General features: G+C 49.5%; 3 protein-coding genes and 2 pseudogenes across 3 annotated transcripts; all 5 read right to left on the reverse strand.

The window, feature by feature from the left end:
- Nucleotides 1-2,675: 2,675 nt before the first annotated feature.
- LOC128827381 (chemerin-like receptor 1) lies at nucleotides 2,676-3,494 on the reverse strand. Its single transcript, XM_054011229.1, has one exon. The coding sequence runs from the start codon at nucleotides 3,492-3,494 to the stop codon at nucleotides 2,676-2,678; it is 819 nt and encodes a 272-aa protein (XP_053867204.1).
- Nucleotides 3,495-16,337: 12,843 nt separating this feature from the next.
- On the reverse strand, nucleotides 16,338-17,366 carry LOC128826810 (C3a anaphylatoxin chemotactic receptor-like). The gene has a single exon (XM_054010297.1). The coding sequence runs from the start codon at nucleotides 17,364-17,366 to the stop codon at nucleotides 16,521-16,523; it is 846 nt and encodes a 281-aa protein (XP_053866272.1). The 3' UTR covers nucleotides 16,338-16,520.
- A 3,392-nt stretch (nucleotides 17,367-20,758) lies between these two features.
- On the reverse strand, nucleotides 20,759-32,897 carry LOC128827382 (N-formyl peptide receptor 3-like; annotated as a pseudogene).
- Nucleotides 32,898-48,309: 15,412 nt separating this feature from the next.
- Nucleotides 48,310-49,167, reverse strand: LOC128826891 (chemerin-like receptor 1; annotated as a pseudogene).
- Nucleotides 49,168-58,817: 9,650 nt separating this feature from the next.
- LOC128827384 (chemerin-like receptor 1) lies at nucleotides 58,818-59,684 on the reverse strand. The gene has a single exon (XM_054011232.1). It carries the CDS (start codon nucleotides 59,682-59,684, stop codon nucleotides 58,818-58,820), a length of 867 nt encoding a protein of 288 aa, XP_053867207.1.
- Between the last annotated feature and the right edge of the window lie 11,504 nt (nucleotides 59,685-71,188).

The following is a 71,188-nucleotide window of genomic DNA, read 5'->3' on the forward strand; positions in this document are numbered from 1 at the left end:
TACAGGCCAGTCAGCCTCACCTCAGTCCCTGGAAAAATCATGGAGCAGGTCCTCAAGGAATCAATTATGAAACATTTAGAGGAGAGGAAAGTGATCAGGAACAGTCAGCATGGATTCACGAAGGGGAAGTCGTGCCTGACTAACCTAATTGCCTTCTATGATGAGATAACTGGCTCTGTGGATGAGGGGAAAGCAGTGGATGTGTTATTTCTTGACTTTAGCAAAGCTTTTGATACTGTCTCCCACAGTATTCTTGCCACCAAGTTAAAGAAGTATGGGCTGGATGAATGGACTGTAAGGTGGATAGAAAGCTGGCTAGATCGTCGGGCTCAACGGGTAGTGATCAATGGCTCCATGTCTAGTTGGCAGCCGGTTTCAAGTGGAGTGCCCCAAGGGTCGGTCCTGGGGCCGGTTTTGTTTAATATCTTTATTAATGATCTGGAGGATGGTGTGGACTGCACTCTCAGCAAGTTTGCAGATGACACTAAACTAGGAGGCGTGGTAGATACACTAGAGGGTAGGGATCGGATACAGAGGGACCTAGACAAATTAGAGGATTGGGCAGAAAAAAACCTGATGAGGTTCAACAAGGACAAGTGCAGAGTCCTGCACTTAGGACGGAAGAATCCCATGCACTGCTACAGACTAGGGACCGAATGGCTAGGTAGCAGTTCTGCTGAAAAGGACCTAGGGGTCACAGTGGACGAGAAGCTGGATATGAGTCAACAGTGTGCTCTTGTTGCCAAGAAGGCTAACGGCATTTTGGGCTGTATAAGTAGGGGCATTGCCAGCAGATCGAGGAACGTGATCGTTCCCCTTTATTCGACATTGGTGAGGCCTCATCTGGAATACTGTGTCCAGTTTTGGTCCCCACACTACAAGAAGGATGTGGAAAAATTGGAAAGAGTCCAGCGGAGGGCAACAAAAATGATTAGGGGTCTGGAGCACATGACTTATGAGGAGAGGCTGAGAGAACTGGGATTGTTTAGTCTCCAGAAGAGAAGAATGAGGGGGGATTTGATAGCAGCCTTCAACTACCTGAAGGGGGGTTCCAAAGAGGATGGAGCTCGGCTGTTCTCAGTGGTGGCAGATGACAGAACAAGGAGCAATGGTCTCAAGTTGCAGTGGGGGAGGTCCAGGTTGGATATCAGGAAAAACTATTTCACTAGGAGGGTGGTGAAACACTGGAATGCATTACCTAGGGAGGTGGTGGAGTCTCCTTCCTTGGAGGTTTTTAAGGCCCGGCTTGACAAAGCCCTGGCTGGGATGATTTAGCTGGGAATTGGTCCTGCTTTGAGCAGGGGGTTGGACTAGATGACCTCTTGAGGTCCCTTCCAACTCTGATATTCTATGATTCTATGATTCTATGTCACTTCAGGACAAGATGCAGAGATAAAGATTCTTGACACCTTAAATGACTGCTTCAGGGAGCAGTCCTGGAACCCACAAGGGGTGAGCCAATTCTTGATTTAGTCCTAAGTAGAGCACAGGTTCTGGTGAATATAACTGAAGCGCTTAGTAATAGCGAGCGTAATATAGTGAAATTTAACATCCCTGTGGTGGGGGAAACATCACACCAGCCCACCATGGTAGCATTTAATTTCAGAAAAGAGAACTACACAAAGATGAGGAAGTTAGTAAAAAAGAAATGAAAAGGCACAGTGGCAAAAAGTGAAATCCCTGCAAGCTGTATGGAAACCTTTTAAAGACACCATAATAGAGGCTCAATTTAAATGTATACCCCAAATTAAAAAAAAACATAATAAGGGAAACAAAAAGTGCCACTGTGGGTAAAGAACAAAGTAAAGAACTTTGAGAGGCAAAAAGGAATCTTTTCAAAAGTGGAAGTTATGCTATGTTCTCATTGACTCACTGCGAGGTTCCTAAGAGCCTAAACACTTTTAAAAATAGGCTTTAGGCCCTTTTGCAAATGTTACCCTTTTTTTCAACAAACACAGGAAAGAAAGCTCCCCGGGAGCAAAGATGACATGATAAGAAGAATAATGACACAAAAGACGTAGAAAAGGACAGACCATAAAAAACCAAATTCTCCAAAATAATCTAAAAATGAGAAAAATCAAGAATCCATATATTTTGTAAAAATGACAGATTCTTGCCTTCCAAGGCTGGAAGGGATGAGTGTGATCATCTCATCTGACCTCCCGGGTCACACAGACCAGAGAATTGCCCCCCAAAAATAATTCCTAGAGCAGGGCTTTTAGACAAACATCCCAGCTTGATTTAACATTGCCAGTGATGGAGGATCCACCACGACCTTTGGGAAATTGCTCCAATGGTCAGTTGCTCTGACCATTAAAAATTTACACCTCATTTCCAGTCTGAATTTGTCTAGGTTCAACTTCTGTTCACTGGATCATGTTAAACCTTCCTCTGCTAGACTGAAGATCCCGTTATGAAATATTTGTTCCCCAGGTAGGTACTTTGAGACTGTGATCAAGTCACCCCTTCACCTTCTCTTTGTTAAGCTAAATAGATTGACCTCCTTGCGTTTCTCACTGTAAGGCAGGTTTTCTAATCCAGTAATCATTCTCGTGGCTCATCTATGAATCAGGCCAAAAAATTCACTTGCTAAAAAATTGGATCAAGAGGAAGTTACAGCTCCCAGTGAACAGAATTCTTTCTCCATGCAAATATCAACAATTCCATCCATTCCCCTATCCAACCAGCTCTGACCCCAAGTTGTCGGTGGTTTGGCAGTTGCATGCATGTTGATAGTACCTCAGAAACTCTTCCTCTATGGTGAGATACAAGATGGGGTTGAGGCAGCTGCTGAAATATGTCAGGACATAAGCAAAAGCCCTTCCTCTGTTCAAAAGAGACAGAGGGTAGTTAGCTGACATCAACAAGAAGACAACGACGTGATACGGCAGCCAGCAGAGGAAAAAGGTCGGGATCAGATCAAGAAGGATCTTGAGTGGCTTGGTGGACTGGATCAGCCTGTTCCTTCTCATCTTGGCAGCTAGAACGATGTAGAATGTTGGGATCAAGATCAAGGCTAATGGGATCAGAAACCCGACCAGGAATTGGATTGCAATCGTGGCCTTCACCCTCCGTTCATCCCCTCGGAAATTCAGGCTGGTGCTGGCAGGTGAGAGGTCGGATTCCCAGAGATCACCGTACCGCAAGCTGAACCCAAGAGACAGGACCCACATACCCAATCCCATAATGAAAGCTAACGGTGCCGTGCGGTGGTTCCAGGCCCACTCAGGGCATTTCATGAGGATGCAGTGATCAACACTGATGGTGATGAGGAAGAAGGTGCTGGAGAACATGTGGAAGGAAGTGATGGTGCTACTCAGCGTATTGGCCCAATTTAAGTCCAGAATGAAGAAGGAGGTGAATCTGAGTGGCAGGAAGATGATGAAGATGAAGTCGGTCAGGGCCTGGTTCCAGAACCACACGGGGTTACAGTGGATGAGAAGCTGGATATGAGTCGACAATTGTGCCCTTGTTCCCGGGAAGGCTAACGGCATTTTGGGCTGTATAAGTAGGAGTGTTGCCAGCTGATCGAGGGACATTATCATTCCCCTCTATTCGGTGTTGGTGAGGCCTCATCTGGAGTACTGTGTCCAGTTTTGGGCCCCACACTACAAGAAGGATGTGGAAAAATTGAAAAGAGTCTAGCAGAGGGCAACAAAAATGATTAGAGGGCTGGAGCACATGACTTATGAGGAGAGACTGAGGGAACTGGGATTATTTAGTCTGCAGAATAGAGGAAGAATGTGGGGGGATTTGATAGCTGCTTTCAACTACCTGAAAGGGGGTTCCAAAGAGGATGGATCTAGGCTGTTATCGGTGGTACCAGATGACAGAAGAAGGAGTAATGGTCTCAAGTTGAAAGTGGGGGAGGTTTAGGTTGGATATTAGGAAAAACCTTTTCACTGGGAGGGTGGTGAAGCACTGGAATGGGTTCCCTAGGGAGGTGGTGAAATCTTCCTTAGAGTTTTTTAAGGTCAGGCTTGACAAAGGCCTGGCTGGGATGATTTCGTTGGGTATTGGTCCTGCTTTGAGCCGGAGGTTGGATTAGATAAACTCCTGAGGTCCCTTCGGACAGCTCCACAATCAAGCATGCTAGCTGGTGGAAACGAGTGGAGGAGCTTAGTCACAGTTTTGCAAGAATCAATGTGGTAAAGGTAAAGGCACACAAGTAGGGTGACCAGATGTCCCGATTTTATAGGGACAGTCCCCATTTTGGGGTCTTATATAGGCTCCTATTACCCCCCCAACCCCTGTCCTGATTTTTCACATTTGCTGTCTGGTCACCCTAGACACAAGAAAACAGGACCCTTAAGCAAAGGGAATAACTTAACCGATACAGAGGATAAGCGGGCTGCAACAGAGGTGCCCACATGGCCATGGGAACCACAGCCGAGTGTGCCTGGAGCAGTGGTAACAAGAAGTGGGGTGGACATGGATCCGTGGAGGGTGAATTCAGGAGTTGCAAGAATCTGACCCAGGACTGGAAGGCATCACAAAACTTGGGGATAGACATGGGCCAAAAGTGGTACTAAGGGAAGATATTTGGTGTGTCCTAACAGCTGAAGTACCAGTAATACTGTGTCATCAAGGAAGCCAGACAGCTTTCTTAAGTTGGGTGCATGGGAGCTTGGCAGGAGGATACCCTGGGTTTGAGGAGGCACTCTGAACTGTAAAAAATTGTGCTGGTGGTCAGGAATGGCAGCCGATTTAAAGTCTTTGCCAGGCACAATCCACCTTACAAGATGCTAAGGGGAGACTTAATGAGACATGCCCCAAGGGGACCATGGGAAAGAATACAAATTGACTACACAGGACCCCTACCAGGAGATCACAGACAAAACTGATTCATGTTGGTGGTGGTGGATACTTTCAGCAGGTGGGTGGATGCGTTCCCTACAAAGTCTCAAACAGCCCAGGTAACTGCAAAAAAATGAGTAAATGAGGTATTCACTTGTTGGGGGGTCCCAAAGGTGATTGACTCAGACCAACGAGCTGCTTTCCAGTTAAATCTGTTAGGTGATGTCAAGGCTCCTTCCCCACTCTGAACTTTAGGGTATAGATGTGGGGGCCTCCATGAAAACTACCAGCTTAGATCTGCCTTTGCTGCCACAACTCCCAATGTGCTAACTCCCTTCCCTGGGTAGCCTTGAGAGACTCTTCACCAATTTGCTGGGGGACACTGATCCAAAACCCCTTGGATCTTAAAACAAGGAAAAATCAATCAGGTTCTTAAAAAGAAGGCTTTTAATTAAAGAAAGAAAGGTAAAAATCATCTCTGTAAAATCAGGATGGAAAATAACTTTACAGGGTAATCAGATTCAAAGAGCCCAGAGGAACCCCCTCTAGCCTTAAGTTCCAAGCTACAGCAAACAGAGATAAACACTCTAGCAAAAGGAACATTTACAAGTTGAGAAAACAAAGATAAACCTAACACGCCTTGCCTGGCTCTTACTAGTTTGAAATATGAGAGACTTGTTCAGAAGATTTGGAGAGCATGGATTGATGTCTGGTCCCTCTTAGTCCCAAGAGCAAACAACCACCAAAACAAAGAGCACAAACAAAAGCCTCCCCCCCAGCAAGATTTGAAAGTATCTTGTCCCCTTATTGGTCCTTTGGGTCACATGTCAGCCAGGTTACCTGAGCTTCTTAACCCTTTACAGGGAAAAGGATTTTGGAGTCTCTGGCCAGGAGGGATTTTATAGTATTGTACACAGGAGGGCTGTTACCCTTCCCTTTCTAGTCATGACAGGGGAGCTCTCAGCCCTCACTGGAATCACACAGTTGTTCCCTATGGCTTATCACCCACAGGCTGCAGGGCAGGTGGAAGGCATGAACCACACCATCAAAAGTGAGCTGAGAAAGGGAGTGTAAATGGGAGGAAAAAACTGGTTACTGTTACTTCCCTTTGTCTTAATGAGAATAAGGGCACGAGAATCAAAGGGCACCGGATTTTCTCCATACAAAGCTCTCATGAGAAGGTCCACTTACCCCAGTATCTGGGGAAGTCACTACACACGCCTAACACCAGAATGGATTTTAACCCTAATCGACCGTGTGAAACAGGTAGAGAAGGCAGTGTCCTGGCAAGACAAGCAAGGAGCAGAAAGAGTCAAAGCATGGTATGACCTGCCTGGGGAGCGTGATCCACCCAGGGTGGGAGATCTAGCAATGTACAAAATTCCAGGTCAACACCACTCATTCCCAGCTCCTAAATGGAAGGGCCCCTGGTTCTTGACCGATTGGGGCCCAGCCTGTTGCTATTGGGTAAAGAAAATGGAGGGCAACAGTGGATTCACTGCACACAGATATAAAAGTAAAAACAGGGGATTGGAAAAGGGGAGGCATACATTCTGTCATTCGTGTATTCTACTCAAATCCCACGATGTGCAGTGTGAAAAGGAGGAAATACATGGACTGCTACACCTCAGCTTCTGGAAATGAAGCTAATAAGGACTATAAGAATTTCCACATAGAAAGATGTACCACCAACCCTCCAACAGGAATTTGGCAGTGTGCATATATGGTTTATAGATTAGATGGGGGAATCCCAACCCGGTGGAGAATAAAATGGATTTATCTGGGTTTAGACCCCATTGGGAGTTGGGCATGTGAGTGCTAAAGACAAGCAGACTTCTCTGAGCTGTTTTCAGGTAAACCTGCAGCTTTGGGGCAAGTAATTCAGACCCTGCGTCTGTGTTGGAGCAGACGGGAGTGTCTGGCTCAGCAAGACAGGGTGCTGGAGTCCTGAGCTGGAAGGGAAAACAGTGATAGAAGTAGTCTTGGTACATTGGGGGCAGCTCCCAAGGTGGTTTTTGTGATGCAACCCGTCACAGTGGCGTAGTCAAGCAGGATCTGTGCACAGCTGATTGCTTTGAGATACTGGTAGTGATTTTAAGTGAGTTTTAAGTGTGGTGGCCGGAGAAGACAAAGTACTTACTGGTTTGTTATTTTCTGTTTGCTTATTTCGGGTAAGGGAAGTAGGGACAGAAAAGGAAGCGAAATAAGTAAGAACAAACAAAGTGGTTACTCGTTTTTTATTTTCTGTTTGCTTATTTCGGGTAAGAGAAGTAGGGAGAGAAAAGGAAGCAAAATAAGTAAGAAGGAAAATCAGAAGAAGCTAAAACTGCATAGGGTGCAAATTGCCCAGAAAGGCTGAACACTGGGCACTGTGAAAGTCTCTGTTAACTAAGAATCCCCTGAGCTGAGTGCATCCCAGTTTCAGTGAACTGCAGGGGGGTGAGTCCCAGCAGAAGAAAGCAGTAAAATGACGACCAGTGAAACAGCTACCAAACTAGAGCTGGCTAGACTGGAAGCAACAGAGAAAGAAAATGAACATAAGAGACGGCTAGATCTAAGACAATTAGAAATTAATGCAGAAAAAGCCAGGGAGGAAACTGCCCACAAGACAGCTATGGAGGCCCAGAGGGAGGCCCAGAAGCATGAACTGGCTGTAATGTAGTCGAAGAGACAAAACCCTCCACCTGCTGGCTCCACTTCCTCAAAAATCCATAAATGGGAGCGACTGTGTCCACAGTATGATGAGTCCAGTGATATTGCCGAATATTTCCTTTTTGTCCCACAAATACTTCTTTACATCATCACTGCATATATTCAGGAAGTGTTCCTGAATAACGAGATCGCACATCCCTCCTGGGGTGTATGAACCCTCTTGGGATAATAATGCCCCACAATTAGAATGTGAGTTACCATGTGTAACCACAATGATACTTCCATGGAGGATGATCCCCAAAGTTGTGATTGTTATGTACATATTACGCAAGGCATACAATCCCCTTTGGGACATTGGGTGTATGATGAGTTAACCATTTTGCAAAATGTAACCCTGCAGGTGCTATGGAAGCCAAGTTGGAAGAACCTGAATTTAAATTGGCCACAGCCTGCAGCTGGGAATATGCCCCAAGGAATGGTGGGTGGACCAAATTCATCCCAACTGTACTGTGTACATAAGAGGACGGAAAAACCAATTTGATTGGTGGGTGAGGGGGCGCACCCGGAATCGTCATCGGACAAGGGGATTGTAGGCAGCAGGGAACACTCTGCTGGGCACATGGAATCTGGGGCATGTGTGTGTAACCAAACAATTGATAAAGCAAAATGTGAGATTTCCGCAACAAATCAATGAATGAATGGCACAGCAACTATCGGCAGTTGCCATTGGATGGAGGACGGTAGTAGAGGTGAACCTGCGGGTTACTCATTGGGCAGGAGACCTTGTGACGTGTGCGGGATGGCTTCAAAAGACTAATGTGTGTAGGAATTCAAAATGCTCAGTTAATAATGTTAATGGATATCATAGAATATCAGGGTTGGAATGAGAGACGCTTGGTCAGAACAATGGCCTTCGGTGTTAAATTGGGAGGCTAGCCCATATATATCCACACTTGGGAAAATATACCCATCCACCTGGAAGATAACATCCCGGACCTGTGGGGCCAGTACTTGTGTAATTGTAACCATGATACAATGGGAAGGGAATGCAACTAAGGGGGTCCCCCTGAACCCTCTAGGAGTAACAAGAGAAGGAGGAGTGTGTTGGGGACCACTGGGAAATAGATGGAGTGGGTGGAATGGTGTGAATTGGACTGTCATTGCGTTAAGCAATTGTGCATCCAGAGGGGGCACCAGGGTGTGCTCCTCTCCTATGACTATGGAGGAGCAGGATCAATGGCTTCTTGCAAGGGGGGAGAAATTTAGGGGTAATGTATATGGGGCACGGGGTAGTCTGTTGGGAGTGTATGCAATCCTGTAATATAACACTAGGAGGCAAAACCATACCAGCGTATGAGCAAATTATAAATGTCTATACATTGCGACCTGGACTATGGTGCACTAATGGATCAGTGGACCTAATCGCTGTAAACAATTGACCCAGCACCTATTACCCCATCCCGTACCCAGTAGTGAAATTGGTGTAAACAATACCAAGTTTCCCTGGGGGTATTCAATGGACACACAATATGAACCAGAGTACACACAGATTACAGGAGCAAGTCACTGTGACCGCCACTAGTTGGACACAATTACACTACACACGTCAGGATGGCATTGACAGAATTTTCGCCCTATCAAAGGAGGAGAAGCAGTGGTTTTGATGGTGGTCGGGATGTTGGACTATATTACAGTGGTCAGGACTCTCGGAGTTGCTGTGGATTATCATGGTGGCTGGTGTATTGTTAAGTATACTGGTGTTACGTTGTATAGGGAAACAGTCAAGAGGGGCACAACCCTCTAAAGAACGGCCAATTATTATAACCCATAAGTAATTTAATAGGCCCTCCAGCCTAGTGTACTAGACAACCCAGACCCAACGTTCTCAGGCCCACTATAATGGAAAGTCTACAACACTAATTGGAATAGGTGTGGTATGCCCGTACCAGAGAAGGTGCAGGGGATTGTACCACAAAAGGAGCAGTGGGACAGATGGAGCATCAACATATTCCACCATGATGCCTGGCCCTATCAGGAAATGTGTCGCTGTATGTCCTAGGCTTTTCCAGGGATACGTAGGCAGGAGGATCCCAACAGAAAAGAAAGGGGTGGAGTGTTACAATATAAATATTCAGGCCTGTCTGTAAAGGCCTATACTTTAAGAACTTAGGTGTATTTTTATCACTTAGATAGTTACAGGGGTATAAAAAGAAAGAATCAAATTCACAGTCTGCCTGTGTCTGGGCCTTGTCTCACTAGGATAGTCTGAGGCCTGGTTCTTAGGCTAAGGCCTTTGGATAAGCAGCAGGGGCAGCCATAAACTGGGAAGTGAACGGTCACATCCTCACATCCCAAACCAGCCACACTGAAATAAGGGGCTATTGGGCTGTTAGGAAGATGATCCTGTCCTGATAGTGCCCATCACCACCAGATAAAGAAACACATCTTAAGATGGTTAAAGAAAACTTAGTTTGACAATATCCTGTCTGTCAAGAAATCACTTATCAATGGTTGTGTTTGTGAGACCCTCATTTCAGTATGTTTTATCTTTATGGCCCCCATTTTTCTATTCTTAATCTGTCTGGTTCTCCAACTGTTTCTGTCTGCTGTATAATTAATTTTGCTAGGTGTCAGTTAATTAGGGTAGTGGGATATAATTGGTTAGAGAATTATGTTACAGTATGTTAGGATTAGTTAGTTAAATTTCAGTAAAATAATTGGTTAAGGTATGGCTGAGAATATTACTATATAAAGTGGGGGGAAGGGAAATTGGAATCATGCTTGCTGGACGTTAACCCCAATAAACATCACATTGTCTGCACTACGGACTTCTGGTCTTTTGCTGCTTGCTGTCTCCTTGACAAGAACCGGGAAAGTGGGAGGGTGGAGGGAAAGCCCTCTAACATCTCCTCCCAGCCCCCACTGGGCCCTAGCAAGGTGTCTGCATTCGGCGGGGCCTCCATCTGAGAGCAGGAGCTGAGACAGCCACATCCAGCTGACTCCACCGTGCGAGGGCCCAGGAGCAGAGACACCAGCTGGGACTCTGCACTCGAGCCCCTTCTGGCTGGGGAAAGCGAACAGAGCCCCGCTGGGAGTGGGACATGTGAGATTCTCATCCCTGCCTTTACTGCAGAGAACCCACCCCTCGGCCCAGGCCATGTTACAGATCAACTACGCTCTGTGCTAGAGACCACACAAACCACAGCCTGGCCTGCAACCTGCCTTCGTCTCTCATCATTTGCCTTAAAGCCTCAGGCGTGGGGGCACTTTTCAGCTCAACGTGAGCTCCCAGACCCAACAGGGCTCCAGCCATCCTGGGATGCATCAACAGGGGAGTCTCAATTAGGAGCAGGGAGGTGATTTTCCCTCTGGATCTGGCCCTGGTGTGAACACAACTGGGATTCTGTGTCCGGTTCTGGCGCCCACCATTCAAGAAGGATGTTGAGGAACTGGAGAAGGGTCAGAGAAGAGCCACGAGAAGGATTAACGGACTGGCCCCAGGCTTGGCAGAGAGAGACTCCAGGAGCTCAGTCAGTTCAGTTTATCAAAGGACACGTCTACACCAGGAAGGCTGCACGGATGCAGCTGTGTCACTGTAGCAGCTTAGTGAAGAAGCTGTCTATGCTGATGCTGTCTATCCCCTCCCTTGGCTTTGTCCTCCCTCCCCTGCTGCATTTGGCCGGTGGGCCCCCTTTTCCACTGCCTCGTCCACTGCCCTGTTCTTGCAGCTGCTTGCCCCCTTTCCCTTTGCTGCCTGCCCCGCCCATCCCCTTTCTACCGCCCTGTTTGCTCTGGTTTGCCCTGTTTTGTTTTTTGGTCCTTGATTACTTTGTTTGCCCCGCCCTTGTCCTGCGGTGCAGGCGTGGTTGCCAGCCCCATTTTCCCCTCTTTTGGTTTGGTTGTTTTCAGACCCACCCTGTTCTTTGTTCTGTGCCTGAGGCACACCTGATTTATCCCCCCTGCATTCCGCCCCCTTGCTTCTAGCCCTCCCTCCAGGTCAGCCCTTATTGCCTGCGTGCCCACGTTCCGCTGTTGGCGTTTGAGATTCTCCCCCCCACCACCCCTTTTTTTCATTGATTCCTTCAGGGCCATCCTTAGCCATAGCAGAACAGGCAGCCGCCTAGGGCACCACGCTACCTGGGGGCACCGCTCTGCCCGGAGCCCGGACAGATGGGAAGCAGTGGAGCATGTAAGAGCAGGGCTGCTGGGTCCTAGAGAGAGCCGAATGCAGCACAGTCTGAGGGAGGGGATTGGCTGCTGGGGTCTCTGGGTTGGGATGGGAAGGGAAGGGGAGGGGTGGGGGAAGGAACTCACCTGTGAGTGTGACTTTCCCCCGGCGTGAGGTGAGGCAGGCTCGGCGGCTCTGGGACCAGTATCCTTTGTTGTCCCCCATAACGTCCATTCTTCTTCCCCCCCCACCCCACAGAGCACTCCCCCTTTCTCCCCCCCCCCCAGGAGTACCCTTCTCTCTCTCTCCCCTCTGGCAGGGCTGGGTTGGGTGAGGGGTTGGGGGGGGCAGGGGGGAGGCTGGCTGGCTGCCTGCTGAGGAGTGAAAGTGAAAGTAACTCCCTTCCTCGGCAGCCAGCCAGGACTGGAATGGTCACGCGTGGCTGGGCTGGGGATCGCCAGATAGCATGTATGAAAAATTAGGGTGGGGGTTGGGGTAGGGTGAGCAGATGTCCCACTTTTATACGGACAGTCCCAATTTTGGGGTCTTTTTCTTATATAGGCTCCTATTACCCCCCCCCCACCCCCTGTCCAGGTGCTGTATGCCTCCACAGAGTGCTTGGTCAAGCTCAACTGGACCCTGACTGCACCTGTCAGCTTCGGGCGAGGGGTGCGTCAAGGCCGCCCGCTGTCAGGTCAGCTGCACACTCTGGCCATCGAGCCCTTCTTCTGTCTCCTTCGCATGAGGTTGGGGGGTTGGTGCTCTGTGAGCCGGAGCCGCGGCTGGTCCTGGCAGCGTAGCCGACGACGTGCTCCTCGTGGTTCAGGACCCGGACGACCTGGTGCGGGTGTTTATTCAGCGGCCTCCTCCAGCCGGGTCAGCTGGGTCAAGCGCTCTGGCCTGGTGGTCGGGGCCAGGTGGCAGGCGAGCCCCCTCCCACCCGTGCTTCAAGCCATGCGGTGGAGCACGGGTCCGCTGCTCTATCTATCTTGGCAGGCAAAATCCCCACTTAACCCCCCGCCCCGTAAAAACCTGAAGTGATGGAGAACAGCTTCCAAGAAGGAGAAAATGAAAATGGAAACAACAACGACAAAAAAGCCACCCGAAAAACACAAGACAAGGAAGAGACCAGTTACAAGCCAAAAGATCTTCTTTTTTTTTAAAGGAAGGATGTTGCAAGAGTCTATTTTGGTGGTTAGACTGAGAGTCAGGATGCCTGGGTCCCATCCCAGACTCTGTGACTGAACTGCTTGGGTAGATTGGACAAGTCACGTCATGGCCCCGTGACTCAGTTTCCCCTCCAAACATTTCTCTGTTTAACTTTAGAGTGTGAGCTCGCTATGGCCAGGCCTGTTTCTCCCTGTGGGGCTGTGCACTGCCTCATGTGATGGGGCCTCCAAGCTTGGTCAGGGTCTGTGTAGCACCCAGCGTGATGGGACCCCTGATCTCTGACAACAGGACCCACATCTAATTTCAACCAGCAATATCCAGAGCAGATGAGGGGAGGGGATGGGGGCAGCAGGAAGAGGGGAGATCCAGGGGGCAGCAGTGTGTGTGTGGGGGGTGACAATGAGATCCAGTGGGGCATCTGGAGGATTTACCTCATTTCCTTACCCGTGTCTGCAGGGGACGCAGCGTCTCAGAGTCGACCCCCATCCCAGGTCCCCAACACGATGCCTGCAGCTCGCTCAGTGCTGAGTAGGGAGCTGTTCATGTGGGGGTATATCTGGGTGGGGACCTTAGGGGGAGATCAGAGGATGTGGGTGGGTCTGATCATGTCTGCAATGCCTGGAAGGACTCCGGCGTCCCCAGCTACATGCAGACATCACACGAACCAGAAGCTCCCCCGTCCTGCCCCGCTGGGCCTAGCAAAGTGTCTGTGTTTGGTTGTCCACATCCAGGGGCAGGCGGGTGGCAGGGCTGGCTCTAGGTTTTTTGCCGCCCCAAGCAAAAAGAAATTTTGGCTGCCCCCCCCCCAGCCCTGGGCTCTCCCTGCCCACCAGTGCCCTTCCCCACCCACACCCCCTGCCGCCCTAACCCTGCCCCCCCCCAAACATGACCTCCTCGTTCACCACAGCAATCCCTGTTTATACGTGCAGTGGGGATCAAACCATTTCTCCTATTTTTATTTAACTTTAGTATAAGTCCCGTCCCCTGCAAACCCATCTTTAGTGCTCCAAATGCACATGGAAGGCATAGGGACTAACCCTCAAACCTTGTACCCGGAAAGGGGTGGGGATCTAGTAAAGAGGGTTCAGACAGAGGAGCGGGTGTGGGGCGCTTGGGGGCTCTGCACTGGCAGAGAAGCGGAGGAGGGCGGAGGAGGAGAGGGGGTATCAGAAGGGTTGCAGGAGAAGAGGTGCAGGGGAAGGGGGAGGTGCGGGAGGAGAGGGCTGGGGGAGGGTACAAGGGGAGAGTTGCAGGTGAAGGGAGAGTACAAGGGGAAGGGGTGCGGCGAAGGAGCGAGGTACAAGTGAAGAGGCTGCGAGCGGGATGGGGGGATGCAAGGGCTGAGAGGGGCAGGTGCTGACAGCTGCTTCCCCAGCTCCGTGCAGGCAGAGCCAAGAGGACGGACAATGACCCCCAGGTGCCCGAGCCACGGGGGTCCCCCGGCGGGGCAGTATCCCCCACTGCCCCGCTCAGAGCCGGGCTCTGCCTCTCCCTGCCCCTGGCGCTGTGAGGGCCCGGGGCAAGCAGCGCGGGACTGAGGCGGTGGAGGTGCGAACCCAAATGTCTTTCTTTTCAAACCAATCTCATGATGTTTTAAGGAGTGGCTCATGAGGTTTGAAGGCTCCGGCTTGGCAATGAAGAGACAGGACAAGTTTTTAAAAGTGACTAAGGGAGTTAGATGCCAAATTCCCTTTGATGTTATGAGTTAAGCACCTAACTCACATAGGCGCTTTTGAAAATCTCACTCATAGAAGCCTAATTCAAGTCAATTACATCACATAATGGCAGACAGTTAAAAAGTGACATTTAAGTTCTTATATAGAAATGCTAGAAGTCTAAATGATAAGGTGGGTGAACTAGAGTGCCGTGTATTAAATGAGGATATTGTTACAACAGGCATCACAGAATCTTGGTGGAATGAGGATAATCAGTGGGAGACAGTAATACAAGGTTACAAACTATATCACAGAGCAGGTCATCCTGGTCAGGGAGTGGCACTATATGTGAAAGAAAGTGTAGAGTCAAAAATCTTAAATGAACCAAACTGTACCATAGAATCTCAATGGATAGTAATTCCATACCTGAATAATAAGAATATAGTGGTAGGGATATATTACTGACCACCTGACCAGCATGGTGATAGCGACTGTGAAATGCTCAGGGAGATTAGAGAGGCTATTAAAATAAAAAACTCAATAATAATGGGGAATTTCAATGGTCCCCATGTTGACTGGATACATATTACCTCAGGCTGGGACTCCAAGATTAAGTTCCTTGACACATTTAAATTACTGCTTCTGTTGGAGGGCTTTCCCTTCACCCTCTCCCCTGGTTCTTGACACGCAGACAGCAAGCAGCAAAAGACCACAAGTCCAAAGGGCAGACAATGTGATGTTTATTGGGGTTAATTTACAAGCAAGCATACCCAAAGCCCTTCACACCAGTCGGGCTTATCTCTATACACAGATAGAGTCTATTCCCCAGTGTCCTCCTTCCCAGGTCTGATGCCACAGAGCCTGCCTGTGTACCTGTCCCCTGTTCCCTATTCCCGTTTCCCCCCCTTAGCAAACATGATTCCAATTTACCTTCCCCCCACTTCCTGTTTGACCCCAGTTTATATAAAAATATTCTCAGTTATACCTTAACCAATCATTTGTCTGAAATTTTACTAACCAATCCTAATATAGTGTAACATAATTCTCTAACCAATTATATCCCACTAACCTAATTAATTTACAGGTAGCAAACTTAATTATACAGCAGGACAGAAACAATTACAGAACCAGACAGATTAACAATAGAAAAGTGGGGGCCATTAAGATAAAACGATAAAGAAATGAGGGTTTCACAACCACAACTATTGATAAGTGATTTCTTGCCAGACAGCATGCTATCAAACTACGTTCTCTTTCACCATCTTTGTCTGGTGATGATGGGCACTATCAGGACAGGATTGCCTTTGTAACAGCGCAATACCCCCTTATTTCAACGTGACTTGTTTGGGATGTGAGGATGTGACCGTTGGCTTCCCTCTTATGGCTACCCCTGGTGCTTAGCCTAAGAACCAGGCCTCAGACTAGCCTAGTGAGAGAAGGCCCATACACAGGCAGACTGTGATTTTCATTCATTGTATTATACCACTGTAACTAGCTAAATTATGAAAATACACCTAAGTTCTTTAAGTATAGACCTTTACAGACAGGCCTGGAATCTGTATTCTAACAGATTCTTAGAGCAGCTAGTCCTGGAAACCACAAGGGGAGAGGCAATTCTTGATTTAGTCCTAAGGAGAGCACAGGATCTGGTCCAAGGAGTGAATAATATAACTAAACCGCTTGGTAATAGTGACCATAATATAATATAATTAAATTGAACATCTCTGTGGTGGGGGAAACAGCGGCCCAATACTGTTGCCTTTAATTTCAGAAAAGCGAACTACACAAAAATGTGACAAATCTGAGGAACTGTCCCAGATTGAGGTGTCATTAGAGGAGATTTTGGAACAAATTGATAAAGTAAACAGTAATAAATTACCGCGACCAGATGGCATTCACCCAAGTGTTCTGAAGGAACTCAAATGTGAAATTGCAGAACTACTTGTGGCTCTTTGAGTAAGGCCAAAAAATTAACTTTCTAAAAAAGATAATTTTGGGGTCAAGAGGAAGCTATGGGTCCCAGGAAAAAGAATTTTTCAACTATCTTAATGCAAATATTGACAATTTGATACATTCCCCTATTCAGCCGGCTCCGGACTCAAGTTGTCAGTGGTTTGGGGGTTGCGTGCAACTTGCCGGTACCTTAGATACTCTTCCTCCATGGTGAGGTAGAAGATGGGGTTGAGCCAAGTGCTGAAATATGTCAGGACTGAAGTAAAAACAATTACCGGGATCAGATGACGTGGATGGTTTGTATCTAAAATCAGCAGCAAGGAGACATGATACGGCAGCCAGCAGAGGAAAAAGGCTGGGATCAAACCAAGGAGGATCTTGAGTGGCTTGGTGGACTGGATCAGCCTCTTCCTCCTCAACTTGGCAGCTAGAACCATGTAGAAGGTTGGGATTAAGATCAAGACTAATGGGATCAGAAACCCAACCAGGAACTGGATCACAACGGCGGCCTTCACGTTGCCTTCATCTGTATCGGCGATGTCCCGAGGTGAGGTGAGGGATCCCAAGAGACCAACGTACCGCAAACTGAACCCAAGAGACAGGGCCATTATGACCAAAACAATCATGAAAGCCAGGCGGGGCGTGCGGTGGTTCTGGGCCCACTCAGGACGTGCCACGAGGATGCAGCGATCGACACTGAGGGCCATGAGGAGGAAGGCGCTGGAGAACATGTGGAAGGAGGTGATGGTGCTGCTCAGCTTCATGGCCCAGTTTAAGCGCAGTAAGAAGATGTATCTGAAGGGCAGGAAGACGATGAAGATTAAATCGGCCACGGCCCGGTTCAGGAACCACATGGTGCTGGCCGTCCTCCCCATACGGCAGCCGGCGACAAAGAGGATGTAGCAGTTCAATGGCACCCCAGCAAGGAAGGCCATGCCACCAAGCACCAGAGAGATGACTACCAACACCATTCCTGGAAGAGTTGCAGTCACCGTATCCCCTTATTCTCCTCAGGGCACGGTAGAGACAGCGAAGACGTTATACTGAGCAAAGGAAGGAAGAGCAATGAAAAGGGCTCCAGGAGAGGACACAGACAGACAGAGACAGCCGCCGAGTTTATAATCCCCTCAGACTTTACAGACTCCCCAAATCCTGAGCTGAACTCAGATAGGGTCAAATCCTCGTAGGCCAATGGCCCAATGAATCAAAGACCTTAGAAGCATAGAGCCAGAGGGCTAGAAGGGGACCGCAAGGGTCATCTAGTTTAACCCCCTGCCAAAATACATGACTTGTCATGTCTATTCTCTGCCTGAATGTGTTTGTTTTCACATAATATCGTTTTTCAACTAAAGCATATATTTAAAAAAACCCACATTTGCTTCTAGCTGAAAAGTTGGATTTCTAGAAGAGGGGAGCAGTTCATGATGCAGGAACAGAGACTGGAGAGACCCACCCTGCTCCGCCGCCTCACCAAAATTCCCAAATAATCTTCTTGCTGTTAGTTTCCCAAAGGAGAATATTATTCCTATCTTTCTTAAAAAGAAGTTAATGAATGATCCCTTCGCCCCACACACATTTTTATTAAAATAATGGAATTTCTGAAAGAGAGTCTTCCTCAGCCCCCTTCATTTTGAAGTGGAGTTTAATTGTGGTTTGGGCCATGTCCGGGGGTGAGTTAGTGGAGCAGGCAAAATCCCCACCGAAAAATCCCCGCTGTGAAAACCTCCAGTAATGGAGAGAAACTCTCCAGGAGGAGAAATGTAAGATTGGAACAAGGACGACAACAAAAAAGCTGGCCAAACACCAGAGGAAGAAGAGACCGGTAATCAGCTAAAAAACTTTTTTTTAAAAAGGAAGGATACTACAAAAGTCTATTGTAGTGGTTACACGGGTAGTTCCATCCCAGACTTGTGTCTGATGAAGCGGGCATTAACCCAGGAAAGCTTATGCTCCCAATACTTCTGTTAGTCTTAAAGGTGCCACAGGACCCTCTGTTGCTTTTTACAGATTCAGACTAACACGGCTACCCCTCTGATACTTGATCCCAGACTCTCACTGAACTGCTCGAGGAGCCTGGGCAAGTCAGATCACAGCCCCGTGCCTCAGTTTCCTCTCCAAACATTTGTCTGTTTAGAGTGTGAGCTCGCTGTGAGCAGGCCTCGTTCTCCCTCTGGGTCTGTGCAGCGCCTGGCACAATGGGGCCCCCGAGTTCGGTCAGTGTCTGTACACAACCAAGCTGAACGGGAGCCCCTGATCTCTGACACAGGACACACCAATAATTTCAAATGGTTCTAACCGGACCAGATGAGGGGAGGGGATGGGGGCAGCTGGAAGGGGGGAGATCCAGGGGGCCTTGGTGTGGGCGGCGGGACAGAATGAGAGCCAGTGGAGGTAGATGGGGTTTATCTCATTTCCTTACCAGTCTCTTGGGGGAGGCAGCGTCTCAGAGTTGACCCCTGTCCAAGGTCCCCAATGCTATGCCTGCAGCTCTCACAGACTGGCTCAGCCCGGAGGAGGAAGCCGTTCATGTGAGGGTATATCTGGGGCGGGAAGAAGAATGAGTGGAGATCACAGGATGTGGCTGGGTCCGAATACTTCTGCAAAACCTGGAAGGCCTCCGGCACCCACAGCTACATGCAGATGTTATGTGAACCACAAGTTCCTGTTAGAATATAGATATTCAGGCCTGCCTGTAAAGGCCTATACTTTAAGAACTTAGGTGTCTTTTTATCACTTAGCTAGTTATAGGGGTATAAAAACAAAGAATGAAAATCCCAGTCCGCCTGTGTCTGGGCCTTCTCTCACTAGGATAGTCTGAGGCCTTGTTCTTAGGCTAAGCAGCAGGGGCAGCCATGAACTGGGACGCGAATGGTCACATCCTCACATCCCAGACCAGTCACACTGAAATAAGGGGGTATTGGGCTGTTAGGAAGACGATCCTGTCCTGATAGTGTCCATCACCACCAGATAAAGAAACACATCTTAAGATGGTTAAAGAAAACTTAGTTTGATAACATCCTGTCTGTCAAGAAATCACTGATCGATGGTTGTGGTTGTGAAACCCTCATTTCTGTATGTTTTATTTTTATGCCCCCCACTTTTCTATTCATAATCTGTCTGGTTCTCTAATTGTTTCTGTCTGCTGTATAATTCATTTGGCTAAGTGTAAATTATTGAGGGTAGTGGAATAAAATTGGTTGGAGAATTGTGTTAGGATTGGTTAGTTAAATATCAGTAAAATGATTGGGTAAGGTGTAGCTGAGAATATTACTATATAAACTGGGGTCAAACAGGAAGTGGGGGGAAGGGAAATTGGAATCATGCTTGCTGGACATTAACCCCAATGAACATTGTGCTCTCTGCACTACTGACTTCTGGTCTTTTGGTGCTTGCTGTCTGTGTGACAAGAACCAGGGAAACAGGAGGGTGGAGGGAAAGCTCTCTAACAGCTCCCCTCACTCTGCTGGGCCCTAGCAAGGTGTCTGCATTCGGCTGGCCACTTCCGTGGGCTGGTGGGCGGGGCCCCCATCGGAGAGCCGGGGCTGAGACAGCAACATCCACCTGACTCCACTGTGCGAGGGCCCAGGAGCAGAGACGCCAGCTGGGACTCTGCCCTCCAGCCCCTCCTGGCTGGGGAAAGTGAGCAGACCCCGCTGGGAGTCGGACGCATGAATTCAGGAGTTAAGCAACTAACTCACATGGGTGCTTTTGAAAATCTCACCAGTAGAATCCTATGTCGATTCAATTGCAGCGCGTAATGGGAGACGGCTAAAAAGTGACATTTAAGTTCTTATTTAAAATGCTAGAAGTCTAAATAATAAGATGGGTGAACCTGAATGCCACATGTGAAATGAGGACATCAACAGAACATGCATGACAGAAGATTAGTGGAATGAGGATTATCAATAGGACACAGAAATACCAGAGTACACAATATATAGGAAGGACAGAAAAGGTCGTGATGGTGGGGGAGTGGCACTCTGTGAAAGAAAGCACGGAGTCATATGAAGAAAAATCTTAAATGAACCAAACTGTACCATAGAATCTCAATGGAGAATAATTCCATGCCCGAAGAATAAAGAGTAGGGATATATTACAGACCACCTGACCAGGATGGTGATAGTGACTGTGAAATATTCTGGAAGATTAGAGAAGCTATTAAAATTTAAAAAACTCAATAATAATGGGCGATTTCAACTCTCCCTATATCGACTGGACACATGTCACTTCAGGAGAAGATACAGAAATAAAGATTCTTGACACCTTAAATGACTGCTTCAAAGAGCAGCTAGTCCTAGAACCCACAAGGGGTGAGCCAATTCTTGATTTAGTCCTAAGTGGATCACAGGTTCTGGTCCAAGGGTCAATATGACTTAAGCGCTTGGTAATAGGGAGCATAATATAATGAAATTAACATCCCTGTGGCGGGGGAAACATCACACCAGCCCACCACGGTAGCATTTAATTTCAGAAAAGAAAACTACACAAAGATGAGGAAGTTAGTAAAAAAAGAAATGAAAAGCGACAGTTCCAAAAGTGAAATCCCTGCAAGCTGTATGGAAACTTTGAAAAGACACCATAATAGGGGCTCAACTTAAATGTATACCCCAAATTAAAAAAACATAGTAAGGGAACCAAAAAAGTGCCACCGTGGATAAATAGCAAACTAAAGAAGCTTTAAAAAGCAACAGAGGGTCCTGTGGCACCTTTGAGACTAACAGAAATATTGGGAGCATAAGCTTTCGTGGGTAAGAACCTCACTTCTTCAGATGCAAGATGTCTTGCATCTGAAGAAGTGAGGTTCTTACCCACGAAAGCTTATGCTCCCAGTACTTCTGTTAGTCTCAAAGGTGCCACAGGACCCTCTGTTGCTTTTTACAGATTCAGACTGACACAGCTACCCCTCTGATACTAAAGAAGCTTTGAGAGGCAAAAAGGCATCTTTAAAAAAGTGGAACTTAAATCCTATTCATGAAAATAGAATGGAGCATAAACTCTGTCAAAAGAAGTGTAAAACTAAAATTAGAAAGACCAAAATAATCTAAAAATGAGTAAAACCAAGAATCCATATATTTTGTAAAAATGACAGATTCATGCATTCCAAGGCTGGAAGGGACGAGTGTGATCATCTCGTCTGACCTCCCGGGTCACACGGGCCAGAGAACTGCCCCAAAACAATTCCTAGAGTAGAGCTTTTAGACAAACACCCCAGCTTGATTGAACATTGCCAGTGATGGAGGACCCACCACGACCCTTGGGAAATTGCTCCAATGGTCAGTTACTCTGACCATTAAAAATTTACACCTCATTTCCAGTCTGAATTTGTCTAGGTTCAACTTCTCTTTACTGGATCATGTTAAACTTCCTCTGCTAGACTGAATATCCTGTTTTGAAATATTTGTTCCCCACATAGGTACTTTCAGACTGTGATCAAGTCACCCCTTCACCTTCTCTTTCTTAAGCTAAATAGATTGCACTCCTTGAGTTTCTCACTGTAAGGCAGATTTTCTAATCCAGTAATCATTCTTGTTGCTCTTCTATGAACCAGGCCAAAAAATTCACTTGCTAAAAATAAGAATTTTTGGATCAAGAGGAAGTTACATGTCCCAGTGAACAGAATTCTTGAGTGACTTGGTGGACTGGATTAGCCTGTTCCTTCTCAGCTTGGCAGCCAGAACGATGTAGAATGTTGGGATCAAGATCAAGGCTAGTGGGATCAGAAACCCGACCAGGAACTGGATTGCAATGGCGGCCTTCACCCTCCGTTCATCCCCTCGGAAATTCAGGCTGGTGCTGGCAGGTGAGAGGAGGGATTCCCAGAGATCATCGTACCGCAAGCTGAACCCAAGAGACAGGGCCCACATGCCCAAACCCATAGTGAAAGGTAACGGTGGCGGGCAGTGGTTCCCATACCACTCAGAGCGTGCCACGAGGATGCAGAGATTGACACCGATGGTGGTGAGGAAGAAGGCGGTGGAGAACATGTGGAAGGAGGTGATTGTGCTAGTCAGCATATTGGCCCAATTTAAGTCCAGGATGAAGAAGGAGGTGAATCGGAGGGGCAGGAAGATAATGAAGATGAAATTGGTCAGGGCCTGGTTCCATTGAATGTAATGGTGGGCAGAATTGCTGGCACTAAAGAAACAGTATTTAAATTGTTACTTTTCTCTTTTTTTTGTTTTGCCGACCGTGTAAAGCTGAAATCACGCATGTTAAATGCACCTAAGATGCGACAGACCTGTACCCCAAAAGTGTTAAAGGAACCTGTAGTCTTGGTAGCTGGATTACACCTTCACATTGGTGAAGCCAGCCCAGGTAAAAGCCAACACCAGGTGTTTCAGGTGGCTAATCCCAGTCAGGTAAAGGAGGGGACACCGGTATATTTTTTGGATGGAAATTGTATGTATCGGGGGTGAAAATCTGCAGATTTGGCTGCTGTGGAAATCAGAGGAACTGAGACAGTCAGCACCATTGGTTTCTCACTAGAAGTAAGGTCAGTACAAGAGGCAGAACTGGCAGCCTTGCTTACAATTTTAACTGAAGTAGATCCCAAATTTGAGCCAGAATGTTGGGTGATGGTGGATTCGAATTATGTATTTTGTGGGGTCACATGGATGCTGAGATGGTGGGCGGATAATCATTTCAGGACAACTGGTGGCTCCACAATCAAGCATGCTAGCTGGTGGAAACGAGTGGAGGAGCTTAGTCACAGTTTTGCACGAATCAATGTGGTAAAGGTAAAGGCACCCAAGTAGGGTGACCAGATGTCCCGATTTTATAGGGACAGTCCCGATTTTGGGGTCTCTTTCTTATATAGACTCCTATTACCCCCAACCTCTGTCCTGATTTTTCACATTTGCTGTCTGGTCACCCTAGACACAGGAAATCAGGACCCCTAAGCAAAGGGAATAACCTGGTCAATACAAAGGCTAAGGGGGCTGCAACAGAGGTGCCCCCATGGCCATGTGAACCACAGCAGAGTGTGCCTGTAGCAAAGGGTAACAAGAAGTGGGGTGGACACAGATCATGGAAGGTGAATTTGGGAGTTGCAAGAATCTGACCCAGGACTGGAAGGCATCACAAAACTTGGGGATAGACATGGGCCAAAAGTAGTACTAAGGGAAGATATTTGGTGTGTCCTAATAGCTGAAGGACCAGTAATGCTGTGTCCTCAAGGAAGCCAGACAGCTTTCTTAAGTTGGGTGCATGGGATCTTGGCAGGGGGACACCCTGGGTTTGAGGAGGCACTCTGAACTTTAAAAAATTGTGCTGGCGGTCAGGAATGGCAGCTGATTTAAAGTCTCATCTGGAACTTTGGATTGTGCCAGGCACAATCCACCTTACAAGGTGCTAAGGGGAGACTTAATGAGACATGCCCCAAGGGGACCTTGGGAAAGAATACAAATTGACTACACAGGACCCCTACCAGGAGATCACAGACCAAACCGATTCATGTTGGTGGTGGTGGATGCTTTCAGCAGGTGGGTGGAAGCGTTCCCCACAAAGTATCAAACTGCCCGAGTAACTGCAAAAAAATTGGTAAATGAGGTATTCACTCGCTGGGGGGGTCCCAAAGGTGATTGACTCAGACCAAAGAGCGGCTTTCCAGTCAAATCTGTTAGGGGAGTTGTCAGCCCTCACTGTAATCACACAGTTGTTCCATATTGCTTATCACCCACAGGCTGCAGGGCAGGTGGAAGGCATGAAACACACCATCAAAAGTGAGCTGAGAAAGGAAGTGTAAATGGGAGGAAAACTGGTTACTGTTACTTCCCTTTGTCTTAATGAGAATAAAGGCCCGAGAATCAAAGGGCACAGGATTTTCTCCATACAAAGCTCTCATGAGAAGGCCCATGGAATGGAGGGAAAATCCACTTACCCCATTACCTCGGGAAGTCACTACACACGCCTAACACCAGAATGGATTTTAACCCTAATCGACCATGTGAAACAGGTAGAGAAAAGGAGGTACGCTAAGTGCTGCATTAGGGGGGCTGTGTTCGTGAGTATCTGAGTGTCTGTTGCCGGGACAGTTGGTCAGTTTGACCGTGTGCTTGATTGCTTGCTTGTTTTGTTTGAAAAGTGTGAATTGGGAGTGCTTTGTTCCAGGTGGGCCTTGAGTAGGCCTGACTGGTATATAAGGACAGTCAGCAGCGACCCAGCTGAGCGGTCAACAGCAGAGGCTAGCAGAGGGAGTTTGCCTAGGAGTTCGCCTGGGCGAGAGCTCACTGAGGCTTTCATCTGCTGGTTTCGCTGAGTAGTTACTGCAACAGCTAAGGACGCTCTTAAGAGGAAGGCGATATGGAAGGTGAGCGATCAACTGTTGTAACCTGCACAGGTTGTGCCATGTTTGTCTTTCTTCCACAGGACGGAAGCGACTTTGTCTGTACAAAGTGTAAGCTGGTCTCCATATTGGAAGAGAAGGTTCGAGGTCTGGAGAAACAAGTATCGACTCTGCGTTGCATAAGGGAAAATGAAGATTTCCTTGACAGATGTCTGGAGATGCTTCTACGGCCACAACGTTCTGAAGATTCAGAGCAGGCGCAGCAGGGACAGAAGGAAGGTGAAGAAGTTTGGCAGCATGTGACATCCAGAAGGAGAAAGAGGAGCGTCCATGTACCAGCAATGGAGATACAGATGAGCAATCGTTTCCATGTTCTCTCTACAGGTATTAATGCGGATAGTGGACTAGATGACCCATCTGAGGGAAGGGAGCAGAAGGAGACTCCACCGATTGGAAGGCAAAAGATGCACTGTCCTAGGGATGGGGGTTCCACGACCACCATTCCCAAGAGGAGGAGGAGGGTGGTGGTGGTCGGGGACTCCCTCCTCAGGGGGACTGAGCCATCTATCTGCCGCCCCGACCGAGAAAACTGAGAGGTCTGCTGCTTGCCAGGAGCTAGGATTCACGATGTGACGGAGAGACTGCCGAGACACATCAAGCCCTCGGATAGCTACCCCTTCCTGCTTTTCCACATGTGCACCAATGATACTGCCAAGAATGACCTTGAGTGGATCACTGCAGACTACGTGGCTCTGGGAAGAAGAATAAAGGAGTTTGAAGTGCAAGTGGTGTTCTCGTCCATCCTCCCTGTGCAAGGAAAAGGCCGGGGTAGAGACCGTCGAATCGTGGAAGTCAACGAATGGCTACGCAGGTGGTGTCGGAGAGAAGGCTTTGGATTCTTCGACCATGGGATGGTGTTCCAAGAAGAAGGAGTGCGAGGCAAAGACGGGCTCCACCTAACGAAGAGAGGGAAGAGCATCTTCGCCAGCAGGCTGGCTAACCTAGTGAGGAGGGCTTTAAACTAGGTTCACCGGGGGAAGGAGACCAAAGCCCTGAGGTAAGTGGGGAAATGGGGATCCTGGGAGGAAGCACAAGCAGGAAAGCGCAAGAGGGGAGGACTCCTGTCTCATGCTGAGAAAGAGGGATGATCGATGAGTTATCTTAAGTGCCTGTACACAAATGCAAGAAGCCTGGGAAACAAGCAGGGAGAACTGGAAGTCCTGGCACAGTCAGGGAACTATGATGTGATTGGAATAACAGAGACTTGGTGGGATAACTCACATGACTGGAGTACTGTCATGGATATATATAAACTGTTCAGGAAGGACAGGCAGGGCAGAAAAGGTGGGGGAGTTGCGTTGTATGTAAGAGAGGAGTATGACTGCTCAGAGCTCCGGTATGAAACTGCAGAAAAACCTGAAGAGTCTCTGGATAAAGTTGAGAAGTGGGAGCAACAAGGATGATGTCGTGGTCGGAGACTGCTATAGACCACCAGACCAGGGGGGATGAGGTGGAGGAGGCTTTCTTCTGGCAACTAGCAGAAGTTACTAGATCGCAGGCTCTGGTTCTCATGGGAAACTTTAATCACCCTGATATCTGCTGGGAGAGCAATACAGCGGTGCACAGACAATCCAGGAGGTTTTTGGAAAGCGTAGGGGACAATTTCTGGTGCAAGAGCTGGAGGAACCAACCAGGGGCAGAGCTTTTCTTGACCTGCTACTCACAAACAGGGAAGAACTAGTAGGGGAAGCAAAAGTGGATGGGAACCTGGGAGGCAGTGACCATGAGATGATTGAGTTCAGGATCCTGACACAAGGAAGAAAGGAGAGCAGCAGAATAAGGACCCTGGACTTCAGAAAAGCAGACTTTGACTCCCTCAGGGAACAGATGGGCAGGATCCCCTGGGAGAATAACATGAAGGCAAAGGGGTCCAGGAGAGCTGGCTGTATTTTAAAGAATCCTTATTGTGGTTGCAGGAACAAACCATCCCGATGAGTAGAAAGAATAGTAAATATGGCAGGCGACCAGCTTGGCTAAACAGTGAAATCCTTGCTGATCTTAAACGCAAAAAAGAAGCTTACAAGAAGTGGAAGATTGGACAAATGACCAGGGAGGAGTATAAAAATATTGCTCAGGCATGCAGGAGTGAAATCAGGAAGGCCAAATCACACTTGGAGTTGGAGCTAGCAAGGGATGTTAAGAGTAACAAGAAGGGTTTCTTCAGGTATGTTAGCAACAAGAAGAAAGTCAAGGGAAGTGTGGGCCCCTTACTGAATGAGGGAAGCAACCTAGTGACCAAGGATGTGGAAAAAGCTAATGTACCCAATGATTTTTTTGCCCCTGTCTTCATGAACAAGGTCAGCTCCCAGACTGCTGCACTGGGCAGCACAGTATAGGGAGAAGGTGACCAGCCCTCTGTGGAGAAAGAAGTAGTTCGGGGACTATTTAGAAAAACTGGATGTGCACAAGTCCATGGGGCCGGATGTGCTGCATCCAAGGGTGCTAAAGGAGTTGGCGGATGAGATTGCAGAGCCATTGGCCATTATTTTTGAAAACTCAAAACTTTGAAAAAAGGCTAATGTAGTGCCCATCTTTTAAAAAGGGAAGAAGGAGGATCCGGGGAACTACAGGCCAGTCAGCCTCACCTCAGTCCCTGGAAAAATCATGGAGCAGGTCCTCAAGGAATCAATTATGAAACACTTAGAGGAGAGGAAAGTGATCAGGAACAGTCAGCATGGATTCACCAAGGCGAAGTCGTGCCTGACTAAGCTAATTGCTTTCTATGATGAGATAACTGGCTCTGTGGATGAGGGGAAAGCAGTGGATGTGTTATTCCTTGACTTTAGCAAAGCTTTTGATACGGTCTCCCACAGTATTCTTGCCGCCAAGTTAAAGAAGTATGGGCTGGATGAATGGACTATAAGGTGGATAGAAAGCTGGCTAGATCGTCGGACTCAACGGGTAGTGATCAATGGCTCCATGTCTAGTTAGCAGCCGGTTTCAAGCAGAGTACCCCAAGGGTCGGTCCTGGGGTCGGTTTTCTTTACTATCTTTATTAATGATCTGGAGGATGGTGTGGACTGCACTCTCAGCAAGTTTGCAGATGACACTAAACTGGGAGGCGTGGTAGATACACTAGAGGGTAGGGATTGGATACAGAGGGACCCAGACAAATTAGAGGATTGGGCCAGAAAAAACCTGATGAGGTTCAACAAGGACAAGTGCAGAGTCCTGCACTTAGGATGGAAGAATCCCATGCACTGCTACAGACTAGGGACCGAATGGCTAGGTAGCAGTTCTGCAGAAAAGGGCCTAGGGGTCACAGTAGACGAGAAGCTGGATATGTGTCAACAGTATGCTCTTGTTGCCAAGAAGGCTAAAGGCATTTTGGGCTGTATAAGTAGGGGCATTGCCAGCAGATCCAGGAACGTGATCGTTCCCCTTTATTCGACATTGGTGAGGCCTCATCTGGAATACTGTGTCCAGTTTTGGGCCCCACACTACAACAAGGATGTGGAAAAATTGGAAAGAGTCCAACGGAGGACAACAAAAATGATTAGGGGGCTGGGGCACATGACTTATGAGGAGAGGCTGAGGGAACTGGGATTGTTTAGTCCCCAGAAGAGAAGAATGAGGGGGGATTTGATAGCTGCTTTCAACTACCTGAAAGGGGGTTCCAAAGAGGATGGAGCTCGGCTGTTCTCAGTGGTGGCCGATGACAGAACAAGGAGCAATGGTCTCAAGTTGCCGTGGGGGAGGTCTAGGTTGGATATTAGGAAACACTATTTCACTAGGAGGGTGGCGAAGCACTGGAATGGGTTACCTAGGGAGGTGGTGGAATCTCTTTCCTTAGAGGTTTTTAAGGCCCGGCTTGACAAAGCCCTGGCTGGGATGATTTAGTTGGGGATTGGTCCTGCTTTGAGCAGGGGATTGGACTAGATACCTCCTGAGGTCCCTTCCAACCCTGATATTCTATGATTCTATGATTGTAAGGCAGTGGCCTGGCAAGAGAAGCAAGGAGCAGCAAGAGTCAAAGCGTGGTATGATCTTCCCGGGGAGTGTGATCTACCCACAGTAGGAGATCATAGAATATCAAGGTTGGAAGGGACCTCAGGAGGTCATATAGTCCCACCCCCTGCTCAAAGCAGGACTGATCCCCAGACAGATTTTTTTTACCCTAGTTCCCAAAATGGCCCCCTCAAGGATTGAACTCACAATGCTTGGTTTAGCAGTCCAATGCTCTAACCACTGAGCTATCCCTCCCCCCTCTAGAAATTTACAAAATTCCAGGTCAACACCACCCATTCCCAGCTCCTAAATGGAAGAGCCTGTACCTGATCCTTGATCAATTGGGGCCCAGCGTCTTACTATTGGGTACAGAGACAGGAGGGCAACAGTGGGTTCACTGCACACAGATAAAAAAGTGAAAACAGGGGATTGGGAAAGGGGATGCATACATTCTGTCATGTGTGTATTACAGATTAACCCACTAAGGAGAAAAAGATGGGAATTCCCTGGCCCTGGATGGAACGATCGTTACTGCTAATCACAGTTGTTACAGTTATAAACTACTCAAATCCCACAATGTGCAGTGTCAAAAGGAGGAAATAAATGGATTGCTACACCCACATCTTGTGGAAATTAAGCTAATTAGGACTATACACATTTCCCCATAGAAAGATGTACCACCAACCCTCCAACAGGAATTTGGCAGAGTCGATATATGGATTAGATAGGGGAATACCAACCTGGTGGAGAATAAAATGGATTTATTTGGGATTAGACCCTATTGGGAGATGGGCATCTGAGTGCTAAAGACAAGCACCCTTCTGTGAGCTGTTTTCAGGTAAACCTGCAGCTTTGGGGCAAGTAACTCAGACCCTGGGTTTGTGTTGGAGCAGATGGGAGTGTCTGGCTCAGCAGGACAAGGTGCTGGAGTCCTGAGCTGGCAGGGAAAACAGGGATAGAAGTAGTCTTGGTACATTAGGGGGCGGTTTTTGTGATCCAACCCGTCACAGTGGCATAGTCAAGCAGGATCTGTGCACAGCTGATTGGTTTGAGATAGTGGTAGTGATTTTAAGTGAGTTTTAAGTGTGCTGGCTGGAGAACAGACAAAGTGGTTACTGGTTTGTTATTTTCTGTTTGCTTATTTCAGGTAAGGGAAATAGGGACAGAAAAGGAAGCAAAATAAGTAAGAAGGAAGATCAGAAGAAGCTTAAACTGCTGTGACAAAGTTCCTCCTCTATCTTGGTGGGTCCTGCACTTATTGGTGGATTTTCTTGCCTCAGAGTTTCACCATGTGGTTTGGGGAACAGCCCAGAGAACTTCCCCTCTAGAAGAACCCACAGTCCAGGTCAATTGGGAGGTTTGGGGGGAACCCGGGCCCGTCCTCTACTCCGGGTTCCAGCCCAGGGCCCTGTGGACTGCAGCTGTCTATAGCACCTCCTGTAACAGTTGCATGACAGCTACAACTCCCTGGGCTACTTCCCCATGGCCTCCTCCTCCAAACCCCTTCCTTATTCTCGCCACAGGACCTTTCTCCTGGCATCTTATAACAATTGTGTACGAACACACACACACACACACACACACACACACACACACACACACACACCCACCCACCCACCCTCCCTCCCTCCCTCCCTCCCTTCTTGCTCCCAGCTCCTCACACCACAAACTGAAGTGAGCTCCTTTTAAAACCCATGTGCCATGATTAGCCTGCCTTAATTGATTCTAGCAGCTTCTTCTTAATTGACCCAAGGTGTCCTAATTAGCCTACCTGCCTTAACTAGTTCTAGCAGGTTCCTGATCATTCTAGTGCAGTCCCTACTCTAGTTACTCAGGGAACAGAAACCCTGTCTGACCTGGGACTCATAGATCACTCTCCTATAGCCCTCTGGCATAGAGGGAGGGAGCTGCTGCTCCTTCTCCTCTTTCTCTGCTACCTGCTTGCTTGCTGGCTGGCTGCTAGACTCACCCACACCCTTGGTTGCTTCTGCTCCAGCTACAGCCCCTTGTGGGGGGGCTGCTGGCCCACTCCCCAGAGGAGGGGAGGGAGAGACCCCAACAATTGCTACTACTGCTGGGGATGCCACCACCATCTCCACCTGAGAAGGGTCCTTCCTGCTGGCCACCAGACTGCCGCCTGGAGCTGCTGGGGAGCTGCTGGAGCCCTGAGGAGAGGAAGAGACCATCTGCCAGTGGGGGAGCTCGTAGGAATTCTACAGAGCACCGTGGAGGGGGCCCTCCCGGACTGAGTAACTTTTGAACTGTGCTCTTGTGGTGGGAATCTAGACTGTGTTTGTGGAGACACAGGGGGTGTGGTGTGGAGCCTGCCCCCTAGTCCATCTGTGTTCCCCCCCCCCGATCCCCACCACCACCATTATCGTTGCCCCCTCCACCACCCCCACCGGCTACTCACCATCTACCTCGAGCTCCTGCCTCTGGGACTCAGCTGCTCACCTAGGCTTGCCATGCCCTGTTGCCACCATTGGGCCTGATACAGCAGCCAGCCTAAACTGCCTTTCCTTTTTGTTACAAGCGCACGTGGGTGCACGTGCCCCCCTCCTTTGGACTGACCCTCTCCCCCCTGTAGCAAGCCCCCAGCTTTACCCTTGCTACCTACCCATTTGCCCCTTGCAGCCTTTTGCCCCTCTCCCTTGCTCCAGCCCCTCGCTAGCTCCAGTTTGTTTGCCTGCCCCGCCCTTTCCCTCTGCAGCCTTTCTTTGTTTGACCCGCCCCAGCCTCTGAAGCTAGCCCCGTGGTTCCCCTGCCCCATTCCTGGCCTGGTTGTTCCCTTCTCCCTGCATCCCCTTGCCCTGATTAGCCCCTCCCCTCGTGTGCCCATGTCCCCTCCCATGCGCTTGTGCCCCTCCCCATTTTAGTTTGACCCTGTTTCACTGCACCCCCCTATGCTGTTATATCCCCCCTTCCTTGGTGCAATTAGAGGAGCCGGAAACCCTCTCCGAATCCGTGACTGACCCCTAGCCCTTGATAGCCCACCCATCCATTCCACCCCCTTTTTTGGCGCCCTCCTCCCCTGCCTGCAGCCTAGCGGGGAGGAGTGGTTGACCTGCTTCCCCCTTCCCTACCTCCCCTCCAGTGTTTGTTCTCCCCCGTCCTCATTATGGCAGGGGACGAGGTGAGTGGGACCCCTCGGGCAGGCCCTGCTGCCCCTCCTCCACCCACCCCACCATCATCCCCCCCTAGCCTCTACCTCAACCGCCACTGCCAAGCCACCTGCTACCATCCCTGCTGGAACACCGGCAGTGGCGGGTAACAAGGTGACCTCCACTGCTGCCACGTCCCTCGCCCCCTCTGACTCTGGGGGAGTCCCCCCAGCCGGCAGGAAGGGCCAGGGCACAAAGAAGGGTAAAGGCCCTGCTAAAGAAAACAGGCCCTCCATGGCAGGGGGTGCCCCCACTGCCATGGCCCCACAACTGGCTGCGGCGTCCCTCCCTGTTGTTCCCTCCACCAGCTCTGTGGGTGTCCCTCCCCCAACCCCCAGGGCATACGCCCAGGTGGCGGCGGCCCCCCCACCTGCCGCTGCATCATCATCTCCCCCATCCACCGCCTTCGCTACCATCTATAGCGGCCGGGGCCCCTTCCCCACCTTGACTAGGAAGCACGGCGTCCGTTGCCTCCTGGTGCCCGCCTCTCCCTACGTGGAGACCTACGTGCGGGCATTGGCAAGGGTGGTGTGGCCCACAGCCATTGTGGTGGCCTCCAAGATGTACAGAAAGGTCGTCTTCTTCCTAGCATCAGAGACCGCCTCCCAGGAGGCAGTGGAGAAGGGCCTGGCGGTGGGGGGCGTGTTCATCCCCCTGCAGCTGCTAGAAGACCTGGGCACCTGACTGGTCCTGATCTCTGTCCCTCCCTTCCTTCCTAATGCAAGCCTGTTACCCACCCTCTCTACCCTGGGGAGGCTGATCTCCATGGTCAGCCCTCTCCCATTGGGCGGCAAAGACCCTGCCCTCCGTCATGTTCTCTCATTCCGCCGGCAGGTATAGTTACAACTGCCGCCGGTGGCACATGACGGTGAGGTGCTCGAGGGGTCCTTTTTGGTCCCCTACCAGGAGGCCTGCTACCGGATGCATTATTCAATAGGGGAGGCCTGGTGCTACCTCTGCCGGGTGATGGGGCACGTCCGGAAGGACTGCCCCTTGGCCCGGCACGGAGAGGCATCCGGGATCCCCGAGCCCTGGCAGGGCACCGTCATTGTCGGTGTCCCTGGCTGTCTGGCACCTGAAGCCGCCCCTTCTCCTTTTCGATCCACCAATGCTCCCACTCGGGCCCAAAGAGTACTTCCCCCCCCCCCCCAGTGTGCCCAGACGATCTGGCGGGGCCTGTGGAGGAGGGTGAGGTAGGGATACCACCGGGCATAGCAGAGAGCCCGCCCCAAGGGGATTCTTCCCTCCTTCATGCTGCCCCACCTTTACCTCCCTGAGTCCCTGAGCCTTCGCCCTTGCTCCCTGACCCGACCCCTGCTAGCCAGCTCCCAGATGATGCCATGGAGGGCTGGTCCTTAGTACAGGGGAAGCAGGGCAAGTGGAAGGCTTGAGTTCTGCTCCTCCCATCTGATGAGTTAGCCCCCCGGAAGACCAGGAAGGGGGGCACCGATGCTGAGCATTATACTTTGCCCCCTGCTGATTCCCATTCAATGGTGCTGGCTGGGGACGCCGTTGCAGCACCGGAAGGTAACATCGCCCCTCCTCTGGAGTCCCTTCCTATGGAAGCCCCTGATGGGGCCCCTCTCGCCCCCTTACAATCTGAAGCCCCTGCAAACACCAAGGCGAGCGTCGCTTCGGGTGCTGGTGGGGAGAGCCCTGGGGTGGTGGAAGGTGATCTCCCTTCCATTTATGAGGCGATCGAGGCCCTGGGTCTGACCCCAGTTACCCAGGGGGAGGACAAACCTCTGCCAGCGGGCCTCAATCTGAGCGACCTCTCATCGGTCCCCCTTTCCCCGTGTTCCATCCCCTTATCCACTGCTTCCGCTCCCGCCTCCGAAGAGCCCCTGGACTCTTACACCAAACCGGCCGCAGATGGCATCCGCTAGTAGCTGCCAAGCCTCTTGAGGCGATGGCCAGTGCCATGCGGTCAGGACCTGAGTCTCCAGGGAACTCCCTCGTGGCTTTGGGGCAGCCGACTTCCTTCCCGGGTGGGGGCCCTATCGTTGATTCTCCACCTACGGATGCTGTGGCCTTTCCATCTGCCTTGGAGCACGAGCCCGGCATCACCGAGGGCCCCACTCCATCCCCACAAATCCCTGAGCCTATTTGTGGGGTGCCACCCCCCCCACTACCCAGTGGCATGGCTGCTGGGGTCCCCGATCCCACTATTGCCCCTGCTCTTGTCTCTATTCCTGACTCCGGCCCTGCCCCTGACACTGACCCCGTCCATGTCCCCTCCACTTCCCATGATGCTTTTGCTGCCCCTGGGGCTGTCTCCTTCCTTATCCCAGAGGATGAACCCCAAGGAGCGGCCTTTGTTTTTGCCTGTCCCAACCCACCAGGGGCTGCTATTTTCCCTCCACCGCCCCACATTGAGCCAGGGTCTGAGGCGGCCACGTGGCATCGGCCCATCGGATGCCCTGTGGAGGGTCTGCCCCCTGCTTGCCCGTCTTGGTGGGCCACGGGGCTGTGACAGGGGCCCCACTGGGGGAAAGCCATAGATCAGTAACCCCACCCCCCATACGCTGAGAGAGGAGCTACGGGAGTTCCTTGAGGACGTCCGTGGCGCCCGCAACAAGGTACAGCTTGCACTCCAGCGATTGGGGGGGGGGGGATTTCCATCAGATCCTCCGGGCCGCGAGGGCCCTTGTGGGGGAGGGTAAGAGGACCGGGAGGCAGGCCGCTGCGGCCTACCAACGGGTCCGCCTCTTCCGTGACTCCTTCATCGCCCACTAAGTCGTGGGGTAGGTCACAGATCGTTGCGCGGCCCGACGGAGGCCGTGGGCATCTCTGCCGGTGACGATCCCCCCCAGCCCTCCTTATGGCACCGATCACCTTCGCAACATTAAACACCCAGGGCTGTAGGATGGGTCTCCGCAGAAGCCAGGTGCTCTCCTTCCTTCGGGAGGGGGGGTACTCTGTGATTTTCCTGCACGAGACCCATACAGATCTGGCCGCTGAAGCTAGCTGGCGGCTGGAGTGGGGGGACAGGGTCTACTGTAGCCACCTCACAGTTCGTACGGCTGGAGTGGCGACCCTGTTCTCCCCCGACCTAAGGCCCAAGGTGCTGGGGGTTGCCGAGGCTGTGCTGGGCCACCTGCTGCACCTCTGGGTCCACATGGAGGGGCTTGTGGTCAATCTTGTCAACGTTTACACCCCGACATCGTGCCCGGAGAGGTTGCGTTTTTATCAGCAGGCGTCCACCTTCCTCGGCACCTTGGATCCTCGCGAGTGCCTGGTACTGGGCGGGGACTTTAACGCCACCCTCGAAGAACAGGACCGCTCGGGGACCGAGCAGCACCCGGCTGCCCTCCGGGAGATCGTCGAACATTACTCTCTGGCGGACATCTGGCACAATCACCACCCGGATGATGTTTCGATGTTCACTTTTGTCTGGGTGGAGGTCCATCGGTCATGCCACTCCCGGTTGGACCACATCTATTTGTCATGCTTCCATCTTTCCCGGGCCCACTCCTCCAGCGTCCGGCCGGCCCCTTTTTCAGATCACCATCTAGCCACCGTGACAGCCTCTCTCTGCGCGGAGAGGCTGGGGCTGGCCTATTGGCACTTTAATAATAGCTTGTTGGAGAATGTAGGCTTCATGGCATCCTTCTGAGAGTTCTGGCTGGCCTGGCGAGGGCAGCGGCATGCCTTTCCCTCGGCGCGGCGGTGGTGGGTCCTGGGGAAGGTGCGCGCCCGGCTCTTCTGCCGTGACTGCACCCGGGGCGCCAGCCGATGGAGAGATGCGGCGATAGGACAGTTGGAACGGGAGGTCTTAGAGCTGGAGAGGCGTCTGGCCACCAGCCCCGATGATCCATCCCTCTGCGGAGCGTGCCGGGAGAAGTGGGAGGAGCTCGGGACCCTCGAGGACCGTTGGGCCCGAGGTGCCTTTGTTCGATCCCGCATCCGCCTCTTTCGGGAGATGGATTGCGGCTCCTGCTTCTTCTATGCCCTGGAGAAAAAGAGGGGGGCCAAGAAGCACATCACCTGCCTTCTAGCAGAGGACGGCACCCCACTCACGGATCCGGCAGAGATGTGTTGGAGGCCCAGGGCCTTCTACGCAAGCCTTTTCTCTCCAGATCTGACCGATTCTAACGCTTGCAGAATGCTCTGGGATGACCTCCCGATGGTCAGCGCGGGCATCTGAGACCGGCTGGAGGTGCCTCTCACTCTGGCTGAGTTCTCGGAAGCCCTCCACCGCATGCCCACCAATAAATCTACGGGCATGGACGGGCTGACCGTGGAGTTCTACGGTGTGTTTTGGGATGTCCTCAGCCCAGACCTTGTCACCATCTGGGCCTAGTCCTTGCAGGGGAGGGTCTTCCCTCTTCCATGCAGGCAAGCCTTGCTTGCCTTATTGCTGAAGAAGGGGGACCTCCGCGATTTACGGAAATGGCGTCTCATCTCGCTTCTCAGCATGGACTATAAAGTCGTAGCGAAGGCCATCTCGCTGTGGCTAGGGTCCGTGCTGGCAGACATCCACCCAGACCAGACCTACACCGTCCCAGGCCGCACCATCTTCGACAACTTGTATCTGGTCCGGGACCTTTTGGAACTCGGGGGTAGGGATGGTCTGTCATTTGGCCTCCTGTCCCTGGATCAGGAGAAGGCGTTCGACAGGGTGGACCACGGGTATCTCCTGGGCACTCTGCGAGCGTTCAGCTTCGGGCCCCAGTTTGTGGGTTTTCTCCAGGTGCTGTACGCCTCTGCAGAGTGTTTGGTCAGGTTCAACTGAACCCAGACTGAACTGGTCAGCTTTGGGTGAGGAGTACGTCAAGGGTGCCCCCTCTCGGGCCAGCTGTATGCTCTGGTGATCAAGCCCTTCCTCTGTCTCCTTGGTAGGAGGTTGACGGGGTTGGTGCTGTGGGAGCCGGAGCTGCGGCTGGTCCTCTCGGCGTACGCCGACAACGTGCTCCTCATGGTCCAGGACCCGGGCCACTTGGTGCAGGTGGAGGCTTGCCAGACCTTCTATTCGGCAGCCTCCTCCGCCCAGGTCAACTGGGTCAAGAGCTCTGGCCTGGTGGTAGGGGATGGGTGGCAGGCAAGCTCCCTCCCACCCGCGCTTCAGGCCGTCCGGTGGAGCACATGTCTGCCGCTTTATCTCGGCGTTTACCTTTCTGCCACGCATCCATCTCCACCGGTGAACTGGCTAGGTTTAGAGGGCAGGGTGTCTGAGCGGCTCCTGAAATGGACAGGACTGCTCTGGTGTCTCTCCCTTCGAGGGAGAGCACTGGTGCTCAATCAACTAGTCCTGTCCATGCTCTGGTACCGGCTCAACACCCTGGTCCTGGCCCCGCATTTCCTGGCCAACCTCCGGACATCGATTCTGGAGTTCTTTTGGTCAGGACTGCACTGGGTCTCTGCGGGGGTTCTCCATCTACCCCTGGAGGACGGAGGGCAGGGCCTGAAGTGTCTGCACACTCAGGACCACGTCTTCCGCCTCCAGGCCCTCCAGAGGCTCCTTTATGGCACAGGTAGTCCAGCGTGGAGCTTATTGGCGCAAGCCTTCCTGCGCCGCTTCCGAGCGCTCTGATATGACCGGCAGCTCCTTTGTCTCCATTCGAGAGGTCTTCCACGAGGCCTCTCCGGGCTGCCAGTCTTCTACCAGGACCTTCTCCGGACCTGGAAACTGTTCTCAGTGACCAGGTCCGTGGCGGCCACCGTGGGGGCAGATCTCCTTGTGGAGCCCCTGCTACACAACCCCCAGCTTCGTGTGCAGTTGTCAGAGTCTCCCATGGTGCCCCAGAGGTTGGTCCTGGCTGAAGGACCAAAGTCGGAGACCTCCTGGACTACGACAGGGGAGACCGGCTGGATCCCCTGACGCTCACTCGGCGCATGGGGCTCTCCAGACCTCGTACTCTCCGGCGCGTACTTCAGGAGGTGAGGGCTGCTTTGCCACCCACTGCGTGGGACTATCTCAACCGGGTCCTGTGAGAGGGCACGTCTCGCCCGCCCTTCACTCTGAGCCCTCCAGATTTTTTCATCGGGCTCCTGCCCCGTGGACCCAACTGGCCACCTCCCCATCCATTCGCCATGAGCTGGCTGCACGATCTGCAGCAGGTTCTGTTCCAGACCGCGCCAAGGAAACAGCTGTACACGCTCGTGCTCCATGTTCTTCATGTCCTCACCCTCGCGTCCTGCCCCAAAACAAAGTGGCAGGACCTTCTGCCACCTCTGGAGGGTGAGGAGCCCTGGTGGGCCAGCCTTTATTCTGCTCTGATCCTGAAGCCCACCGGGGACATCAGTTGGCGGCTCCTTCACGGAGCCATGAGCACGGGCGTGTACTTGGCGCGGTTTACCCCTATCCCAGACACCTGCCCTATTGCGGCGTGAGGGAGACCCTGGTGCATGTTTACCTTGAGTGTGCCAGGCTGCAGCACCTATTCCGGGTCCTCAGGGATATTTTGTTAAGATTTTGGTTTGCACTTTTCTCCTCACCTTTTTATTTATGCACTTCCTGGGGTGTTTGAATCCTTAATTAGGATGTCACATTACCATGTGTAACCACAAAGATACTTCCATCAAAGATGATCCCCAAAGGTGTGATTGTTATGTACATATTACACAAGGCATAAAATCCCCTTTGGGACATTGGGTGTATGATGAGTTAACCATGTTGCAAAATGTAACCCTGCAGGTGCTATGGATGCCAAGTTGGAAGAACCTGAATTTAAATTGGCCACAGCCTGGAGCTGGGAATATGCCCCAAGGAATGGTGGGTGGACCAAAATCATCCCAACTGTACTGTGTACATAAAATGATGGAAAAAACAATTTGATTGGTGGGTGAGGGGGCGCACCTGGAATTGTTGTCGGACAAGGGGATTGTAGGCACATGGAATCTCAGGGATGTGTGTATAACCAAACAATTGATAAGCCAAAATGTGAGATTTCAACAACAAATCAATGAATTAATATAGGCCCTCCAGCCTAGTGTACTAGACAATCCAGACCCAAACTTCTCAGGGCCACTATAATGGAATGTCTACAACACTAATTGGAATAGGTGTGGTATGCCCGTACCAGAGAAGGTGCAGGGCATTGTACTACACAAGGGGCAGTGGGACAGACAGAGCATCAACATATTCCACCGTGATGCCTGGCCCTATCAGGAAATGTGTCGCTGTATGTCCTAGGCTTTTCCAGGGATACCTGGGCAGGAGGATCCCAACAGAAAAGAAAGGGGTGGAGTGTTACAATATAAATATTCAGGCCTGCCTGTACTGGCCTATACATTAAGAACTTAGTTGTGTATTTATCACTTAGCTAGTTACAGGGATATAAAAACAAAGAATGAAAATCTCAGTCTGCCTGTGTCTGGGTCTTCTATCACTAGGATAGTCTGAGGCCTGGTTCTTAGGCTCAGGCCTTTGGCTAAGCAGCAGGGGCAGCCATAAACTGGGACGCGAATGGTCACATCCTCACATCCCAAACCAGCCATACTGACATAAGGGGCTATTGGGCTGTTAGGAAGACGATCCTGTCCTGATAGTGCCCATCTCCACCAGATAAAGAAACACATCTTAAGATGGTTAAAGAAAACTTTGATAGCGTCTTGTCTGTCAAGAAATCAATTCTCAATGGTTATGGTCGTGAAACCCTCGTTTCAGTATGTTTTATCTTTATGGCCCCCACTTTTCTATTGTTAATCTGTCTGGTTCTCTAATTATTTGTCTGCTGTATACTTAATTTTGCTAGGTATCAGTTAATTAGGGTAGTGGGATATAATTGGTTAGACAATTATGTTACAGTATGTTAGGATGGGTTAGTTACATTTCAGTAAAATGATTGGTTAAGGTATAGCTGAGAATATTACTGTATAAACTGGGGTCAAACAGGAACTGGGGGGAAGGGAAATTGGAATCATGCTTGCTGGACATTAACCCCAATGAACATTGCATTGTCTGCACTACGGACTTCTGTTCTTTTGCTTCTTGCTGTTTGTGTAACAAGAACCAGGGAAGTGGGAGGGTGGAAGGAAAGCCCTCTAACAGCTCCCCTCCACCCCCCTTGGGCACTACCAAGGTGTCTGCATTTGGCTGTCCATATCTGTGGGCAGGAGAGTGGGGCCCACATTGGAGAGCAGGGGCTGAGATAGCAACGTCCAGCTGACTCCACTGTGCAAGCTCCCAGGAGCAGAGACACCAGCTGGGACTCTGCCCTCCAGCCCCTCCTTGCTGGGGAAAGCGAACAGAGCCCCACTGAGAGTGGGACACGTGAGATTCTCGTCCCTGCCTTTGGTTCAGGGAACCCACCCCTCTGCCCGGGCCATGTTACAGACTAGCCAAGGCCAAGGAAACCCTCGCTCTGTGCTAGAGACCACACAAACCACAGCCCAGCCTGCAACCTGCCTTCTCTCTCATCATTTGCCTGGAGGCCTCAGGCATGGGGGCACTTTTCAGCTCAATGTGAGCTCCCAGAGTCAACAGAACTCCAGCCGTGCTGGGATGCATCAACAGGGGAATCTCGATTAGGAGCAGGGAGGTAATTTTCCATGTGGATCCGGCCCTGGTACGACCACAGCTGGGATCCTCTGTCTGGTTCTGCTGCCCAGCCTTCAAGAAGGATGTTGAGCAGCAGGAGAGGGGTCAGAGACAAGACTGGACCCCGAGCTCCACAGAAACAGATGCCAGGAGCTCAGTCTGTTCAGTTTATCAAAGGACACGTCTACACTGGGAAGGCTGCACCGATGCAGCTGTGTCGCTGTAGCGGCTCAGTGAAGACACTGTCTATGCTGAGGTGAGAGCTTCTTCCATCAGTGTAGTTAATTCACCCCCCACCCCTGAGAGGTGTCAGCAAAGCTACCCGGAGAAGTGTTGTCTACACCGGGCATTAGGTCGGTATAACAGTTCTACCCTCTTCCCCCCCCCCCCCCCGAGTGACGTAGTTATGCCAGCATCACTTGCTAGTGTCGTGATGGGGTGACTTGATTGCCAGTTTCTGACCAGCAACTGAATTGCATGTGTGCTGCTATCTATTGACCAGTTGGTTTTACTACCATCATCAGCCCTGAGATAGCAGTGGTTCTCATCCAGTGATACGTGCAGTGGTGAGCTAGAGCCAGTTCGCACCAGTTCGCAAGAACTGGTTGTTAAATTTAGAAGCCGGTGTAGAACCGGTTCCTAAAGGGGCGGGCAGGTGTGGGGGCAAACTCCTGTCTGGCCCACCTGAGCTCCCAGCTGGGGAGGCTCTCCGGACCCCTCCTCCACTTCCCCTTGCCTTCGCAGAGCCAGCGGAGCCCTGGGCAAGCGGTGGGGCTCCAGCGGCTATTTAAAGGACCAGGGCGGCAGAGGCAGCTGGTGCCCCCCACTAACCCAGGGCTCTGGGGGCTATTTAAAGGGCTGGGGGTGGTAGAAGCAGTGGGAGCCCCGGACTTCTTAAATAGCAGCCAGAGCCCCGCAGCCACTACCCCGGGGCTCCAGCAGTGGGACTCTGGTGGCAATTTAAAGGACCTGGGGCTCCAGCCCCTGCTGGGAGCCCCAGGCCCTTTAACTTGCCCCCTGGGGAAGCTGGGCCACCCCAGTACAGCACATCGGCTCTTGCCGGTACGCCATAGGGGGGCATACCGGCTTACTTTCACTTCTGGGTAAGGGGGTGGGGCTGCAAGCTCCAGGAGACACGCAGCATCCATACACAGCAGCATGGTAAGGGGGCCGGGCCGGGGCTGGGAGGAGGGGTTGGATAAGGGGCAGGAAGCATTTGGAGGGGGCAGAGGTTCTGGGGCAGTGGTCAGCGGATGGGGAACGGGGGGGTTGGGTAGGCGTGGGAGTCCCGGGGGTCTGTCGGGGTGGTGGTGGATGGGATCGGGGCAGTCAGGGGACAGGGAGTGGGGCGAGTTGGGTAAGGGGTGGGGTCCTGGGAGGCAGTTAGGGTGGGGGGTCTTGGGAGGGAGTGGTCAGGGGACAATTACTTTATTGTATAATTATATGGTAAAATGAGAGAGTCAACTATTTATCAGTACGAGTGTGCTGTGACACTTGTATTTTTATGTCTGATTTTGTAAACAAGTAGTTTTTCAGTGAGGAGAAGCTTTGGGATACACAGGACAAATGAGGCTCCTGAAAGGATGAGAAAACAGGTCAGAGAGCTGAGCTGCGGCCGCATCGTTGAAAACATTCCAGTAATCTGGAAAGGTTGAGAGCCACTGGCTCAATGGGATACAGTAATACCAGCGTAAAAAACATATCAGAAGGACAGAACACGACGTGCTGGAGGGGGCGTGGTGCTATATGTGAAAGAAAGTGTAGAGTCAAATGAAGTAAAACTCTTCAATGAACTAAACCTTACCATAGAATCTCTACGGATAGTAATTCCAGGCTTGCATAATAAGAATATAGCAGTGGTGATATACTACCGACCACCTGAGCAGAAATGGTGATAGTGACTATGAAATACCGAGGGAAATTAGAGAGGCTATTAAAATAAAAACAATTCAGTAATAATGGGGGATTTCAACTATCCCCATATTGACTGGATACATGTCACCTTAAATGACTGCTTCTTGGAGCAGCTAGTCCTGGAACCCACAAGGGGAGAGGCAATACTTGATTTAGTCCTAAGGAGAGCACAGGATCTGGTCCAAGGGGTGAATAATATAACTAAACCACTTGGTAATAGTGACCATAATATAATTAAATTTAACGTCCCTGTGGTGGGGGGAAACAGCACAGCCGCCTAACACTGTTGCCTTTAATTTCAAAAAGCGAACTACACAAATATGAGGAAGTTAGTTAAACAGAAATTAAAAAGTACAGCGCCAAAAGTGAAATCCCTGCAAGCTGCATGGAAACTTCTTAAAGACTCCATAATAGAGGCTCAACTTAAATGTATACACAAAATTAAAAAAACATAGTAAGAGAACCAAAAAAGTTCCACCCTGGGTAAACAACTAAGTAGAGAAGTTTTGAGAAGTAAAATGGCATCCTTTAAAAAGTGGAAGATAAATCCTATTGAGGAAAATAGAAAGGAGCATAAACTCTGCAAATGAAGTGTAAAAATGTAATTAGGAAGGCCAAAGACTCAAAGTAATAGGAAAAATATTTTTAGGTACATCAGAAGGAGGAAGCCTGCTAAACAACCAGTGGGGCCACTGGACGATCGAGAGGCTAAAGGAGCACTAGAGGATGAAAAGGCCGTTGTGGAGAAACAAAATGAATTCTTTGCATCGGTCTTCACGGCTGAGGCTGTGAGGGAGATTCCTAAACCTGAACCATTCTTTTTAGGTGACAAATCTGAGGAACTGTCCCAGATTGAGGTGTCATTAGAGGAGGTTTTGGAACAAATTGATAAAGTAAACAGTAATAAATTACCGCGACCAGATGCCATTCACCCAAGTGTTCTGAAGGAACTCAAATGTGAAATTGCAGGACTACTTGTGGCTCTTCTTTGAGTAAGGCCAAAAAATTAACTTTCTAAGGGTATGTCTACACTACGAAATTAGTTCGAATTTATAGAAGCCGGTTTTATAGAAATCGGTTGTATACAGCCGATTGTGTGTGTCCTCACATAAAATGCTTTAAGTGCTCTAGTCGGCAGACCGCGTCCACAGTACCAAGGCTTGCGTCGACTTCCGGAGCATTGCACTATGGGTAGCTATCCCACAGCTATCCCACAGTTCCTGCAGTCTCCGCCACCCATTGGAATTCTGGGTTGAGATCCCAATGCCCGGATGATGCAAAACAGTGTCGCGGGAGGTTCTGGGTACATGTCGTCAGGCCCCTCCTCCTCCGTCACAGCAACGGCAGACAATAGATTCGCGCCTTTTTACCTGGGTTACCTGTGCAGACAACATACCACAGCAAGCATGGAGCCCGCTCAGCTCACCGTCACCATATGTCATCTGGGTGCCGGCAGACGTGGGACTGCATTGCTACACAGCAGCAGCAGCTAACTGCCTTTTGGCGGTAGACGGTGCAGTAGACTGGTAGCCTTCATTGGCGATCTGGGTGCTGGCAGCTGTGGGGCTGGCAGCTGTGGGGCTGCATTGCACCAGCCCCTTGCCTTTTGGCAGTAGATGGTGTATTACGACTGGTAACCGTCCTATTACAAGTAGGATCATCGCACATTAGCAGAGTCTTCCCTGAGCAGCAGATCGTGCAATAGGCCTGAAGGCCATCGTAATACACTAACTGCCAAGCGCCCAGTATTTGCTGCCAAGCACCCAGAAAGATGCCGAGGGCTATCAGTCACGCTGCACCGTCGTCTTAAGATGTAAAAAATAGATTTGCTCTGTATTCATTTGCTTCCCCTCCCTCCATCAAATCAATGGCCTGCTAAGCCCAGGCTTTTCAGTTTAATCTTTGGGGGGGCCATTCTGTGTGACAGTTGTTTGTGTTTCTCCCTGATGCACAGCCACCTTTCTTGATTTTAATTCCCTGTACCTGTACGCCATGTCGTCACTTGGCCCTCCCTCCCTCCCGCCCTCCCTCCTTCTCCTGGTCCGTCAGATACTAGTTTCGCGCCTTTTTTCTGACCAGGCGCCATAGCTAGCACTGGGATCATGGAGCCCGCTCAGATCACCGTGGCAATTATGAGCACTATGAACACCGCGCGCATTGTCCTGGAGTATATGCAGAGCCAGAACATGCCAAGGCGAAACCCGGACCAGCCGAGGAGGCGATTGCAGCGCGGCGAAGAGAGTGATGAGGAAATTGACATGGACATAGACCTCTCACAAGGCACAGGCCCCAGCAATGTGGAAATCATGGTGTCACTGGGGCAGGTTCATGGCGTGGAATGCCGATTCTGGGCCCGGGAAACAAGCACAGACTGGTGGGACCGCATCGTGCTGCAGGTGTGGGACGATTCCCAGTGGCTGCGAAACTTTCGCATGCGTAAGGGCACTTTCATGGAACTTTGTGACTTGCTTTCCCCTGCCCTGAAACGCCAGGATACCAAGATGAGAGCAGCCCTCACAGTTGAGAAGCGAGTGGCGATAGCCCTGTGGAAGCTTGCAACACCAGACAGCTACCGGTCAGTCAGGAATCAATTTGGAGTGGACAAATCTACGGTGGGGGCTGCTGTGATCCAAGTTGCCAGGGCAATGAAAGACCTGGTGATAGCAAGGGTAGTGACTCTGGGCAACGTGCAGGCAATAGTGAATGGTTTTGCTGAAATGGGATTCCCAAACTGTGATGGGGCCATAGACGGAACCCATATCCCTATCTTGGCACCGGAGCACCAGGGTACCCAGTACATAAACCGCAAGGGGTACTTTTCAATGCTGCTGCAAGCCCTGGTGGATCACAAGGGACGTTTCACCAACATCAACGTGGGATGGCTGGGAAAGGTACATGATGCTCACGTCTTCAGGAACTCTGGTCTGTTTCGAAAGCTGGAGGAAGGGACTTTCTTCCCGGACCAGAAAGTAACCGTTGGGGATGTTGAAATGCCTATCGTGATCCTTGGGGACCCAGCCTACCCCTTAATGCCATGGCTCATGAAGCCGTACACAGGCAGCCTGGACAGTAGTCAGGACCTGTTCAACTACAGGCTGAGCAAGTGCCGAATGGTGGTGGAATGTGCATTTGGACGTTTAAAAGCGCGCTGGCGCAGCTTACTGACTCGCTCAGACCTCAGCGAAAAGAATATCCCCATTGTTATTGCTGCTTGCTGTGCGCTCCACAATATCTGTGAGAGTAAGGGGGAGACATTTATGGCGGGGTGGGAGGGTGAGGCAACTCGCCTGGCCGCTGATTACACGCAGCCAGACACTAGGGCGGTTAGAGGAGCACAGCAGGGCGCGGTGCGCATCAGAGAAGCTTTGAAAACGAGTTTTGTGACTGGCCAGGCTACTGTGTGAAACTTCTGTTTGTTTCTCCTTGATGAACCCTCCAAACCCCCCCGCCGACCCGGTTCACTCTACTTCCCTGTAAACCAACCACCCCACCCTCCCCTCCCCAATTCGAGCACCGCTTGCAGAGGCAATAAAGTCATTGTTTTTTCACATTCATGCATTCTTTATTAATTCCTCACAGAAGTAGGGGGATAATTGCTAAGGTAGCCTGGGATGGGTGCGGGAGGAGGGATGGAAAAGGACACACTGCATTTTAAAACTTTAACTCTTATTGAAGGCCAGCCTTCTGATGCTTGGGCGATCATCTGGGGTGGAGTGACTGGGTGGCCGGAGGCCCCCCCACCGTGTTCTTGGGCATCTGGGTGAGGAGGCTATGGAACTTGGGGAGGAGGGCTGTTGGTTAAACAGGGGCTGTAGCGGCGGTCTCTGCTCCTGCTGCCTTTCCTGCAGCTCAACCATACGCTCGAGCATATCAGTTTGATGCTCCAGCAGACGGAGCATTAACTCTTGCCGTCTGTCTGCAAGCTGACGCCACCTATCATCTTCAGCCCGCCACTTGCTCTTTTCATCCTGCCATTCAGCCCGCCACCTCTCCTCTCGTTCATATTGTGCTTTTCTCATGTCCGACATTGACTGCCTCCACGCATTCTGCTGTGCTCTATCAGTGTGGGAGGACATCTGCAGCTCCGTGAACATATCGTCCCGCGTCCTCCGTTTTCTCTTTCTAATGTTCACTAGCCTCTGCGAAGGAGAAACATTTGCAGCTGGTGGAGGAGAAGGGAGAGGTGGTTAAAAAAGACACATTTTAGAGAACAATGGGTACACTCTTTCATTACAAGGTCGCATTTTTCCTCTGCCTGCCGGTTTGGTATGAGAGATCACTCACGCAGTGCCCCAGGCAACATATTTCGGCTTGCAGGCAGCCATGGTAGGCCACAGTCTTTTGGCTTTTTTAACCTTCTTAACATGCGGGAAAGGTTTCAAACAGCAGCGCATTTCCGATATCAAGGATGAATTGGGTTGGCCATTTAAAATGGGTTTTCAATGTAAAAGGAGGGGCTGCGGTTTCCCGGTTAACATGCGGCACAAACCCAAGTAAACCACCCCCCCCCCACACACACACACGATTCTCTGGGATGATCACTTCACCCCTCCCCCCACCGCATGGTTAACAGTGGGGAACATTTCTGTTCAGAAGAGCAGGAACGGGCACCTCTGAATGTCCCCTTAATAAAATCACCCCATTTCAACCAGGTGACCGTGAATGATATCACTCTCCTGAGGATAACAGAGAGAGATAAGGAATGGATATTGTCTGCATGCCAGCAAACACCGGGACCATACGCTGCCATGCTTTGTTATGCAATGATTCCAGACTACGTGCTACTGGCCTGGCGTGGTAAAGTGTCCTACCATGGCGGACGGGATAAGGCAGCCCTCCCCAGAAACCTTTTGCAAAGGCTTTGGGAGTACATGAAGGAGAGCTTTCTGGAGATGTCCCTGGAGGATTTCCGCTCCATCCCCATACACGTTAACAGACTTTTCCAGTAGCTGTACTGGCCGCGATTGCCAGGGCAAATTAATCATTAATCATTAAACACGCTTGCTTTTAAACCATGTGTAATATTTACAAAGGTACACTCACCAGAGGTCTCCTGTGTGCCCTGAGGGTCTTGGGTGAGTTCGGGGGTTACTGGTTCCAGGTCCAGGGTGACAAACATATCCTGGCTGTTGGGGAAACAGGTTTCTCCGCTTCCTTGCTGCTGTGAGCTACCTACAGTACCTCCATCCTCATCTTCCTCGTTCCCCAAACCGTCTTCCCTGTGTGTTTCTCCAGTGAGAGAGTCATAGCACACGGTTGGGGTAGTGGTGGCTGCACCCCCTAGAATGGCATGCAGCTCCGCGTAGAAGCGGCAAGTTTGCGGCTCTGCCCTGGACCTTCCATTTGCTTCTCTGGCTTTGTGGTAGGCTTGCCGTAGCTCCTTAATTTTCACGCGGCACTGCTGTGTGTCCCTGTTATGGCCCCGGTCCTTCATGGCCTTGGAGACCTTTTCTAATACTTTGCCATTTCTTTTACTGCTACGGAGTTCAGCTAGCACTGATTCATCTCCCCATATGGCGAGCAGATCCCGTACCTCCCGTTTGGTCCATGCTGGAGCTCTTTTGCGATCCTGGGACTCCATCACGGTTACTTGTGCTGATGAGCTCTGCGTGGTCACCTGTGCTCTCCACGCTGGGCAAACAGGAAATGAAATTCAAACATTCGCGGGTCTTTTCCTGTCTACCTGGTCAGTGCATCTGAGTTGAGAGTGCTGTCCAGAGCGGTCACAATGAAGCACTGTGGGATAGCTCCTGGAGGCCAATAACGTCGAATTCCATCCACACTACCCCAATTCCGACCCGCAAAGGCCGATTTTATCGCTAATCCCCTCGTCGAAGGTGGTGTAAAGAAACCGGTTTAAAGGGCCCTTTAAGTCGAAAGAAAGGGCTTCGTTGTGTGGACGTGTCCAGGCTTAATTCGATTTAACGCTGCTAAAGTCGACCTAAACCCGTAGTGTAGACCAGGCCTTAAAAAGATAATTTTGGGATCAAGAGGAAGCTATGGGTCCCAGGAAAAAGAATTTTTCACCTATCTTAATGTAAATATTGACAATTCGATCCGTTCCCCTATTCAGCCGGCTCTGGACCCAAGTTGTCAGTGGTTTGCGGGTTGCGTGCAACTTGCCGGTACCTTAGATACTCTTCCTCCATGGTGAGGTAGAAGATGGGGTTGAGGCAAGTGCTGAAATATGTCAGGACTGAAGTATAAGCATTTACCCATGCCAGAAGAGGTAGAGGGTATGTAGCTGAAATCAGCAGGAAGGAGAAGACATGATATGGCAGCCAGCAGAGGAAAAAGGCTGGGATCAAACCGAGAAGGATCTTGAGAGGCTTGGTGGACTGGATCAGCCTGTTCCTTCTCAGCTTGGCAGCTAAAACAATGTAGCAGGTTGGGATTAATATCAAGGCTAGTGGGATCAGAAACCCAACCAGGAACTGGATCAGAACGGCAGCCTTCACCCTCCCTTTATCCCATTGGGAATACATGCTGGTGCTGACAGGTGAGTAGAAGGATTCCCAGAGATAACTGTAATGCAAGCTGAACCCAACAGACAGAGCCCATATGACCAAAACAATCATGAAAGCCAGGCGGGGCGTACGGTGGTTCCGGGCCCACTCAGGGCGTGCCACGAGGATGCAGCGATCGACACTGAGGGCCGTGAGGAGGAAGGCGCTGGAGAACATGTGGAAGGAGGTGACAGTGTTGCTCAGCTTCGTGGCCCAGTTTAAGTCCAGGATGAAGATAAATCTGAGGGGCAGGAAGATGATAAAGATTAAATCGTTCACGGCCCAGTTCAGGAACTACACGGTGCTGGCCGTCCTCCCCATATGGCAGCTGACGACAAAGAGGATGTGGTTGTTCAACGACATCCCGGCAAGGAAGGCCATGCCACCAAGTACAAGAGAGATGATTAGGAACAGCATTCTCAGAAGAGTTGCAGTCACAATATCCCCTTCTTCTCCTCAGGGTTCAGTGGAGACAGCGGAGACGTTGTACTGAGCAAAGGAAGGAAGAGCAATGAAAAGGGCTCCAGGAGATGACACAGACAGACAGAGACAGCCGCCGAGTTTATAATCCCCTCAGACTTTACAGACTCCCCAAATCCTGAGCTGAACTCAGATAGGGTCAAATCCTCGTAGGCCAATGGCCCAATGATTCGAAGACCTTAGAAGCATAGAGCCAGAGGGTTAGAAGGGGACCGCAAGGGTCATCTAGTTTAACCCCCTGCCAAGATACACAACTTGTTGTGTATATTCTCTGCCTGAATGTGTTTTTTTCACATAATATCATTTTTCAACAAAAGCATATATTAAAAAAAACCACATATGCTTCTTGCTGAAAAGTTGGATTTCTAGGAAAGGGGAGCCGTCCAGGATGCAGAGACGGAGACTGGAGAGACCCACCCTTCTCCGCAGCCTCACCAAAATTCCCAAATAATCTTCTTGCTGTTAGTTTCCCAAAGGAGCTGGTTATTCTGTCTTGGTTAAAAATAAGTTAAGGAATGATCGATTCCCCCCTTTCTTTTGAAATAATGGAATTTTTGTAAGTGATTCTCCTCCTCCCTGCCCCCTTCATTTTGAAGTGGAGTTTTTGTGTGGTTTCAGCCATTTTGGGAAGGTGAGTTAGTGAAGCCAGGCGGGCAAAATCCCCACTTAAAGAACCCGCCCTGTAAAAATCTGAAGTGATGGAGAACAGCTTCCAAGAAGGAGAAAAGTAAAATTGAAACAACACCGATAAAAAAGCCACCCGGCAAAACACAAGACGAAGAAAAGACCAGTTACAAGCCAAAAGATCTTTTTTTAAAAGGAAGGATATTGCAATAGTCTATTTTAGTGGTTAGACGGAGAGTCAGGATGCCTGGGTCCCATCCCAGACTCTGTGACTGAACTGCTTGGGTAGATTGGACAAGTCACGTCATGGCCCTGTGACTCAGTTTCCCCTCCAAACATTTCTCTGTTTAACTTTAGAGTGTGAGCTCGCTATGGCCAGGCCTGTTCCTCCCTGTGGGGCTGTGCACTGCCTGGTGTGATGGGGCCTCTGAGCTCGGTTAGGGTCTGTTCAGCACCCAGCGTTATGGGGCCCCTGACCTCTGACAGCAGACCCCACATATAATTTCAACCAGCAATATCTAGAGCAGATGAGGGGAGTGGATGGGGGCAGCAGGAAGGGGGGAGATCCAGGGGGCAGCAGTGTGTGGGGGGGGGGGGCGACAATGAGATCCAGTGGGGCAGCTGGAGGATTTACCTCATTTCCTTACCCGTGTCTGCGGGGGAGGCAGCGTCTCAGAGTCGACCACCATCCCAGGCCCACAGCGCGATGCCTCCAGCTTGCTCAGTGCTGAGTAGGGAGCTGTTCATGTGGAGGTATATCTAGGGGGGGACCATACGGGGAGATCAGAGGATGTGGCTGGGTCTGATCGTGTCTGCAAAGCCTGGAAGGACTCCGGCCCCTACAGCTATATGCAGACATCACATGAACCACAAACTCCCCCGCCCTGCCCCCCTGGGCCTAGCATGGTGTCTGCATTCGGCTGTCCACATCCGGCGACAGGCGGGCGAGGAACCGGGTGAGGTCCCAAGAGCAGAGATGGCAGCTGGGACTCTGCCCTCCAGCCCCTCCTGGCTGGGAAAAGTGAACAGAGCCCTGCTGGGAGCGGGACACGTGAGATTCTCAACCCTGCCTTTCCTGCAGGGAACCCACCCCTCAGCCCAGACCACGTTACAGGCCAGCCAAGGCTAAAGGAACCCTTGCTCTATGCCCAGCCTGCAAAAACCACAGCCCGGCCTGCAACCTGCCTTCGTCTCTCATCATTTGCCTGGAGGTCTCAGGTGTGGAGGCACTTTTCTCAATTCAAAGAAGCACAGAGCCAGTGGGTTAGAAGGTAACCGCAAGGGTCATCTCATCTAACCCCTGCCAAGATGCAGGACTTGTGTCTATTCTCTGCCCAAACGTTTTTGTTTTTACATAATATTGTTTTTTCCACTACATCAAATATTAAAAATAACACACACATTTGCTTCTTACTGAAAAGTTGGATTTCAGGGCCAGGGGGGCGTGGGCAATGAGGGGGGCGGTCCCAGATGCAGAGACAGAGATAGGAGACACACACACGGAAACACCCGCCCTGCTCCGCAGCCTCACCAAAATTCCCAAATAATCTTCTTGCTGTTAGTATCCCAAAGGAGCTGGTTATTCCCGTCTTTCTTAAAAAAAAAAAAGTTAATGAATGATCACTTCGCCCCACACACACTTTTTTTAAAATAATGGAATTTCTTGAAGAGAGTCTTCCTCAGCCCCCTTCATTTTGAAGTTGAGTTTAATTGTGGTTTGGGCCATGTCGGGGGGTGCATTAGTAGAGCAGGCAAAATCCCCACCGAAAGATCCCCCCCCGTGAAAACCTCCAGTGATGGAGAGAAACTCCCCAGGAGGAGAAAAGTAAGATTGAAACAAGGACGACAACAAAAAAGCTGGCCAAACACCAGAGGAAGAAGAGACCGGTAATCAGCTAAAAAACTTTTTTTAAAAAGGAAGGATATTGCAAGAGTCTATTGTAGTGGTTAGACGGAGACTACCATCCCAGACTTTCTCACTGAACTGCTTGGGAGCCTGGACAAGTCAGGTCATGGCCCCGTGCCGCAGTTTCCTCTCCAAACATTTGTCTGTTTAGAGTGTGAGCTCGCTGGGAGCAGGCCTCTTTCTCCCTCTGGGTCTGTGCAGCGCCTGGCACGATGGGCCCCCGAGGTCGGTCAGTGTCTGTACACAACCAAGCTGAATGGGAGCCCCTGACCTCTGACACAGGACACACCAATACTTTCAACCGGTTCTAACGGGACCAGATGAGGGGAGGGGATGGGGGGAGTTGGAAGGGGGGGAGATCAAGGGGGCATTGGTGTGGGCGGCGGGACAGAATGAGATCCAGTGGGGGCAAATGGGGGGGTTATCTCATTTTCTTACCTGTGTCTTGGGAGGACACAGTGTCTCAGACTCGACCCCTGTCCAGGGTCCCCAACGTGATGCCTGCAGCTCTCCCAGACTGGCTCAGCCGGGAGGAGGAAGCTGTTCATGTGGTGCGGGGAGAACAATGAGTGGAGATCACAGCATGTGGCTGGTTCCGAATACTTCTGCAAAGCCTGGAAGGCCTCTGGCACGCACAGCTACATGCAGATGTTATGTGAACCACAAGCTCCTGTTAGAATATAGATATTCAGGCCTGCCTGTAAAGGCCTATACTTTAAGAACTTAGGTGTCTTTTTATCACTTAGCTAGTGACAGGGATATAAAAACAAAGAAGGAAAATCCCAGTCCGCCTGTGTCTGGGCCTTCTCTCACTAGGAGCCTTGTTCTTAGGCTAAGCAGCAGGGGCAGCCATAGGCTGGGACGTGAACGGTCACATCCTCACATCCCAAACCAGCCACACTGACATAAGGGGCTATTGGGCTGTTAGGAAGATGATCCTGTCCTGATAGTGCCCATCACCACCAGATAAAGAAACACATCTTAAGATGGTTAAAGAAAACTTAGTTTGATATAGGCAAGAAATCACTTCTCAATGGTTGTGATTGTGAAACCCTCATTTATGTATATTTGGTCTTTATGACTCCCACTTTTCTATTTTTAATCTGTCTGGCTCTGTAATTGTTTCTGTCTGCTGTATAATTCATTTTGTTAGGTGTTAATTATTGAAGGTAGTGGAATAAAATTGGTTAGAGAATTGTGTTAGGATTGGTTAGTAAAATTTCAGTAAAATGATTGGTTAAGGTACAGCTGAGAATATTACTATAGAAACTGGGGTCAAACAGGAAGTGGAGGAAGGAAATTGGAATCAAACTTGCTGGACATTAACCCCAATAAACATCACATTGTCTGCACTATGGGCTGCTGGTCTTTTGGTGCTTGCTGTGTGCATGACAAGAACCAGGGAAACGGGAGGGGGAAGGGAACACCCTCTAACAGCTCCCCTCACTCTGTTGGGCCCTAGCAAGGTGTCTGCATTCGACTGTCCACTGCCGTGGGCCGGTGACAGGGCCCCCATCGGAGAGCCGGGGCTGCACAACAACGACCAGCTGACTCCACCGTGCGAGGGCCCAGGCGCAAAGACAGCAACTGGGACTCTGCCCTCCAGCCCCTCCTGGCTGGGGAAAGTGAACAGAGCCCTGCTGGGAGTCAGATGTATGAAATTCTCAGCCCTGCCTTTGCTGCAGGGAACCCCCCTCAGCCTGGGCCACGTTACAGGCCAGCGAATGCTAAGAAACCCTCGCTCTGTATTAGAGACCACACAAACCACAGTCTCCAACCTGCCTTCTTGTTTCATCATTTGCCTGGAAGCCTCAGGTGTAGAGGCACTTTTCTCAATTAGGAGCAGGGATGGGATTTTCACTCTGGATCCGGACCTGGTACAACCACCCTTCAGGGATCCTGTCTCTGGTTCTGGCACCCACCCTTCAGCTGCAGCATGAGCAGGAGCTGAGCTGCAGTTGAATCGTGGCAAAAATTCAGCCCATTCACTGCTGGAAGGGCACCAGACCGAGCTGGGCCCCTGAAGTGCTGCTGGGTCGGGAGTGATTCGCGCGAGAATCCTGCCACCCTTCACCCCAGTCACTCCTCGAACCTTCTGGAGAGACCTTGCCAGGTGGCGAGTGGATCGAGAAACTCTCGATTTGTTGGCTGTGAGACACATGACATTGTGTTTGCACCACACCTGGTTGGTGGATGGGTTGGAAACTGGAGAGTGGCCAGCGACGTAGCGAAGGGCAAAAGCTACATTAATTTTGACCAGGAATATCAAGATTCATTGAGACACTGTTTTAAAAAGTCACTGTGACAGGGTTCCTGTCGTGCATCCTGGACTGTGGGACATCTGAGCCTTGTGCCCCACCAACCTGGGGTGTCCCTCTCACACGGTGATGCTGTGTCAAGCTGCAGACTTCTCACAGATCCTGTGGTCCACAGCCATCCCCAGGCAGGGACACACCCTGCTGAGTTGCATGAATGACCTCCCACCCACTCATGAACCACCAATTGGGAGGCTCCAGGCAATCCCCCCCCACCTGGCTCCCTGGTCTTGCAGTCCAGAAATGTGCCATCCTGCCTTGGTGAGAAGCCTGGCCAGTGTAAGTTCATTACCCAGTCGGCGTCTCCCCCGACACGGAGAGAACACACACCAGTCTTTGTAAACTGAGCTGAGATTTCACAAGAACTTCAGCCAAACACACAGTTTTAGGTAGAATATAAAACAGGTTTATTAAGTACAGACAGATTTAAAGTGATTATAAGCAGCGAGCGTAGTGATCACGTTTGGTTACACAAGAAGTAAAAGTAAATTTGCAGTCTGAGTTCTAAAAACGAAACAGGATTTGAATCAAGCTGTGTGTCACCCTTGCAGATGGTACAAGCAGGTGACAGATCCTCAATACACAGGCTGGGCTTGTCTTCCAGCCAGATACCAAATTGCCCCATTTCAAAGTCTTTGTCCTTTAGACATATTTCCAGGAGTTGAGTTGTGGTGGGAGTGAGGACAAGTGGTGATGTCACTGCCTTTCTTTTATAGTTTCTTCCAGCTTTGCTATGACTTGGGTCAAGTAGTCTCCATTGTCTACGTTCTCTCTCTGAGATCTCTCCATTGTATTCAGTTCCTGAGATAGTGATTCTTGGATGGTCTTGATGAGCCAATAACGCTGTCTGGCTCTTCCATTGTTGTACCTGAAAGGCTGGTTGTGGGTGTTCCCTACAACACAACTTATTTCAGTAACACACACATAGCAAAACTTTATAACTCCCCATACAATGACAGCACATACAATTCAACAGGATATTAATAATCTACATATCAAGACTTTTTTAATGATACCTCACAAGGCAGACTTTGTTCATATTTATATGACAGTGGTGAATATGGGGGTACCAGGGTGCTGTTTTGAGGTACAGAGCGCAACAGCCACACATTTTATTTTAAGTCCCCTATATTTTAAACACCTCCTCACTCCATTGGCTTCCAAAACAGAGCTGGATAGTTCTGGTTTTCTAAAACTTTTGGTAAAGTTTTGTAGCGTCGTTGACTCTTTCAATTTTGTAGTGGCATTCTCCATGCTTCATCTTTTCCTCCAAGCCCGAGATCCTGGAATCAGATGATTAGGTGGGAATTTCCATTTTCGTTTGTTTTTTTAGGTAAGTTTCCAGCCTTCATTGTTGCAGAGAAAAGTTTGACATACCCCTCCCACCCCCAACAAAAAATACAGCAAAAAAGAAGAACCCAAATGTCTTACTTTTCAAACCAATCTCATATGTTAGGTTGTGGCTCATGAGGTTTCAAGGCTCGGGTTTGGCAAAGAAGACACAGGACTAGATTTTAAAATGTGGCTAAGGGAATTAGGTGCCAAATTCCCATTAAATTCAGGAGTGAAGCAACTAACTCACATGGGTGCTTTTGAAAATCTCACCAGTAGAAGCCTATGTCGATTCAATTACATCACATAATAGGAGACAGCTAAAAATTGGCATTTAAGTTCTTATATAAAAATGCTAGAAGTCTAAATAATAAGATGGTGAACCTGAGTGCCACATGTGAAATGAGGACATCAACAGAACATGCATGACAGAAGCTTAGTGGAATGAGGATTATCAATGGGACACAGAAATACCAGGGTACACAATATATAGGAAGGACAGAACAGGTCGTGATGGTGGGGCAGTGGCACTCTGTGAAAGAAAGCACGGAGTCATAGGAAGAAAAATCTTAAATGAACCAAACTGTACCATAGAATCTCAATGGAGAATAATTCCATGCCCGAAGAATAAGAATGCAGAGTAGGGATATATTGCCAACCACCTGACCAGGATGGTGATAGTGACTGTGAAATATTCTGGAAGATTAGAGAAGCTATTAAAATTTAAAAAACTCAATAATAATGGGGGATTTCAACTCTCCAGTCAATATAGGGACACATGTCACTTCAGGACAAGATGCAGAGATAAAGATTCTTGACACCTTAAATGACTGCTTCAGGGAGCAGTCCTGGAACCCACAAGGGGTGAGCCAATTCTTGATTTAGTCCTAAGTGGATCACAGGTTCTGGTCCAAGGGTGAATATGACTGAAGCGCTTGGTAATAGCGAGCATAATATAATGAAATTTAACATCCCTGTGGTGGGGGAAACATCACACCAGCCCACCATGGTAGCATTTAATTTTAGAAAAGAAAACTACACAAAGATGAGGAAGTTAGTAAAAAAAGAAATGAAAAGCTACAGTTCCAAAAGTGAAATCCCTGCAAGCTGTATGGAAACTTTGAAAAGACACCATTATAGAGGCTCAACTTAAATGTATACCACAAATTAAAAAAACATAGTAAGGGAACCAAAAAAGTGCCACCGTGGATAAATAAGAAAATAAAGAAGTTTTGAGAGGCAAAAAGGTATCTTTAAAAAAGTGGAAGTTAAATCCTATTCAGGAAAATAGAATGGGGCATAAACTCTGTCAAAAGAAGTGTAAAACTATTGTTAGAAAGACCAAAAAAGAATTTGAAGAACAGCTAGCCAAAGATGCAAAAAGTAATATGAAAAAAAATTAAGTTAATCAGAAGCACGAAGTTCCCTCACTGAAGACTCTTAAGCAAAGTAAGCTATTGTGAAGTTAGGGTGAAAGTCTTCCCATATATCAATAACTGGTTAAATGATAGGAAACAAAGGGTAGGAATAAATGGTCAGTATTCAGAATGGAGACAGGTAAATAGCGATGTACCCCAGGAGTCTGTACTGGGACCAGTACTCTTCAACTTATTCATAAACAATCTGGAAAAAGAGATAAACAGTGAGGTGGCAACATTTTCAGATGATACAAAACTGCTCAAGATAGTTAAGTCCAACGGAGACTGTGAGGAGTTACAAAGGGTTCTCACAAAACTGGGTGACTGGGCAACAAAATGGCAGGTGAAATTCAATGCTGATACATTGGAAACCATAATCCCAACTATACATATAAAACCATGTGGTCTAAATTTGCTGTTACCACTTAAGAAAGAGATCTTGGAGTCATTGTGGATAGTTCTCTGAACACATCCACTCAATGTGCAGCGGCAGTCAAAAAGGCAAACAGAATGTTGGGAGTCATTAAGAAAGGGATAGATAATAAGACTGAAAATATCATATTAACTCTATAAAAATCCATGGTATGCCGACATCTTGAATACTGCGTGTACATGTGGTCACCCCATCTCAAAAATGATATATTGGAATTGGAAAAGGTTCAGATAAAAGGGCTACAAAAATGATTAGGGGTATCGGACAGCTTCCGTAGGAGGAGAGATAAAGAAGACTTTTCAGCTTAGAAAAGAGACGACTATGGGGGGATATGATAGAGCTCTATAAAATCCTGACTGATGTGGAGAAAGTGAAAAAGGAAGTGTTATTTACTCCTTCCCATCACACAAGAACTAGAGGGTCACCAAATGAAATGAATAGCCAGCAGGTTGAAAAGAAAGAAAAGGAAGTAAATAAACAAATAAAAGGAAGTATTTCTGCACGCAAGGCATAGTCAGCCTGGGAAACTCTGTGTGAAGTATTTCTTCACACAATGCATCCGAAGAAGTGAGGTTTTTACTCACGAAAGCTTATGCCCAAATAAATCTGTTAGTCTTTAAGGGGCCACCAGACTCCTTGTTGTTTTTGTGGATACAGACTAACACGGCTACCCCCTGATACTTCACACAACGCAGAATCAGATTTTGCAACTCTTTGTCAGGGTTATATTATGCTATGTTCTCATTGACTCGCTGTGAGGCTCCTAAGGGCCTAAACACTTTTAAAAATAGGCTTTAGACCCTTTTGCAAATGTTATCCTTTTTTTCAACAAACACAGGAAAAAAAGCTCCACTGGGAGCAAAGATGACATGATGGGAAGCATAATGACACAAGGACGTAGAAAAGGACAGACCATAAAAAACCTAATTCTCCAAAATAATCTAAAAATGAGAAAAACCAAGAATCCATATATTTTGTAAAAATGACAGATTCATGCATTCCAAGGCTGGAAGGGACGAGTGTGATCATCTCGTCTGACCTCCTGAGTCACACGGGCCAGAGACTGCCCCAAAACAATTCCTAGAGCAGAGCTTTTAGACAAACATCCCAGCTGGATTTAACATTGCCAGTGATGGAGGATCCACCACGACCCTTGGGAAATTGCTCAAATGCTCAGTTACTCTGACCATTAAAAACTGAGACCTCATTTCCAGTCTGAATTTGTCTAGGTTCAACTTCTCTTTACTGGATCATGTTAAACCTTCCTCTGCTAGACTGAAGATCCCGTTATGAAATATTTGTTCCCCAGGCAGGTACTTTGAGACTGTGATCAAATCACCCCTTCACCTTCTCTTTGTTAAGCTAAATAGATTGACCTCCTTGAGTTTCTCACTGTAAGGCAGGTTTTCTAATCCAGTAATCATTCTCGTGGCTCTTCTATGAATCAGGCCAAAAAATTCACTTGCTAAAAATAAGAATTTTGGGATCAAGAGGAAGTTACATGTCCCAGTGAACAGAATTCTTTCTCCATGCAAATATCAACAATTCCATCCATTTCCCTATCCAACCAGCTCTGTCCCCAAGTTGTCGGTGGTTTGGAGGTTGCGTGCACGTTGCTGGTACCTCAGAAACTCTTCCTCCATGGTGAGATACAAGATGGGTTTGAGGCAGCTGCTGAAATATGTCAGGACATAAGCAAAAGCCCTTCCTCTGTTCAAAAGAGACAGAGGGTAATTAGCTGACATCAACAAGAAGTAGAAGACGTGATACGGCAGCCAGCAGAGGAAAAAGGTTGGGATCAAACCAAGAAGGATCTTGAGTGGCTTGGTGGACTGGATCAGCCTGTTCCTTCTCAGCTTCGAAGCTAGAATAATGTAGAATGTTGGAATCAAGATCAAGGCGAATGGGATCAGAAACCCGACCAGGAACTGGATTGCAATGGCGGCCTTCACCCTCCGTTCATCCCCTCGGAAATTCAGGCTGGTGCTGTCAGGTGAGAGGAGGGATTCCCAGAGATCACCGTACCGCAAGCTGAACCCAAGAGACAGGGCCCACATGCCCAAACCCATAATGAAAGCTAATGGTGGCGTGCGGTGGTTCCGGGCCCACTCAGGGCGTGCCACGAGGATGCAGCAATCAACACCGATGGTGGTGAGGAAGAAGGCGCTGGAGAACATGTGGAAGGAGGTGATGCTGCTGCTCAGCATGTTGGCCCCATTTAAGTCCAGGATGAAGAAGGAGGTGAATCTGAGGGGCAGGAAGATGATGAAGATGAAATCGGACAGGGCCCAGTTCCAGAACCACACGGCACTGGCCGTCCTCTCCACATGGCAGCTGGCAACAAAGAAGATGTAGCCGTTCAATGCCACCCCGGCGAGGAAGGCCATGCCACACAGCACCAGGAAAGGAACTTGGAGGTACTCCATTCTTGGAAAAGGTACAGTCACAATAGCCCCTCCTTCTCCTCACGGCTCACCTTGGGCAGTGCAGACATTGTGCTGAGCAAAGGAAGGAAGAGCAATGAAAAAGGCTCCAGGAGATGACAGCCGCAGAGTTTATAATCTCCTCAGAGTTTGAAAACTCCCCAGGTCTGACCTCTGACAACAGGCCCCGCAAATAATTTCAACCGGTTCTAACCAGAGCGGATGAGGGGAGGGGATTGGACCCACTGGAAGGGGGAAGATCCGGGGGCAGTGGTGTGGGGGCAGGACAGAAGGAGATCCAGTGAGTAAGCTGGGGGGTTTACCTCATTATCTTACCCGTGACTTGGGGGATGCAGCGTCTCAGAGTCGACCCCCATCCAAGGTCCCCAACGCAATGCCTGCAGCTCTCCTGGACTGGCTCAGCCCGGAGGAGGAAGCCGTTCATGTGAGGGTGTATCTGGGGCGGGGAGAACAATGAGTGGAGATCACAGCATGTGGCTGGGTCCAAATACTTCTGCAAAGACTGGAAGGCCTCTGGCACCCACAGCTACATGCAGACGTTATGTGAACCACAAGCTCCTGTTAGAATATAGATATTCAGGTCAGCCTGTAAAAGCCCACACTTTAAGAACTTAGGTGTATTTTTACCACTTTGCTAGTTACAAGCGTATAAAAACAAAGAATCAAAATCACAGTCCGCCTGTGTATGGGCCTCCTCTCACTAGGATAATTCGTTAATGATCTGGAGGATGGTGTGGATTTCCCCATCTACAAGTTTGCAGATGACACTAAACTGGGAGGTGTGGTATCTACACTGGAGGGTAGGGATAGGATACAGAGGGACGTAGACAAATTAGAGGATTGGGCCAAAAGAAACCTGATGAGGTTCAACAAGGACAAGTGCAGAGTCCTGCACTTAGGATGGAAGAATCCCATGCACTGTTACAGACTAGGGACCGAATGGCTAGGCAGCAGTTCTTCAGAAAAAGACCTAGGGGTTACAGTGGATGACAAGCTGGATATGAGTCGACAGTTGTGCCCTTGTTGCCAGGAAGGCTAACAGCATTTTGGGCTGTATAAGTAGGAGTGTTGCCAGCAGATCGAGGGATGTGATCATTCCCCTGTATTCGGTGTTGATGAGGTCTCATCTGGAATACTGTGTCCAGTTTTTAGCCTCACTCTACAAGAAGGATTTGGAAAAATTGAAAAGAGTCCACCGGAGGGAAACAAAAATGATTAGAGGGCCAGAGCACATGATTTATGAGGAGAGGCTGAGGGAACTGGGATTATTTAGTCTGCAGAATATAGGAAGAATGTGGGGGGATTTAATAGCTGCTTTCAACTACCTGAAAGGTGGTTCCAAAGAGAATGGGTCTAGGCTGTTCTCAGTGGTACCAGATGACAGAAGAAGGAGTAATGACCTCAAGTTGAAAGTGGGGGAGGTCTAGGTTGGATATTAGGAAAAACCTTTTCACTAGGAGGCTGGTGAAGCACTGGAATGGGTTACCTAGGGAGGTGGAGAAATCTTCCTTAGAGTTTTTTAAGGTCAGGTTTGATAAAGCCCTGGCTGTGATGGTTTCGTTGGGGATTGGTTCTGCTTTGAGCCGGAGGTTGGACTAGATACCTCCTGAGATCCCTTCCAACCCTGATATTCTATGATTCTATGACAGTCTGAGGTCTGTTCTTAGGCTAAGGCCTTTGGCTAAGCAGCAGGGGCAGCCATAAGTGGGAAGTGAACAGTCACATCCTCACATCCCAAACCAGCCACACTGAAATAAGGAGGTATTGGGCTGTGTGACAGACCCAGACCAGTGGGGTACTGGAGTCTGGTAGAGGGCAAATATACTGGTCATTGGATGAGTAGTTTTCTGTTCCCTGAGTGACCAGAGCAGGGACTGCACTAGAGTAATCAGGAACCTGCTAGAACCAGTTAAGGCAGGCAGGCTAATTAGAACACCTGGAGCCAATTAAGAAGAAGCTGCTAGAATCAATTAAGACAGGCTAATCAGGGCACCTGGGTTTTAAAATAGCTCACTTCAGTTTGTGGGGCGAGTGTGAGGAGCTGGGAGCAAGAGGCGCAAGGAGCTGAGAGGGTGTGCTGCTGGAAGACTGAGGAGCACAATTATCAGACACCAGGAGGAAGGTCCTGTGGTGAGAATAAGGAAAGTGTTTGGAGGAGGCCATGGGGAAGTAGCCCAGGGAGTTGTAGCTGTCATGCAGCTGTTACAGGAGGCACTATAGACAGCTGCAGTCCACAGGGCCCTGGGCTAGAACCCGGAGTAGAGGGTGGGCCCGGGTTCCCCCCAAACCTCCCAATTGACCTGGACTGTGGGTTCTTCCAGAGGGGAAGGTCTCTGGGCTGTTCCCCAACCCACATGGTGAATCTCTGAGGCAAGAAAATCCGCCAATAAGCGCAGGACCCACCAAGATAGAGGAGGAACTTAGTCACAGCTGTTAGGAAGACTATCCTTTCCTGAGAGTACCCATCACCACCAGATAAAGAAACAGATTTTAAGATGGTTAAAGAAAACTTAGTTTGATAGCATCCTGTCTGGCAAGAAATCACTTCTCAATGGTTGTGGTTGTGAAACCCTCATTTCTGTATGTTTCATCTTTATTGCCCACACTTTTCTATTGTCAATCTGTCTGGTTCTCTAATTGTTTCTGTCTGACGTATAATTCATTTTGCTAGGTGGAAATTCATTAGGGTAGTGGGATACAATTGGTTAGAGAATTATTTTACAATATGTTATGACTGGTTAGTTACATTTCAGTAAGATGATTGATTAAGGTATAGCTGAAAATATTACTATATAAATTGGGGTCAAACAGGAAGGGAGGGAACGGAAATTGGAATTATGCTTGCTGGAAATTAACCCCAATGAACATCACATTGTCTGCACTACGGACTGCTGGTCTTTTGCTGTTTGCTGTCTGCTTGACAAGAATCAGGGAAGTGGGAGGGTGGAGGAAAAGCCCTCTAACATCTTGGTGCCATGATTCAGATGTATCGCATTGGACAGGTGAGTAGCAGCCAGGTAAGTCCCCATCCCCAACAGTCCGTGCAGCTGCTTGGAGGGGGTATTGCAGACTCTCATGATGTTAGTTGCGGGGTCTGGCCAGCGGTGGACCGACCTGTTGCCTTTGCCTCTGGACTTTTGAGTGCTGTGGAACTTAAATATGGATGGTGTGAAAAGGTGTAGTGGTGTACCTACTGAGGGGTAGGGAAATTCAAATACCTCACGGGAATGCAGAAGATAATAATCCAGCTCCATTATGACCACCTCTGGCTGTTAAACATGCATACTATTTTACAGGGACAAGTGAGTGGGCAGTGTATGGCAAAGTGGTTACTGGCACTACAAGCTGAAAACATTACAGGTCTGTCTCATCTTACGCTGGGGTTACGTTCTGCAGTCAACGCCTAAAGTGCAAATCGCATAGAGTCAAAATTACATTGAGTGTAATGGCGGGCGGAATTACCCGCACTACAGAAACAGTATTTAAATTGTTATTTTTCTTTTTTTTTCTTTTTTTTTTTGCCGACCGCGTAAAGTTGAAATTGCACATGTTAAATGCACGTAAGATGCGACAGACCTGTACTGCAGAAGTGTTAAAGGAACCTGTAGTCTGGGTAGCTGGATTACACCTTCACATTGGTGAAGCCAGCCCAGGTAAAAGCCAACACCAGGTGTTTCGGGTGGCTAATCACAGTCAGGTAAAGGAGGGGACAAAGGAATAGTTTTTGGATGGAAATTGTATGTATCGGGGGGTGAAAATCTGCAGGCTTAGCTGCTGTGGAAATCAGAGGAACTGAGACAGTCAGCACCATTGGTTTCTTACTAGAAGCCAGGCCAGCCCAGGAGGCAGAACTGGCAGCCTTGCTTACAATTTGAACGGAAGTAGATCCCAAATTTGAGGCAGAATGATGGGTGGTGGTGGATTCAGATGATGTATTTTGTGGGGTCACATGGATGCTGAGATGGTGGGTGGATAATCCTTTCAGGACAACTGACAGCTCCACAATCAAGCATGCTAGCTGGTGGAAACGAGTGGAGGAGCTTAGTCACAGCTTTGCACGAAGCAATGTGGTAAAAGTAAAGGCACATAAGTAGGGTGACCAGATGTCCTGATTTTATAGGGACAGTCCCGATTTTGGGGTCTTTTTCTTATATAGGCTCCTATTACCCCCCAACCCCAGTCCTGATTTTTCACATTTCATGTCTGGTCACCCTAGACACAAGAAAACAGGACCCCTAAGCAAAGGGAATAACCTGGTTGATACAAAGGCTAAGCGGGCTGCAACAGAGGCACCCACATTGCCATGGGAACCACAGTCGAGTGTGCCTGTAGCAGTGGTAAGAAGAAGTGGGGTGGACAGGGATCCATGGCGGTCGAATTCAGGAGTTGCAAGAATCTGACCCAGGTCTGGAAGGCATCACAAAACTTGGGGATAGACATGGGCCAAAAGTGGTACTAAGGGAAGATATTTGGTGTGTCCTAACAACTGAAGGACCAGTAAAGCTGTGTCCTCAAGGAAGCCAGACAACTTTCTTAAGTTGGGTGCATGGGAGCTTGGCAGGGGGACACCCTGGGTTTGAGGAGGCACTCTGAACTTTAAAAAATTGTGCTGGTGGCCAGGAATGGCAGCCGATTTAAAGTCTTTGCCAGGCACAATCCACCTGACAAGGTGCTAAGGGGAGACTTAATGAGACATGCCCCAAGGGGACCTTGGGAAAGAATACAAATTGACTACACAGGACCCCTACCACCAGATCACAGACAAAGATGATTCATGGTGGTGGTGGTGGATACTTTCAGCAGGTGGGTGGATGCGTTCCCCACACAGTATCAAACAGCCCAGGTAACTGCAAAAAAATTGGTAAATGAGGTATTGACTTGTTGAGGGGTCCCAAAGGTGATAGACTCAGACCAAGGAGCTGCTTTCCAGTCAAATCTGTTAGGGGATGTCAAGGCTCCTTCCCCACTCCGAACTTTAGGGTACAGATATGGGAGCCTGCATGAAAACTTCTAAGCTTAACTACCAGCTTAGATCTGCTTTTGCTGCCACCAATCCCAATGTGCTAACTCCCTTCCCTGGGTAGCCTTGAGAGACTCTCCACCAATTCCCTAGGGAACACTGATCCAAAGCCCCTTGGATCTTAAAACAAGGAAAAATCAATCAGGTTCTTAAAAAGAAGGCTTTTAATTAAAGAAAGAAAGGTAAAAATCATCTTTGTAAAATCAGGATGGAAAATAACTTTACAGGGTAATCAGATTCAAAGAGCCCAGAGGAACCCCCTCTAGCCTTAAGTTCAAAGCTACAGCAAACAGAGATAAACACTCTAGCAAAAGGTACATTTACAAGTTGAGAAAACAAAGATTAAACTAACACGCCTTGCCTGGCTGTTACTCACAAGGTTGAAATATGAGAGACTTGTTCAGAAAGATTTGGAGAGCATGGATTGATGTCTGGTCCCTCTTAGACCCAAGAGCGAACAACCCCCAAAATAAAGAGCACAAACAAAAGCCTCCCCCCACCAAGATTTGAAAGTATCTTGTCCCCTTATTGGTCCTTTGGGTCAGGTGTCAGCCAGGTTACCTGAGCTTCTTAACCCTTTAGAGGTAAAAGGATTTTGGAGTCTCTGGCCAGGAGGGATTTTATAGTATTGTACACAGGAGGGCTGTTACCCTTCCCTTTCTAGTTATGACAGGGGAGCTCTCAGCCCTCACTGGAATCACACAGTTGTTCCCTATGGCTTATCACCCACAGGCTGCAGGGCAGGTGGAACGCATGAACCACACCATCAAAAGTGAGCTGAGAAAGGGAGTGTAAATGGGAGGAAAAAACTGGTTACTGTTACTTCCCTTTGTCTTAATGAGAATAAGGGCACGAGAATAAAGGGCACTGGATTTTCTCCATACAAAGCTCTCATGGGAAGGTCCATGGAACGGTGGGAAAATCCACTTACCCCAGTATCTGGGGAAGTCACTACACACACCTAACACAAGAATGGATTTTAACCCTAATCGACCGTGTGAAACAGGTACAGAAGGCAGTGTCCTGGCAAGACAAGCAAGGAGCCGAAAGAGTCAAAGCATGGTATGACCTGCCCTGGGAGCGTGATCTACCCACGGTGGGAGATTTAGCAATGTACAAAATTCCAGGTCAACACCACCCATTCCCAGCTCCTAAATGGAAGGGTCCCTACCTGGTCCTTGACCGATTGGGGCCCAGCCTGTTTCTATTGGGTACAGAAAATGGAGGGCAACAGTGGGTTCACTGCACACAGATATAAAAGTGAAAACAGGGGATTGGGAAAGGAGACGCATACATTCTGTCATGTGTGTATTACAGATTAACCCACAAAGGAGAAAAAGATGGGAATTCCCTGGCCCTGGATGGAATGATCCTTACTGCTAATCACAATTGTTACAGTTATAAATTCTACTCAAATCCCATGATGTGCAGAGTGAAAAGGAGGAAATACATGGACTGCTACACCCACAGCTAGTGGAAATGAAGCTAATTAGGACTATAAGAATTTCCCCCTAGAAAGATGTACCACCAACCCTCCAACAGGAATTTGGCAGTGTGCATATATGGTTTATAGATTAGATGGGGGAATCCCAACCCGGTGGAGAATAAAATGGATTTATCTGGGTTTAGACCCCATTGCGAGTTGGGCATCTGAGTGCTAAAGACAAGCACCCTTCTGTGAGCTGTTTTCAGGTAAACCTGCAGCTTTGGGGCAAGTCATTCAGACCCTGGGTCTGTGTTGGAGCAGACGGGAGTGTCTGGCTCAGCAGGACAAGGTGCTGGAGTCCTGAGCTGGCAGGGAAAACAGGGATAGAAGTAGTCTTGGTACATTACGGGGCAGCTCCCAAGACGGTTTTTGTGATCCAACCCTTGGCATAGTCGAGCAGGATCTGTGCACAGCTGATTGCTTTGAGATACTGGTAGTGATTTTAAGTGAGTTTTAAGTGTGGTGGCTGGAGAACAGACAAAGTGGTTACTGGTTTGTTATTTTCTGTTTGCTTATTTCGGGTAAGGGAAGTAGGGAGAGAAAAGGAAGCAAAATAAGTAAGAAGGAAGATCAGAAGAAGCTAAAACTGCACAGGGTGCAAATTGCCCAGAAAGGCTGAACACTGGGCATGGTGAAAGTCTTTGTTAACTAAGAATCCCCTGAGCTGAGTGCATCCCAGTTTCAGTGAACTGCAGGGGGTGAGTCCCAGCAGAAGAAACCAGTAAAATGACGACCAGTGAAGCAGCTACCAAACTAGAGCTGGCTAGACTGGAAGCAACAGAGAAAGAAAATGAACATAAGAGACAGATAGAAGTAAGACAATTAGAAATTAATGCAGAAAAAGCCAGGGAGGAAACTGCCCACAAGAGAGCCATGGAGGCAGAGACCTGCAAGGGTGGAGGCAAAGGCAGCTGCCCACAAGACAGCTATGGAGGCCCAGAGGCAGGCCCAGAAGCATGAACTGGCTGTAATGTAGTCGAAGAGACAAAACCCTCCACCTGCTGGCTCCACTGCCTCAAAAATCCATAAATGGGAGCGACTGTGTCCACAGTATGATGAGTCCAGTGATATTGCCAAATATTTCTTTTTTGTCCCACAAATACTGCTTTACATCATCACTGCACATATTCAGGAAGTGTTCCTGAGTAACGAGATCACACATCCCTCCTGGGGTGTATGAATCCTCTTGGGAAAATAAGGCCTGGTCTACACTACGACTTTAATTCGGATTTATCAGCTTTAATTCGAATTAACCCTGCAACCGTCCACACAACGACGCTATTTATTTCGATGTAAAGGGCCCTTTAAATCGATTTCTGTACTCCACCCCGACGAGCGAAGTAGTGCCAAAATCGATTTTAGCAATTCGAATTAGGGTTAGTGTGGCCGCAATTCGATGGTATTGGCCTCCGGGAGCTATCCCACAGTGCATCATTGTGACCGCTCTGGACAGCAATCTAAACTCGGATGCACTGGCCAGGTAGACAGGAAAAGCCCCGCGAACATTTGAATTCCATTTCCTGTTTACCCAGCGTGGAGAGCACAGGTGACCACAGATAGCTCATCAGCACAGGTAACCATGCAGGCTGATAATCGAAAAAGAGCACCAGCATGGACCGTGAGGGAGGTACTGGATCTGATCGCTGTATGGGGAGAGGATTCAGTGCTTGCAGAACTTCGTTGTAAAAGACGAAATGCAAAAACTTTTGAAAAAATCTCCAAGGGCATGATGGAGAGAGGCCACAATAGGGACTCAGATCAGTGCCGCGTGAAAGTCAAGGAGCTCAGACAAGCCTATCAAAAAACAAAGGAGGCAAACGGTCGCTCCGGGTCAGAGCCGCGGACATGCCGCTTCTACGCCGAGCTGCATGCAATTCTAGGGGGGGCTGCCACCACTACCCCACCTGTGTTCGTGGATTCTGGGTCGGGGATAGTCTCATCAGCGACGCCTGAGGATTCTGCTGATGGGGTAGAGGAGGAGGAGGAGGAGGATGAGCTTGCAGAGAGCACACAGCACTCCATTCTCCCCAACAGCCAGGATCTTTTTATCACCCTGACTGAAGTACCCTCCCAAGCCTCCCAAGCCAATACCCAAGACTCTGACCCCATGGAAGGGACCTCAGGTGAGTTTACCTTTTAAAATATAAAACTTGTTTTAAAAGCAAACGGTTTTTAATGATTACTTTGCCTGACTCTGCATTCGCGGTCAGTTCAGCTACTGGAAAAGTCTGTAGCTACTGGAAAAGTCTGTTAACGTGTATGGGGATGGAGCGGAAATCCTCCAGGGACATCTCCATGAAGCTCTCCTGGAGGTATCCAAAAGCCTTGCCACAAGGTTTCTGGGCAGTGCATCCTTATTCCGTCCTCCATGGTAGGACACTTGACCACGCCATGCTTGCAGCAAGTAATCTGGTATCATTGCCTGACAAAGCCTGGCAGCGTATGGTCCCGGTGTTTGCTGGCATTCAAGCAACATCCGTTCTTTATCTTGTTGTGTAATCCTCAGGAGAGTGATATCGCTCCTGGTAACCTGGTTGAAATACGGGAACTTAATTAAGGGGACAGAGGTGGCCGTTCCTACTGGGATGTTTGCCTGTGGCGGAAAATAAATCCTTCCCTGCAATTAGCCAAGCGCAGATGGGAAATTGGCCCTGAGTTTTTCGCGTTTGGCTAGCAGGGATCTTCCCTGTTACCAGCCACGCGGTGGGGGGAGGGGTACCGTGATCATCCCAGAGAATTCATGGCGGGAGGGGGGCGGCGGCGGGGGGGGGTTAGTTTGGTGCCTGCAGGGATCTTCCCTGATACCAGCCACGCGGTGGGGGGGAGGAGTACAGCGATCATCCCAGAGAATTCATGGCGAGAGGGGGGGGTGGTTAGTTTGTTTTCTGGTGCTGCTGAATGTTAACAGAAAAACCGCAGCACTCTACTTGCCTGAAGGGGCCCAGACAAGCCCCCCCACACTGCCCCCCCCAACTGGCTGAGATTGGACACAGCTCGTGTGGAGTGCTGCCACTTCATTTCCCAATTCTGCAGCACTCTACAAGCTATGCTTGGTATGTGGGAAAGGAGGGCGCAGAAGCTTACCATGGCCGCATGCAAGCCGAATTCTGTTGCCCAGACCTGTGATCTCTAGCAGCAAAGCCACAGGCACTCAGCATTAAGAGGCAAAATGCGACCTTGCACAGAAATCACATGTGCTATGTAATGTGAACAGTGTTGGTCACCGTGAAAGAGTATAAGCATTGTTCTGCAAAATGTAGCTTTTAAAACAATTCTCTTTTTTCCCCTCCCTACAGCAGCTGCAAATTCCTCAAGCCTCCCTCCTCCATCCCGAAGGTTATCACAGATAAGGCGTCGTAAGAAGAGAACGCGAGAGGACATGTTTTCTGAAATTATGGAATCCAGCCGCAGTGACAGAGCTCATGTGAATGAGTGGAAGGAAACAGTTTCAAAGTATAGGAAAGAAGTCAGTGAACGTGAGGAGAGGAGGGACCAACGTGAGGAGAGGAGGGACCAACGTGAGGAGAGGAGAGACGCTCGAGATGAGAGGTGGCAGCAGGAAGACCAGAGGATGAAGGATGCAACGCTGGGGCTGCTCCGGCGTCTGGTGGAGGTTCAGGAACGGCTGCTGGAAAACAGACTGCCGCTTCAGCCCCTGTTCCACCCTCCCTCCTCCCCATGTTCCGTATCCTCCTCACCCAGACGTGTAAGAACTCGGGGGGGGGGGAGGCTCCGTACACCTTCCCATTCCACCCCAGTAGACAGCCCAAGCAAAAGGCTGTCATTTTTTTAACCTTTTCTTTGTGGCTTTTTCCTTCCCAGCAATCCTCCTCCCAAATACCACCCGGGTTCCCTCCCTCTTTTTCTAATCTATTAATAAAGAATAAATGATTTTTAAATGATAGTGACTTTATTTGGTTTGAAAGAAAGCTGGGGGAAGGGGCAGGGTGGGTTCCTTACAGAAAATCAGTCAGTAAAGGGGGAGGGTTTTCATGAAGGAGAAACAAACAGATATTTCACACGGTAGCCTGGCCAGCCATGAAACTGGTTTTCAAAGCTTCTCTGATGCACAGCGCTTCATGGTGTGATCTTCTAATCACCCTGGTGTCTGGCTGCGCGTAATCAGCAGCCAGGCGATTTGCCTCAGCCTCCCACCCCGCCATAAAGGTCTCCCCCTTACTTTCACAGAGATTGTGGAGCACACAGCAAGCAGAAATAACAATGGGGAGATTTCTTTGGCTGAGGTCAGAGCGAGTCAATAATGATCTCCAGCGACCTTTTAAACGGCCAAATGCACATTCTACCACCATTCTGCACTTGCTTAGCCTGTAGTTAAACAGCTCCTGACTCCTGTCTAGGCTGCCTGTGTATGGCTTCATAAGCCATGGCATTAAGGGGTAGGCTGGGTCCCCAAGAATAACTATGGGCATTTCAACATCCCCAACGGTTATTTTCTGGTCCGGAAAGTAAGTCCCTTGCTGCAGCCCTTTAAACAGAGTAGTGTTCCTGAAGACGCGAGCGTCATGAACCCTTCCCGCCCAGCCCGCGTTGATGTTGGTGAAACGTCCCTTGTGATCCACAAGTGCTTGCAGCACCATTGAAAAGTACCCCTTGCGGTTTATGTACTCGGTGGCTTGGTGCTCCGGTGCCAAGATAGGGATATGGGTTCCGTCTATTGCCCCACCACAGTTAGGGAATCCCATTGCAGCAAAACCATCCACTATAGCCTGCACATTTCCCAGAGTCACAAACTTTCGTAGCAGCACCTGAGTGATTGCTTTGGCTACTTGCATCACAGCAGCCCCCACAGTAGATTTGCCCACTCCAAATTGATTCCCGACTGACCGGTAGCTGTCTGGTGTTGCAAGCTTCCACAGGGCTATCGCCACGCGCTTCTCAACTGTGAGGGCTGCTCTCATCTTGGTATTCTGGCGTTTCAGGGCAGGGGACAGCAAGTCACAAAGTTCCATGAAAGTGCCC

Source organism: Malaclemys terrapin, chromosome 21 (genome assembly GCF_027887155.1).
Source record: "Malaclemys terrapin pileata isolate rMalTer1 chromosome 21, rMalTer1.hap1, whole genome shotgun sequence".
Classification (NCBI taxonomy): Eukaryota; Metazoa; Chordata; order Testudines; family Emydidae; genus Malaclemys; species Malaclemys terrapin.

Coding starts and splice junctions, on each gene's coding strand:
- LOC128827384 (XM_054011232.1), bottom strand. CDS start 59,684: ATGGAGTACCTCCAAGTTCCTTTCCTGGTGCTGTGTGGCATGGCCTTC.
- LOC128826810 (XM_054010297.1), bottom strand. CDS start 17,366: ATGGTGTTGGTAGTCATCTCTCTGGTGCTTGGTGGCATGGCCTTCCTT.
- LOC128827381 (XM_054011229.1), bottom strand. CDS start 3,494: ATGCCGTTAGCCTTCCCGGGAACAAGGGCACAATTGTCGACTCATATC.